The sequence below is a fragment of the Dermacentor variabilis genome, chromosome 10 (genome assembly GCF_050947875.1).
Source record: "Dermacentor variabilis isolate Ectoservices chromosome 10, ASM5094787v1, whole genome shotgun sequence".
NCBI classification, from domain to species: Eukaryota; Metazoa; Arthropoda; class Arachnida; order Ixodida; family Ixodidae; genus Dermacentor; species Dermacentor variabilis.
In genome coordinates, this window is record NC_134577.1 from 86,670,268 (window position 1) to 86,742,356 (window position 72,089).

Sequence of the window (72,089 nt, forward strand, 5' to 3'; positions counted from 1 at the left end):
CTGGTTACACCGTAGACAAGCTTTTCGTCGGAAGTGTAAAAGTTGCTATTACGCTCAAACAAACTAAAAATGACTGAATGTTTACAGCTCACATTACGTACTTCTTAATTTTGTTGGTGGAATCGCGCATATATTGTTCTGTTTCAGAATCGAGAAAAACATCACTCTCCACGACTCTACAGAGCAAAGAAGTCTGATATATCCGTGTTCAGAATATGCTGGGAAACCAAAAAACAATACAAATAACGCTGTCGCTTATAATACCGACATGTGTTCTGAGTTGCGCCGTAGGAGGAAGTTCATAACATAAATAAAGACTTGGTTGGGGCCTGCAGTGTGACCTTTCTTACTTTCGAACTGCAGAATAACACTTTGAGCAAACGATGCTCAGTTCCAGGAAAACTGTGCAAGTACATAAAAACACTCTGCACCTTCGCATGCTGTCGCGAAAAACATACTTGAGTGTTTGCCTTATTTCTTTGTCACACATTTCTGCCGCAGTAATGTATTCAACTTCACGTGCTACAGGAGTTCGATTCAGCCTTGGAAATCTCAGAGGCCACCTGTACTTATCATGCTTGCAACAATGCATACGCCAGTAGCCTATAATAGCGTCCCCACATATTCTTCCCACACGGTGGCAGACTTGCGCTATGTAAATTGTCTTACTTGACAAAACACCCTCACAAATAAATGCAGGAGAGCCGCAATTGATAATTGAAGAAGGCTGGCTCGACAAAAGTGTGACTCCGTGTTCTTAGCTTAAATGCTTGCTTTTTTGTTGTTCAGAACTAACAGCGTATGCCAGGATATTGGAAGAAATATTTGCCACACTGTTCTTGTAATTTGCGCCGATCAATACTTTAGGACAGCCAAAAGCACTTTTACATCAACTGAACTAGATTACGCTCAGTCATTTCAGTAAGCACTGGATATTACTTCCAACTTTTCTATTGCACTATCTGTCTGAATTTATTTGTTTATTTATTTATTTATTTTCAATGCCACCAACTACCACTCTCAGTTCAGAGCATAGCCGGTGGGCATTGAAAAGACAATCGTGTTAAAAAGAAAAACAGGAAAAATACTGCAACAGAAAATACCGAAGCACGTCAGCCAGGCTTTGATTAAAGCAATAATTGTGGTCTAAGCAGTTTTTCAAGCCAGAACATCAATACTGTAATAAAGTTTAACGGTGCACACTGAAGCACATTGTGAAAAAAATTTAAGAATTACAACAATATTCGACAAAAAAGAAAAGAAAGCAAGCGCCTACATAGAGTATTTAGGCAAACATCACCCGCCACTTCCAATTAGCATTTTGAAAGCATGCATGCTGAGCAGGTTTACAGCCAATTTGCCAAGCAAAGAGAGTCAATGCCGTATCGCAATCACACGTAATGTGCAAACACCAGGAAATAATATTCATAATAAAAAAAACGAAGCACTACCAGGCACAGGATTTCAATTTGTTACAAACACGGGAATGAATAATGAAGGCCAGGCTTTGCCTAAATACTCTGTGTAGACGCAAGCGTCTACACAGAGTATTTAGGCAAAGATCACCTGCAAATTCAAATTAGCATTTTGAAAGCATGCGCGCTGAGCATGTTTACAACCAATTTGCCAAGCAAAGATAGTCAACGCCGTATCGCAATCATACGCCAGCAAGCGATAGTAGAAGAACAAATTTATCTGCAATAGCATAAGCAATCTCTTTCACCAAGACAACTCGTACACAGCTTATTGGCCATCACGAGAAAATATCACGAACATAAATACATAGACAAGTGCAGGAATCTAATAAAATGGAACTAGCGCTCAAATAAGAGAGTGTATGCGGCAATGGCGGCGGTAATAGAGGTGAGATGTATGATCTAACTTTGCAGTGAAAGCGTACACTATTTCGGCGTCCGTGACATGTGAATTTAACCGATTCCATTCGCGTATCGTAAGTGGAAAAATCGATTGCCCAACAAGTGATTGTTCAAAGAATATTCAGTTAATCTGTATTTATGCTTATGACGAGTCGGGCGCGACTGTGAAATTGCAACATAGACACATCTACCTTATATATGTCATACAGCAGTTGATACAAAAACTTGAGACGTGGCTTCTTTGCCCTTGTGGATAGTGTCCTAATGCCAGAAGAAGCCAGAAGGTTAGTGGGAGAGTCCGTGCGTTTATACTTGTTACACACAAATGTTATGGCTTTGCGCTGTACTGCCTCCAATGTCGTTATACTTCTTATGGAATGAGGGAACCAAACTATGTTAGCATATTCTAACAGTGGTCTTACGAATTTAGTGTATGCTAGTAACTTTGCGGACGCAAAGTGTCATTCTAAACATCTTTTCACGCAGTACAGCTTGCGTAGTGCGGCTACCATAATATTCGCAACGTGTGTGTTCCATCTGAGGTCAGACGTCGACGTAACGCCTAAACACTTCTGTTGATCCACATTCTCTAATTGTTTACCATTAATAGTGTAAGCGAATTGGGACGGGTTCTGTTTGCATGCTACTGCAAAGGTTACAGATTTTTTTTACATTGCTGAACATTTGCCATTTTGCGCACCAGTCCACTAACTTATCAAAGGATGCATTGAGTTTAACGTGGTAGGTGATTCTGTGAATTTTCTTATACATATAGCAGTAGTCTGCGAAGAGCTCGATACTGCAGACAAGGTTTTCTTATATACAATTTATAAAGATTAAAAATTACAGTGGTCCCAGGACGGAAGCTTGAGGAACTCCTGAAGTTACAGGGACTGTTTCTAATTTAACACCTTCGAAAAGCACGAACTATAAGCGGTTTCCTAAAAAAGGTTTTGTCCGTCAAAAAACGGATCCCTCCCCGTTTACACTTCTTAGTTTTGTGATTATTTTCCTGTGACATACGCAATCAAAGGACTTTGATAAATCAAGCAAAATGATGTCCACTTGGCCGCGATTATTGATGATAAGTGCGAGGTTATCAACAGCCTCTATTAGCTGGGTAATAATGGACAAACGTCTACGAAACACATGCTGATTAGGCGACAAGAAATTTTGTTTTTCAAGACAAACGGCTGTCTTTTAGTCTAATGTGTTGGAATACCTTACACGAATTGCTAGTAACAGATAACTGACGGTAATTTGGTACTGAAGATTTATCTCCAGATTTGTGAATGGGTATTATTTTTGCAATTTTCCAGTCGTCTGGTCGCTGAGACAAAGTAAGTGATTTGCTGAAAATTAGCATAAGATACCATACCATTTGGGATATCTTCTAACGAACTCGTTTGGAATATCGTCTAGGCCACTGGATTTTTGAGGACCACAGTGAAGCAGTCGGTTGAGTATTCCTGCATTTGTGATTATTTACTATTAAGTACTATATAATTTTTTCTACCTCCCGCGTAAAACTTCTTCACTAGGCACCGATAAACGAACGTATTATAGGAAGTGGAGATTCTAAATATTTATATACATTATATGTATTTTATATAATATATAAGTATTTAATTATAAATATATATATATATATATATATATATATATATATATATATATATATATATATATATATATATATATATCACACTTTACATACACTAAGTTTGGTGCACGATGTCTACAGTCGGGCACTCAAGTCTGTTGCCTTTAGGTAGTGAAGAAGCGCTCCAATTGCTTTCTGGGCTAATGAACTTTGAGGCCAGGCTCCCAAGACCTTTCATTCTGTGAATGACCTATCGTGCAGTCTATTCATGTCCCACTGGAGAGCCTCACGTTGGTCGTCAAAGCGAGCACAGTGGCCCAGAAGGTGACTGATGGTATCTTCAATCTTGTACTTTTCGCACATCGGTGAGTCCGCCATTTCAATACAATGACTGAAGGGTTTAGTAAATGCTACTCCTACCCGCAGCCGACACAGCAGTGTTGGGTCACGTCCTGAAAGGCAAAGATAGGAAAGATGAATTGAGGCCATTCCAAAGCCAACTATATGCTTGAGAAAGAAAGAAGGGAAGGACGCAAGAGAGGATAGAAAGGGAAAGAGTGAGAAAGAGAGGAGAGAAGGTGGGCAGTAAAAGACACGCGCACAAGACAAGCGTCGTCAAGACAAGCTGTTTCTGCCTTGCAGCTTTGTCTGCAAAGTGGATTGGGGGGAATGCACACTAAACTTCAAGCTACAAACGGCAACATTTTTCATTTGGTCTCACATAGTAGACTATTAAGACGCAGTGCCTGCAAGGCTGCCTTCACGACTCGCCATGATAGCAGCGTTTCTAGAGGCCTTCAGTGAAACGCGAAACCTTGCTATCACTTTTAATGCTTTGCCGCTCGGGCAAAACAGGCAAACCTTCATAATACCCTGCCAGATGCGTTTGAACATTCTTTGCACATCGCACACGGTCAATGTAAGATCCTAAACACCTGATTACCCACTTAGTACTCCAGCATTTCTTGTCTATACGCAGCATCTCAGGCTTCTCAGGTGTGGCCTGATAACTACATGTTGTTCGCTAATTGGCAATATCACAGCTTTAGTTTTTCTCTCTGCTACGGCGTTTCACAAGAACGCGCCTATATAAAACAGACACCAGAGCCACAGAGAGTACATCCGCATATGAATGCCATATCCAGGAACATGGGCAGCAGAAGCTACATTAAGATGAACGTCAAACCAAACATTTATATTCTTTGAAAGCCTGTCTAAATGTTATGCTTGTATATTCTTTGGTTAGCTCTACTCGCTAGGCGGTACTGTGAGGAATATGAGCGCACTGACGTAACAACATCTTAAAGTTCCTCGCCCAATACGCTTCAGGCTTCATTATACCAGACCAAGACTGCGAATGCAGGTGTTCCCTTCTGTATAGCGACCTGAAGTGTGCTTCTTGAGGGTGACAGTATATGCTACATATATAGATATTGTAAAGCAAAAGACAGAAAAGAGGTCATCCCTGCGAACGCCTTCTTTACTTCTCTCTTTATTTGTCCTCTCGACACGGAATCCTCTTTATGGCACGGAATGCCTTCAAAGCGGACTTCACTGAAGTATTCGGGTGCCTCACTGTGCGCTGACGTCACGTTGAACAACCCCCTTACGCGGGCACTCGCACCTGCTCGGTGAAAATGGCAATTGTTATCTAGACGATGTCATTGACACGTTCCTGTGCCGGAGTGAAATGATAACCAAACAACACAAGAGCAAGCGCGCTTTAGAGAGGCACCTAAAGATTGTTTTTGAAGTGTTCCTAGTGAACGAGCGGATTGCTTCGATCATATTGTGCTAGAAGTTTGACGATCTACGTAAAGCCATGGGCTTTTGTTTCGTGCTCAGCGTCCAGGAACAGTCTTCTAGAGGCACTTGCCATTCACGGTTACCAGAAAGCACTTTTATTGCAAATTAATAAATTTTTCTTGGAGGAGGTCACGCGACAGCTCTCAATACTGACGAAACGGAAAGTCCTACACGCGATTTGGCTCCAGGCATCGGCCAGGTTATTCAAGAGCAAGTAATTCAAGCTATTCTGCCTCGGCTTCGGCCAATTACCATAGCCATAGGACTGATATGCTCGGCAGGCGCTTCAAGTGTGCCTGATGTATCCGTGTTTTTTGAGCTGCCATTTCCTCCACAGCCAACGACTGCCCTATTGGATGGGCTCCAACACTAGACAAATCAATGGCGCAGTTCTGACAACCGCCCCGCATGCTTAAGGTGCAGTCCCGAGGTACAAGTGTTACGTGTGTGCCACCGACGATTCGTGTCATCTTCGAGTTCAATACGAAGCCCTATTGAGCCTACCTACGCCTTCCGACTAGTTCCGTCCACCAGAAATCTACAGGTCAACCAAACCTGATACCTCAGCCCTTAGGTGGTCGCCGCTGGCCGTCCCCTTGTGGTCACCATCTTTCCTCTACGCATCGTGGGGCTATTTATTGATGTTTGAGGTTTAATGGCGGAAGGGCTAGGTATGGCCAAAGAGCGCCACGCTCGTGGTAATGAATATGTAGTGGTCTGATTGGTTCTGTGAATTTGATGTGACGTGGCTGTAAAGAGGCCTAAAAGAGTTGGTGCAAATTGCGTAAAATGTACACGTAATAAAATTATGGCAATTAATAATGACGTGTACTATGATCACTAAAATGCATAAAGAAAGAATGACGCCTTATATAAAATATGCGAGATGTTAAATTGCTCAGAGCACTACTGCCTCGCCAGAGCCCTTGAAGCACAATGGCATAGAGGCATGTGATATTCAAAATAGTTATCACACCGGCATCCTCTGAAGAAAGGAGGCGCTACGAACTAATGGGGCTAATAACATGTAGCACAACTTCTTTCAGGAAGCATAGGACAGCGTTGGTATCAAAGAGCGGTTCTGCACCGAGTAACATAACTGGATGAAGGAGGATGTGCGGCCGGTATGCTAAGGGAAAATGTGTCTTTGTTTCGGCTTCGGCTTCCCGACACTCCAGAAGGACGTGGAGGACGGTCAGGCTCTCCCCGCATCTACCACAGGTTGGAGGCTTATTTCCGGTGAGTAAAACATTATGTGTGCCAAATGTGTGTGCTATTCTTAGACGACGGAATAGGACATCTGTCCGGCGTGATTTTGTTACAGGAGGCCATAAACGTACGTATGTGGCTTTATTACATGCAGCTTATTATTTGTTTCCATGTCCCCCAACCATTGCCAGTAGTTTCATAGTTTCCTTCTTAAGAAAGACTTCAGGTTTGTGACAGGGGCCAAATCAGTAGGATTGACTGCATGCAATGAAATTGATGTGGCCATCTGGTCTGCTAGAACGTTACCATTGATACCCCTATGTCCAGGCACCCAGCATATGTTGGTTAGATATATACGCTTTACATAGGACGGAATAGAGTACATTAATTAGATGATTTTTGTGGTTACAGAATGATATCAAGGCCTTCACAATACTAAGGGAGTCAGCATAAGTAACAGATTTCTGGATTTTTGATTTCTTTATATGCTTTGCAGCCGACAACAGTGCGTAAGCTTCATCCGTAAAGATGCTAGTTTCCGGATGCAGTACATCGGTTTCCGAGAAGGATGGACCCACGGCTGCATAGGACACCCCGTCGTGTGACTTCGATACCTCTGTGTAGAACTCCGTGCAGCAGTGTTTGTACTGGAGTTCCGGATATGCATTGGATTTCAATCTCTGGAGTGTGCTTTGTAACTTGCATGAAAGTTAAATCGCATTGTAGCATCTGCCACTCCCAGGGAGGTAGCAGCTAAGCTGGAGGCATTAGGCGATGTTGAAGGATTGGGACATCCATTTCATCGCTAAGCTCCCTCATACGCAGCGAGAAAGGTTGTCTTACGGAGGGCCGATTACGAAAGACTGTAGTATAGGTCATATCGTTAACGCTATTAAAACATGGATGTTGAGGATTATAGTGGACTTTCAGAAAATATGTTTGGCTGATGTATGTTCTCTGCCGATGACGTGACCGCTCATTTGATTCTACATATAAACTTTCAATGGGCCTTGTTCTGAAAGCGCAAGTGGCCAGTCGGATTCCTAGATGGTGGACTGGGTGTAGCATCTTTAGCGCGCTCGGGTTGGCAGAGTGATAAATCACGGCACCATAGTCCAATCGTGATCGAATGAGGCTCTTGTAGAGATTCATTAAACACTTTCTGTCACTGCCCCATGTAGTCTGGGACAGAAGTTTCATTATGTTCATTGTTTTTAGACATTTTTCTTTAAGGTGTTTAATGTGGGGGATGAATGTGAGTCTATAGTCAAGTATACCACCCAGAAATTTGTATTTTTTGTTTACAGGTATCTGTTGTCCACAAAGTTATAAGCAAGGATCTGGGACCAGGCCTATCTTTCTTGTGAAAGAACACAAGAACTTTTGTTCGGATTGATCTTAAATCCATTTTCGTCTGCCCACTTTGACACTTTGTTCAGGCCATGCTGTACTTGTCTCTTGCACACTGCGAGGTTACAGGATTTGAAAGGCATTTGAATGTCGTCCACGTAGACACAATAAAAGACGGCCGGTGGCAATGAAACACGAAGCTTCTTCATCTTTACAATAAAGAGCGTGCAGCTGAGCACGCCTCCTTGGGGTACACCCGTGTCTTGCGTATGGGGACGTGAAAGTACATTGCCGACTTTTACCCGGAAGGTACGATTGGACAGATAGCTTTCTATTACCTTTAGCATATTACCATGGATGCCCATTTCTGACAAGTCTCTTGAGATTCCGTAATGCCACGTTGTGTCATATGCATTTTCCGTATCAAACAATATTGATAAGAAGTTTATGTATAAATGCGTCCTGGATATTTCCTTCAACACGTAGGAGATGATCGGTTGTGGAGCGCCCTTCTCGTAAGCCGCACTCATAGGGATCAAGCATTTTGCTCACTTCAAGAAAATGCATGAGTCACCGATTCATCTTTGTTTTTTTGAAATACCTTACAAAGGCAACTTGTGAGGGCGAATGGGCGGTAAATTCCCACTGAACAAGCATCTTTGTCTTGTTTCAAAACAGGAACCGCAACGGCTTCTTTCCATGCAGATGGAAGGTCTTCTGCAGCCCTAACGGCGTTGAAAATTGTGAGTAGTCTAACTTGGGTGTCGTTGTATAGGTTTCACATAATTTCATAGATCATTCGGTGAGATCCCGGTGCAGAGCTCTTGCATGAGCTCAATCAGCTCTCAACTCGGCTATACTAAAAGGACAGTTGTACGGTTCATTCTGTGGCCATTTTCTTATGAGTGGCTTACATTCTTCTATTTGTTTATATTTCAGAAAGGATTGTGAATAATGGTTTGAAATTGACACGCGCTTAAAGTGTTCCCGAAGTGAGCCTGCCTGATTTTGCAGAGTATCGCCCTGTGTGTTTATCACAGGGAGTGAATATCTTTGCCGCCCTCTAGTCGTATTAACCCTGTTCCAGGCTTTGGCCTAATCTGTGAACGAGTTAATACTCGATGAAAACTACTGCCAACTTTTCTCGTGCCTGCCGGCGGGTTCTCCTGCCTTGGGAGTTTACTTTTTTAAAGTTGACGGGATTCTCTGCAGTGGAAAAAGCACCTAGCAGCCCCCATGCTTTGTTCTGTTTCTTTACGAGCGATCCTACATTCATCGTTCCAACATGGGACACGCCGTCTGCATGCCGAGCCACTTTATTCAGATATGCATATAGAGGCAGCATCTGCAATGAGGGCTGTGAAATACTGCACAGCAGCATCACTTCCTAAGGAAGACATGTCATTCCATGAGATACTAGTGAGAGTCCGGAATTTCTCCCAGTTGGCTGTATCGATCTTGCACCTAGGAGGCTGTGGTAGATATTCGTTTTCTTTATATGTTCTCAGCAGTATGAGGAAGTGGTCGCTCCCCTAAGGCTTGTTCATATGTTCCCATTCGAGTTCAGGCAGTATAGACGGGGAAACTATGCTGAAATCAATTGAGGAAAAGGTTCTGTTTGCAAGGCAGTAATATGTGGGCTCCTTCTTATTCAGGAGGCACGCACCAGAAGAAAAAGGGAACTGTTCAACACGGCGACCTCGCGCATCTATACGAGGGTAGCCCCACAGGCAGCTGTGCGCATTGAAATCACCCAGGACAATATAAAGTTCTGGCGATTGGTCTATAAGGGACTGAAATTCATGTTTCGTTCATTTGTAACGTGGGGTAATGTAAAAAGAGCTAATGGTGATGAGTTTGTTTAGGAGAACAGCTCGAACCGCCACTGCTTCAAGAGGCGTTAGTAGCTGTAAAATTTGACACGAAATGGTGTTTTGGATAACAATGGGGACCCCTCCCTATGATGCGACAGCATCATCGCGATCTTTGCGACAAGTCATATACTGCCGGAGAAAGCTTGTGTGCTTTGATTTTAAGTGTATTCCCTGTAAACAAAGCACTTTTGGGTTGTGTTTGTGGTTGAGTTCTTGCACATCATCAAGGTTTCTAAAGAGACCTGTGACGTTTCATTGAATTATCTGTGTATCCACGTTGGTAGTAAATAGGTGCTGTGTGTACAGAAACAGGAGTATTAAATACAGGTATTTCAGATATTAGATTACAGAGCTCTTTCGAGGCCCTGTAATCGGGGTTTTGCCCTTTCTTAAGCGTTCGAGGGAGCCTCGCCGCTCTTTAGGCACTTGGCGCGCCGTGGGGATAGGTGTAGTGTCCATTGCCTCTTATGAGGCGCCGGATATGTGCTCTTGCGAGCAAAAGTTACCAGAGAGAGTCCCGCCTTGGAGGGCAAGACCCCTGCGCCCACCAGCCCGGAGGTCAATGGGGGTCCCTGAGGGATTTGGCTGCGCCGGCCGTTGCCAGCGCTGAAAGGGCCCTGGCAGGTTGAGGCAGCCTCGGCTGTTTCCACCTTCGAGATCGATGGTCCCTTCTCGGTTGATCGAGCAGCGCTAGCTGCAACCGCCGCGGGTGCAGATGCCGTAACTGCCGACTGACTGCTTGTGGGTCGGACATCCACCGGAGGCCATTGTGACGCTGCCCCTTGACGCACCACATCGGAAAAGGTTTTCTTGGGCAGGTAGGATACCCGCCTGCGTGGCTCCTTGAATCTTATATTTTCCTTTACTTTAACTGTAACAATTTCCTTTTCTTTTTTCCAGGATGAGCACGACCGCGAGTACGCGGCGTGCTCCCCATGACAGTTGACACACCGGAGAGCGTTCACAAATACAGCACGGCTAATACGGATAAAACGGATAATACGGATAATCATGAATACAGCAGCACCTGTACCGACGAGCGCAAGAGATCTGATGCCATCAACGGAAACTTAAATAACGTTAGCGGGGGAAAAACGGGGACTTTGATGTCCCGACGATGACGCAGTTCGTGCCTCAGGAACTGCGGATATCAGTTTTCCGCCTCAGTAGTACTGGCACTGGGTCTACGACGTATGGGTGAGAGTGTGCGCCTACGAGGGGAACGCGAGCGACGAGCGCCGTAGAACTGTGACTGCGGTGCCGGTATGTCATCAGCAGCGTAGACTTCCGGCGGTGGTCGTTGAGGCACGCGGAAAGGTCGGAAGTCGGAGCTGGGTCGTCGCGGGCAGCCCACGAAGGCCGGCAAGCGCCGGCGGCAGAAGCGCACTACATGGCCCGTGGTACCGCAGGCATAGCATATTGTGCGGTTGTTAGCAGTACGCCAAGGATTTGTACCCTGCTGCTGTGCACTGAAAAAGGGATCCGCCGGCTTGCGAGGCGAAGGCGGAGGAAAAAACAACGGCGGGTGAGGCGCTGAAGGCGGAGGAGAGAACCCCGGCAGACGAGGCGTACGTGCAACGGCTTTGGCATACATCAGAGGCGCGGAGGCGGGAGCCGGCTGACACGGAGGTGGAAGAGCTTTGGTCACTTGCTCTTGAATTATCTGTCGGATCGCTGGAGCCAAACTTTGCGAAGTATTCTCCGTGGTCGGCAAAATCGAGAGCGGTCGTGCAACCTCCCCGCGCACAAATTCTTTTATTTGCGTCAGCAAAGTTGTGTGGTTGTCGCCAATAATTAATGCTGCTAACGAACCTTCCGTAGGCGGTGGGCGCCGAGCTAAGATACGTTGTTTCCGTACCTCGTCAAAACTTTGGCACAAATTGATAATTTCAGCCACGGAACGCGGATCCTTCGCTAACAACATTTGAAAGGCGTCGTCATCAATGCCTTTCATAATGTGTTTTATCTTGTCCTGATCTCACATTAACGGATTCACTCGCTTACACAAGTCAATGACATCTAAGATGTGACTTGTGAAAGTTTCACCGTGATGTTGGGCACACCCCCGTAAGCGTTGTTCTGCGCGAAGCTTGCACACAGCGGGGCGCCCGAACACTTCTGCGAAACTTGTTTTGAATGTGCTCCATGTTGCGAAATCGTGTTCGTGGTTTCGGAAGCAGAGGTTCGCGACACCGGTTAAGTAAAACAGCACGTTGTGCAACTTGGTGACGTCGTCCCACTTGTTATGCTGGCTCGCCCATTCGTAAGATGACAACCAATCCGCCACGTCATGATCATCGGTGCCGCTAAAGATGGCTGGATCACGCTGTCGCAACACACCGGAAACAATGACCGCCGGAGGCTGTGGTGCATCTTCCTGGGTGGTTTCGTCAGGCATGGTCGCAGCAGTATAGGTAACGTCCGGCGTCGGAGTTCCACTTTCCGAGTTCTACCCCGCAGCTCCACCAAATGAAAGGGGGTTTATTGCACCTCGTACGCGGTATCGCAAGTAGCGCTTGATCTCGAGGCCTAGGCGTTCGCATCAGCAGCCCGAGCTTGGGTCTCGCCGCAGTGGTGGTAGTCCCCACAGCGCCACATGCATAGTAGCCACTACAATGTATATATATATATATATATATATATATATATATATATATATATATATACTCCTGCGGGATTAGCTTCAACCCACAAGAGTGTTATACGCACGTACGCTGGCCTGTCAGCGAGCCAACAGGCCAGCGTGCCCATTGGGCTAGCGAAGACGCCAGTGCGCATGCGCGGTACAACATGCGCAGTGGCATATTCGCTTGTCCGCTGCGCCCAGTAGCTCAAAGACGTCAACGTAAACATAAGAGCGCGTTATTGTACAGGGTGCCATCTTGGGCCTCATGTTAAACATATCCAAGCCAACAATCTATTAGCAACCATGCTGTCGTTTCTATGCAAGGAGGTTATATACTTAAACTTCTGGAGTGCCAGGCCCAGCCGCCGCCTGCGGGAGTGCGTGAAGCCTTCGGCGGCCATATTGCCAGAAGAAATAGCGCGGCTCCAGCATATATGTGGCCGCGGTGTAAGCGCGGTGCTTCTGCACCTGCGGTTCCGCGACGAAAACTAAAATTAAACCCCTTTATTAAGTATTTAAGAAGTGTGTGATAGATAAACATCAGTCCGCCAGTGTGCATCACGGTTGTAGAAAAAAATGTCTTAAGGTCGCTCCTGCGTTGTGTTTAATGAGTTGCGAGAACTCAGAACTTCATATTTTCTGTTTTGTTCATTCAGTAACCTGGCGTGTTCATTGGCAGCGCGATGCCCTTTTCTCGATACTTGGTACCGGCCCGTTTTGGTAGCGACATGACCTCGAAATATGGTATGCTTATGCCATTTCTTGAAAACTCACTATTTGTTTATATGAGTGTTCAAGTCGCTGATGAGGCAGCCGTGTCAGCTTTAAAGTTAGGAATGAGCGTTTTTGATTCCATCCTAGAAAACAAGCAAAAATATCTATGGACACTTTGCTGAGCTAAACTGCGATAGCCGAAAGCCTATCTATGACTGCCTCTGTTGCTGGTGTCGGAGCTGTTCTGCGAACAGACGCCGCCGTGGCCGCGAGAATGGGATGCAATCACAGCAATATGGCTGCAACGTTTGTCGCCGATGTGCGCGCTCCCCAACGCCCAAGTCCGCGATCTCCACGCGCCCACTCGCACAGCGCTACTTGCATGGCACCTCCTCTCCTTGCTCCCCTCGCCGGTGATCACCGCTTTCCTGCATCCACCACGGACTGCGCCCGGACACTCATGAGCTGCTAAACGCTTATGCCCTAATACAACAGTATGTCTTATTTTTGTCCAGTGTTTCAGTTTTAACCGGAAAGACTCAGTGAAAGAAAACTTACAGTAAAGCTAAGGCGATGATCTGCATGCAGCCGCAAGTCCACATGCACTCCGATGAGAGTAGCCTGCCAAAGTTAGTCACGTGTTAAAGAGCGGCTCAAGCAATCTCCTCTTTTTTTCCATTTTTGCATCCATTCTGCCTGCGTCAGTGACGAAAACAAGAACTCGGAAGACCGATAAATCGAAGGTGGCAGGTGAAGGCGGTAGCGTAGTGGTTAACGTGCCCAGCTCTGAAACATAGAACACTTTGGATGCAGGCGCTAGAACCACGTGGCTGGTGAAAACACCTTTGCGTGCTCTCTGGGGAGGACGAAGCTCAATATGCGGCGGCGGCGTGACGACGACGGTTGGCGTCAGCGCAACAAGATAAGCGGCCGTGCAAAGTCGTATCGAAAGCCGAAAGTATATTCAGAGGAAATACGGTATGCCCCTATCGACAAAAACAAAAGCGATGAATAACGAGCGCTGCAGTTGAGCGAGGTTGTACACCGATAATATCACCAAAGACAGCGTAGCGCTCCTATGCCGGTAATTAGAGGGAATGTACGACAACAGCATGTCAACTAGCGGGTAATTATTGCTTCATTAAGGTCGTTGCATTTTTGTGTATTGTGTAGCACGAGCGAGTAGTGTAAGAGGTGACATTGAAGAGAAAGCGGTGAGGCGAAGTCAGCGAAAAGTAGTTGAGGATAGCAATACTGAACGTCAGCGCCGTGTTGAAGAAAGCCTGCGACTTCAGCTGCTCAGCTCTCCAGAAAGGCTTTAGTGGTAGCATACCGTTGGGCGTATTTGGTAACCACAGCGATAGACACACACTTTGCGTAAACGAAAAGAGGAATAGGGCAGAGTTAGTTGAATATTAGAATAATGAGAGAAACCGTGTGGTGTATGAAAAGATTGAAGAAGACAATGAGGTTAGATGGATGGTCTTTTTAAGCTAAATAACATATGTCAACACAAATTTATCATCGTGGTCATATTTGCGCAACACGCCACGGTTGCCTTTCACCAGGACATGATGGAGTTACGGCGATGACAGTTTGCGCTGGGTGCTTGAGAATAAAAACGAGCACAACAGAGCCGTCCGAGGGACGTGTAGGGCTAGGGAACAAGGTCATCAGAAAATCGAGTACTTCGGCCCTTGTTTATTTTGTTCAGCCTGACGTCAGCGTTTTATTCAGCGTTTATCTCTGAGGAAACGAATTCGAGCTATGTTTATTTGCATTATAATGGCGGGCGTAATCAGGCAAACAATGAAAACATTAGATGGCGCCTGAGTACTCTGTGTAGAATACGTACGACAATTATAGCAAGAATACATTATAAGAGAATGTAATTCGAAAACAAGTTCACTTATTATTACAGGGCAGTAAAAAGGAAGTGCCTTGACAGCATACCTGTGGATGACGCAAATAATGAACATACTGAAAGAAAGCGGGTCTGTAGTTAACTGGATGGACCGTGCGCGTCTTGGCAATGGGATAAAAGTTACTCCTGAAGGCGGGAAGTCTAGAGGGCAAACCGAACAGTTGGCTCTCGCAGTGATAAAACCCCGCAAAGGTCCTTTTGACGCCACGACGACACGCGACATTACGTCAACAAATAAAACATCAAAAAAATGCAAACCTTTCTTTGCCTCTTCCTTTCACTTTTCCACTGATGCTACTGCTGTCTTGCGCGCCGTATTGGTGGGCGGGGGGTGCATATACATGGAAGGAACGGGGCAGAGAGGAATTGCGACGCGAGAAACTCGTTTCGAGCTTTTCATCGCGTCACACGTGCACAGTGCTCTCTGGAACTTCCTTGGCGTGGTTACATTAGCCTCTTTACAGCTTTAATTATCTATGACCCACCGCAAAATCATTGCTGAACCTGCAGTGCTTGCCGCTCTAATAACGTGCAAGTACTGAGGAGAGGTAAATAGACTGGTAGAGAGGGAGCAAGGAGATGGGGCAGGGAATTGTTAGAGCCCGCGCAATTGCGCAACATGTGAATAACAGCCTTGCCACTCTTCGCTCGCATTTCCTCCCCCTACAGGAGGGAAGGTCGTAAGAGGGAAAACGTTACGTTAAGGAACCGAAGACAAGAGGCGAAATACAACAACACCCCTCTACTTAGATTTAGGTGTGCGTTAAAGAACCCCAGCTGGTACAAATTATAACGGAATCCCCCAGTACTGCGTGCCTCATAATCAGATTGTGCTTCTTGCACGTAAAATCACAATTTGTTATTTACCATTCCCCAACTATGTCCTTGGGAGTCGCACAACCCTTAAATACAAGTGCCAGGAGTTGTGCGCGAGGTCGTGGGTATGTGGGTAGCCATTTTGGCGTTGGATATCTGCTAGTATACATTGCGGCTATATGGTATAGGAGGAACGGAAACATGGTAGACAAAACGGAGAACAGACAAATGCCACATATATTATTGCATAGTAATCTTAAATGTCTTCTTTCACGCACGTGGATAACCGTGACAGGACAGTACTTTCACAACTATGTGGAAGTACTGTATATGTCCTGCTTAAAGGTGTACCTGGCCAGGTGGCCAGTAAATGGGACGTAATATTCTGAGCAGCTTCGGCCGTAGCATGTTAACGGACGACCACACAGAGACAGTTTGTACAATTCTTGTGTCATTCCTTTTGCCTCAAGAAGGAAAACGAACTTATCCATGCACCCACCTAAATAATTATGCGCATCTCTATTCGCAGCTGCTGCGGTAGCCCACGAGTGTGGATAGCAAAGTCGCTAGAGAAATAATTGGAGGCACCTTAATGAAATCGATAAGTCAAAATCAAAAGCCGTCCACGACGGCGTCACTCGTAGACGCTGTGTGGTGTTTGGAAGTTAAGAATAAGTGCCGACTGAAGAAAGACTCCTAAGAAGACTGCTGCGTGGTGCTTCGGATGATTACCCCAACTTGTTTACTCCTTAGTATCAGAAAAACAAAAAGGGAAAAGAAAAAAACAACCGCATCATAAACCCAGAATCAATCATCGCTCGTCGCGACTAAACGCTCTTAGGATGATAAGTCATTTCCAGCCGACAACGGGCTACGCTTTATCGAGCACACTGATAACGCCGGCGAGACAAGCATTGTGGCAAAGTTCAATGCGCAGGTATAGCTTTTAATTATTTTATGTTTGTTTTGTTGACGTCATCGCGCGTCACCGCGGGAAGTTTGAAAAGTTTAAGGTCGGTACGCCACGTGGTGGCACTCACACAAAATACACACTCGTGTCCAGAAAAGCTGGATACGTTTTAGTGCGAGCGCAAATTGTTCGTACTGTGAGCCTATTCACTTACAACAGATAACGCATTTATTTCCTTGCCTTGCTTACATTCAGCAGCGACTCGGGAGACCAATGCAAATAAAATTTGAATCAATGCAGCTGCGCTTGTAAACCATGATTTTCGTCCAGCCACAAATTTCTTGATACGCTTTGTCACAGTCACCCGACGTCGTGATGTGCGAATTCCAGGCGTACTGTTCACATCTGATTGCACCGCTCCAATCTGGAACAAAAGACAAAAATATCATCATATTTTCGTCGTATTTTGTTGGTTTTCAGAACACGTACACTACACTCCAAACAAATGAGTTCGTTGTTCTCAAGCTTGTTCTTGAGATCCATTATATTTGTAGTTTTAGTAACCTTTGATAATTTCACTTGAAAAACTTTGACTTCTGTATAAATGAAGTATTTCGCGCTGTGCAGATTTCGAGCCACTGCTTCCTGAGAAAACGAATGAATGGCTGTCGGCAATGCACATGGACCATAATTGACGACACATAGCATAACTAGGCACGCATCAAGGACCCATGTCGTTACAAACGGTGCCATTGAGTGTAGCCTGCACAACTCTTTCCGATTACCTGCTAATGTGTCTTAGCAGGCCGAGGTACCACCTTGCTCTAATTCGCATGGTAGCGGAATCTTTAGAGACGCCGAAGCCTTCAGAAAGTGTCGGTTCATCAGTGGTTCATAGGGCTTAGACCAATCTGTATGAGGAGTGGACACTACCGATAGAACAAAAATTCGGCAGCAATCACACCATATACGGTGAGCAAAAACGGTGATGCCGTTTGTATTATTAGCATATTTTTTTTCGCCAGTTTGCGAGTATGCCAGTATATTTACACATCACAGAACTCGAACTAAATCTGCTCTGTACTAGTCAGCACAAATTTGAACGTGGCTTTCGGTGCTAGCTTTTTGCATATAAAATCCTATCAAATTCACATTCTTGTCCCTCAATAGAGTTTTTACATACCGTCTTGCTTTTTCTCTAAGAAATGGTGCGCTCCATGCTGATCCCGTTAGCATTACCTTGGTGCTTGGTCATTATTTCTTTCACATCCGGCTAAACACACCACGCCACGTACCATATGTTAGGACATTATTTCATTGTTCCTTAGGTATGTGGACACTCGATAGTGCGAAGAAATGCTTTATTGATAGTGAGTTTGCGTTGAAAGAACAGTATTTCTCATATATGCCCGAATTTCTGGCAATAGTTGTTTGCAATACAGTTTGGCACACAGTCCCTACCAACTGTGCCAAAATAAAACATACGCATCACACTATGTGCTCCCGAAACGCTGCGCATAATAATCATAATTCATGTTTACATTTACAACTGCGTCAATACTGCAGTGCCCAGAGAGCACAAGAACATACTGCAGCTTACTATAACGACTCGACCATAGGTACAACTTTTGCTCAGACTTCCCATACCGATTCTAGCGTTGTGTAGCCGTCCAAAATAATTGTACGCGAATGTGCGATGAAACACTGAAGGATATTTAGAATGTATATTCATAACAATTGCAGCGCTGGCCAGTTTAGACGATAGCTAAAGAATCAGGAGCAATTCCTCGTCTTCACCGGAGCACCCGCGTGCTCGTCCACAAGAAACACGCAATCTGCCTGTATAATTATTCCCTACGGCAGAAGCACCATGCCGGTGTGTCTAAATATCAGCGTCAATAGGGGAGTAGTAAGGCTTCAGACGTTCGACATGCACGTCTGTGGAATACCGGACAGATAAGGCACCAGCATTGACTGGGGCGATTTCATACGTAACTGAAGTTACGGCACGCAGCACTCGGCCGGGGCCTCTGTACCGGGACAGCAGTTTTTCTGACAGCACGATGTGACGAGTCGGGGACCACAGGAGTAACAGAGACACGCGCGAAAAGTGGACCTCTCTGAGCTGTCGATCGTACAAACGCCATTGCTTCTCTTGGGTGGTCATTAGGCGAGTGTGGGCAATTGCGTGTGCTTTGACTGCCCTGAGGATTGCGGTAATTGCATATTCGCTGGCCTCTACTGCACCAAAAAGAAGATACGTGTCCAGTGGCAAGTTTGTTCCCCGGCTCAACATCAGAAAAAACGGGGAGTAACCGGCAGTGTCGCTCCGCGAATAGTTATGTGCATATGCATATAACTTCGCGTATATATGCATATGTAACATTGGGTAGAGCAAGGTCCAGATTATTGTGATCGGTCGAGGCATACTTTGCAGACATACCCGTTAGGTTGTTGATGGAAAGACGCAGTCAGCTTGTGCTTGGTAGAGCAGGACTGCAGGAGGTCGGCGATGACTTTTGAAATGAATGTCCAGCCACGTTTGTTGAGCAGTCGCAAGGAGCTCCACCTTTGAAAATCACGTCGTGTAAAAGAAAATAGGTGGCATCTGTGGCGCAGCTTCTTAACAGCGCTTTAGTGATTCCATAGCGCGGGGTGCAATCTGCTGCCACAGCCACCCATTGTTTCCAGACGCTGATAGAAGGAAAGAGCCAAGTAAGTACAAGCCAATGCGGAAGAACGGCACCAATGGGACGTCGAGTCGTTGGAGTCGTGCGGGAAAGACCACCGATGACGTTTATTGGCGCTGCCATTTCGCGCGTGCCACAACGCACTTATATACGGAGCGGGCAAAGCCTGGCCAAAGGAAGCGGCGGCGAACCGAGTCGTATGTGCGGGAGACACCCAGGTGACTGATAGTTGGTAAGACATGAAGTTGATGCAAACCAGTTGACTGAAGGCGCGTAGGAATAATGACGAATAGGGCAGGACAGTCAGTGCGAAACTTGAGGCGGTATAATACATCATCCCGGAAGACAAACAAGCGATGGGGTGAATTGGAAAGTGAAGATTTCAAGCGCTTCGCAATGGCGTGCAAGGGGGCCTCACAGCGTTGCTTGTTGGCCAGGTGGAGCAGTTGAGAAATGGAGAAAACGCAATCGTTGGTATCGGCGTAAGGCACGGTGGCCGGATAAAGCGATAAACTGTCTGCATCGTGATCTAGGCTTCCCCACTTGCACTCTACCACATAGGAATATTATCGTAGCCGGAAAGGCCAGCAAGTAAGCCGGCCGGTAGAATCCTTGAGCGACGAAAGCCAACAAAGCGCACGATGGTCCGTTATTACACAGAAGTGCGTGCCATACAGATACTGGTGAAAGTTGGAAACGGCCACGGAAAAGGCTGGGTATTCTCGCACAATAATCCAATAGTTCCGCTCCGCTTCTGTGAGGACACGGCTAGCGGAGTTGATAACAATCTCTTTTCCCCGTTGGCGTTCTGCTAAGGCGGCTCCAATTGCGTGACCACTGACATTGGTACGGACATCTGTAGAAGAGGGCGGGTCAAAGTGAGCCAGTACAGCCGTTGTGGTGAGCTGGGCAAAAGCGGAAGCTTGAGTAAGGCCCCATGTAAACATAAACGGTGCAGACTTCGTGAGATCACTAAGAGATCGGGCATCGCGGCGAAACCTTTCACGAAATGTTGAAGGTAAGAGAATAGTTCTACAATCCTCCGCACGTCTTTCATAGGCTGAAGTACAAGAAAAGACGTTACACCAGTTTTTTCCGGCACTGATTGAATACTGGAACCATCGGCAAAGTAGCCCAGCACTACGATCTGCCGACGACCAAAGTGATATTTCAATTAATTCATTTGGAGGTCAGCTCTGCGCAGTACTTGAAGAATAGCTGATGAGTGATATAATTTTGTTTCCAACGTATGGTCAAATACGAGAACATGGTCTAAGTAGAAAAGTCATGTTGACCATTTGAAACATTGAAGCAAACTTCATTTTACGTTCCAACATTGCTGCGGCGTTGCATATACCAATTGGTATAACATTGAATTGACGTAGTCCATCAAAGTGAGAAATGCGCTCTTATTTTAGTCCTGTTCCTTCACAAAAATCTGCCAATAACCAGACCAAAAGTTCATTGATGAAAATTAGTTGGCACCATGGAAAAAATCGAGGGTGTCGTCAATGCGTGGCAAAGGGGTAGACGTCTTTTGTTATTTGGTTTAGATGATAATAAAAAACGCCGCGCGCCATCTTTCTTTTTAAAAAACACAAAGGGCAAAGCGCACGGGCTGGATGAGGGTTGAAAAATACCTTTAGCAAGCATCATGTTCACTTTATCTTGAATAATCTTGCGCTCTGACGCCTAAATTCGATATGGTCGGCGATGAATTGAACTAGCATCACTAGTATTTATGTGATAAGTGAAGTAACAAGTGAAGTAACAAGTGAAGCATAGAGAAAGACATTCAAAAAGCGCGGACACTCACATAGAGCTCAGTGGCCAAATTGACTGTTGCGCACCAAGCAGATGGGATTGATACCTTCCGGTTGTGGTTTTACATGCGCGCGTTTCGAACGCCAGCTGGCATGCTAACGCCCGGCTGCGCTAATCGATGCGTCATTTTTTCCGTCTGCTGCTCATCCGCGCGCGGTCTTAGTGAGGAATCGCTTTATTATTTAGTGAAAATGATTGCTTACGATTCTTACAAGCCTCCATAAATCCTGTACCGCATGTAGTTTCACAAGTTAGACGCAAGACGCCCTGCATATGCGGAAATGTTTAATTATGACAATATAAGTGCTCCTTCCAAGTATTTCTGGCATTCACGCAACGTTGTGGCGCCAGGTAAACGGTAATAGTTCCTGTAAGTACCTTCACTGGACGGCATCAGCTAACAAAGTGAATTACAAACATGTTTCGTTTTGGCACTTAGACCTTATAGTCTTACTGCTTGTAGAGGGGAAAAGTGTTGCCCGTAGTTCGCGCGTTCGGTAATTCTGTTGCATCGTGCTGACAGCTCCAAGGGCTAGACATCCAGGATGGTTAGCACAGCATGAACTCGGTATCCCAGTCTCGAGAAATTAAATTGGTGGTCATTGGGATGATGTTCCATCTGGTGAGCCGGCACATGGCCATTAGTTTTGAGAACTAGTCCTAGAGGATGACGATTCCGGTTGAGAGTCTGTGGGTGGCGAGAGACGTCACCCTTCAATTTTCTGGTCACTTCGAGGACTAAGCGTGAAGAACGAGTGTCCCCGCAGAAGTTCGTCGTCATGGATTTGCAGGCCTCTAAGTGGTCACCTTATCTAAAGTTTCGTGGATTGCATGGGCACCGTTAGCTGATGAAGATTTGCACTTAGAGAATGTGCACTGCGTATCTGCGTGGGCATGCTAAACTCGCAAATCTGGTTAACCTGCGAGCGGAAGGGCAAGGTGGTACTAAACTAAATGGGGTCCCGCCTTGCGAACTTCCAGATGACGACTGCACCCTAGACAGTCCACGCACAAGCAGCTTTAATCCCAGATCCGGTGCAATGTCACTTTCGGGTTTTGTCATCAAATATAAAAATATGAGAGCGATGCCCTGGCTGCCTCTAAGCTTCCTTCATGATTGCAATTTTTATAATAATGATGATGGTAGTATTTTTACCCAACGCGGCAATGTTTTCGTCTTCAATGTTCCAAAAGTGTTCTCTAGATAAATATTCTGACCGAGGAGAACGCTCTAATGTAACTGCCTGCTCATCGGTGAAATATCTAGCCGTATGTTGCGAAATAAAGCCCTAGTCGTAGTTAGGGCGAAAACGAACACAGTGTTTACTGTTCCAGATTTTTTGTGGTACTCCAACGCCTGGGTCATTATCGCTTCGTATTCAGCGCCACTCACACGCGCATGATGAAGGCAGCAGTCTTTGTGTTCAAGCTTGTCTACGAGGACTCGCGAGTTGAAAGCCGTCGGTTCGGTTGCATTCATGGCTTCAAGGTTTGGTGTGGTTACTCAGGAAGCGGCAACTCCAATTTTGCGATGCTGATGACGTAGCCGGCCCATTAGTAGTTGTTTTCCCGGCACCATATTGTAGAGAGGAAAAGGACTGCGTGTTTGCCAGTTACGATTGTTCCTCATCCTCATCCTCATCAGCCTGGTCACGCCCACTGCAGGGCAAAGGCCACTCCCATACTTCTCCAACAACCCCGGTCATGTACTAATTCTGGCCATGTCGTCCCTGCAAACTTCTTAATCTCATCCGCCCACCTAACTTTCTGCCACCTCCGGCTACGCTTCCCTTCCCTTGGAATCCAGTTCATAACCCCTAATGACCGTCGGTTATCTTGCCTCCTCATTACATGCCCTGCCCATGCCCATTTCTTTTTTTTATTTCAACTAAGATGTCATTAACTCGTGTTTGCTCCCCCACCTAATCTGCTCTTTTCTTATCCCTTAATGTTACACCCATCATTCTTCTTTCCATAGCTCGTTGCGTCGTCCTCAATTTGAGTAGAACCCTTTTCGTAATCCTCCAGGTTTCTGCCTCGTAGGTGAGTACTGGTAAGGCACAGCTATTATACAGTTTTCACTTGAGGGATAATGGCAACCTGCTGTTCATGATCTGAGAATGCCTGCCAAACGCACCCCAGCCCATTCTTATTCTTCTTATTATTTCCGTCTCATGATCCGGATCTGCCGTCACTACCTACCCTAAGTAGATGTATTCCCTTACCACTTCCAGCGCCTCGCTACCTATTGTAAATTGCTGTTCACTTCCAAGACTGTTAAAGAATACTTTAGTTTTCTGCAGACTGATTTTTAGAGCCACTCTTCTGCTTTGCCTTTCCAGGTCAGTGAGCATGCATTGCAATTGGTCCCCTGACTTACTAAGCAAGCCAATATCATCAGGGAATCGCAAATTACTAAGGTATTCTTCATTAACTTTTATCCCCAATTCTTCCCAATCCAGGTCTTTGAATACCTCCTGTAAACGCGCTGTGAATAGCATTGGAGAGATCGTATCTCCCTGCCTGACACCTTTCTTTATTGGGACTTTGTTGCTTTCTTTATGGAGGACTACGGTGGCTGTGGAGCCGCTATAGATATCTTTCAGTATTTTTACATACGGCTCGTTTACACCCTGATTCCGTAATGCCTCCAGTACTGCTGAGGCTTCAACAGAATCAAACGCTTTCTCGTAATCAATGAAAGCTATATATAAGGGTTGGTTATATTCTGCACTTTTCTCTATCACCTGATTGATAGTGTGAGTATGGTCTATTGTTGAGTACCCTTTACGGAATCCTGCCTGGTCATTTCTTGACAGAAGTCTAAGGTGTTCCTTATTCTATTAGCGATTACCTAAGTAAATAGTTCGTAGGCAACTGACAGTAAGGTGATCGGTCTATAATTTTTCAAGTCTTCGGCGTCCCCTTTCTTATCGATTAGGATTATGTTAGCGTTCTTCCAAGATTCCGGTACGCTCGAGATCATGAGGCATTGCGTATACAGCGTGGCCAGTTTCTCTAGAACAATCCTTCAACAAATCCGCTGTTACCTAGTCCTCCCCAGCTGCCTTCCGCCTTTGCACTGCTCCCAAGGCTTTCTTTCATTCTTCCGGGGTTACTTGTGGAATTTCGAATTCCTCTAGACTATTCTCTCGTCCATTATCGTCGTGGGTGTCATTGTTACAGTATAAATCTCTATAGAACTCCTCAGCAACTTGAACTGTCTCATCTATATTAATAATGATGTTGCCGGCTTTGTCTCTTAACGCATACATGTGATTCTTGCCAATTCCTAGTTTATTCTTTACTGCTTTTAGGCTTCCTCCGTTCCTGAGAGCTGGTTCAATTCTATCCATATTATACTTCCTTATGTCAGCTGTCTTACGCTTGTTGATTAACTTCGAAAGTTCTGCCAGTTCGATTCTAGCTGAAGGGTTAGACGCCTTCACACACTGGCGTTTCTTGATCAGATCTTTCGTCTCCTGCGATAGTTCACTGGTATCCTGCCTAACGGAGTTGCCACCGACTTCCATTGCACACTCCTTAATGATGCCCACAAGATTTTCGTTCATTGCTTCAACACTAAGGTCCTCTTCCTGAGTTAAAGCCGAATACCTGTAATTGTTCAGTGAGACTTTTTTTTAGGTCTTTTGGGCATGGGGGGGGGGGGGGCAGGGTCAATTCGCATTATTGAAAACGTGGTAGATGAGCCAAAACTTAAGCTTTTGAATCGAATCTTGCACATCTCGTGCCAATTGCTAGTCGTTTATTTTGAATGGGGCAAGAAAAGCATTGTTGGCCTGAAAAATATAATTTAATTTGATTTAAGTTATCAGCAGTAGCGGCGGCACTCTTTGTTGCACATTGAGACATTGTCAGTGCCAAATAAGGTGGGCGTGTTACTTCGAATTTTGTTCAATAATGAAGTTCTGTTGAATTGCAGCTGAAGTAGGAAAAATGTAAGCAAATTGAATTTCGCAGCTCCAATATTAGCTGATTTTATGAAGTGTAATTTGACGACACCAGGGTTTAGTGGACATAGAAGCGATATTGGCAGTTGTCACTGTATTTCCTTTAATATATTTCCCAAAGCGTCCTTTATTTATTTATTTATTTATTTATTTATTTATTTATTTATTTATTTATTTGTATACACTCAAGGACCTGTAATTAGTTGTACAGGGCAGTTACTTGGCGGAAACTGTCATGTAACCCCATATGATATTCGGATGCATGCATGCTGTCTATTTCTTACCATATTATAATATCTATTAGGTTATCATATATATGTTATCTATTAGCACTTCTTGAGATCGACGGCGTATGTGAACGCCTGTGATTGGAACGTCTTTTATGTTACTTCTTTACTTTTTCTGTTTTCTTTTTCTTCGTGTCATGTATATATATATATATATATATATATATATATATATGTATATACATATATATATATATATATATATATATATATATATATATATATATATATATATATACATATATATATATATGACACGAAGGAAAACTTATTCAGAGAACTCTATAAGAAAATGTAATCCGCTGGGTGAAAGGAGGCACAATCGGGGTTCCAGGAGCTTGGCCCGGCAATATGAAACACCAAACATGTACATCGGCCGAGAAGTGCAAATCTAAATCGGCTGATGTGATAAGCTTGTTTCGCTTTCTTACGGTTCTTTTGCTATGTTGGGACTTTTATACAGCCAGCATAGCATATAACGGAAACGTAGACCACCACTTTCCCTCATGACAGCATCAACCAGGAAAAGTTTTTTCATTAATTGCCTTACGTGCTCATTCAGAAACTTCGAGCGGTTACATTGCCATTTCGCACAAAATTGCTAAAATTTGTGAAATTTCTATTTTCCCTTTGTATCATACATCTCGATGCTTTTTGCACTAAATATACGCAGTAAGAAATTTTGCATCGAAACAATAAATTCAGGTCCGCAAGGGTTAGCATTCCGTTTCCTCATGTCACGAGAAGGCGACGAAGCCGTGCTTGTCCTTACATTCCGAACGTTATCTTGGCAAGAGAGCGACAATTAGTCGCTGGCACCCAGCCCGTAGATGGGAAGACCACGTTTATGTAGGTAAATTCGCCACCGGGGAACGCGATCTTCAGAAAAAAAGCTGCAGAAATTGAAAATAAGTCGGACATGCTTCTGACCAATCCCGTCCTTGCGGGTGTGGGCCATAGTATGTAAATCCTAAACATCGTATCACCATGAATACGCCGCGATCATCTCAGAGCTAGCTGGCATTGACACAATGTGTAGCGGCCACTTCTCCGTTTCTCTGATGCAAGGCGGAAATGAACTCGTGTCATATAAATTCAAAGTCTTGTTTAAATATATATTTAGACATGGCGCTGACCTCAGAATTTCTCGGAGGTGCCCCTAGATGGCACAGCGTACGCAGCACGACGCGCGAGAGCAGACCCTGCTGCCTACACACAAAGGCGTCTGTTAAGCGACAGGATGGTGTGTCATTGAATTGCTCATCGCAAATTGCATTAGCGTCGGCGTTGTCGTTGGCGTGGGTTCTGCCCGTATTTTTTACATTAGGAAAAATTATGGCAGAACTCACCTCACAATGACTATCGACGGTAACGTGATAAGCATATGAGCAGCGTAGTGACACACTGCATTCCTAGACTAGCGTTTACTTGCCGTCTGTAGTGGCCATTCTCAGACTTTCATTCCTTCGCTTATATGCGACATACTCCGGTTTCGTCCAACTTCGCAATGCCGCTCGCTTGCCAAGTAGCACATGAGCATGATGGCATGACGCCGGCGCAGTGATGACGGTGAAGTGACAAATAAAAAACTACGTCGATAGACTAAAGGCGGTATGACGACACTGGCATGGTGTCAATAAGATTACAATTTTAAATCATGAGAATTTAACGGCTATCGCATGAAGACGGCGACGTAGGGTCTATTGGATGAAGACGAATAGATGAAGACGATGGCTCCACGACGATATTATTACGACTAACCGATGACGAAGACGGAATGACGACAATTGCATGCCGATAATGGCATGACGAACACAACGTTACGAAAACGTACGCACGATAATGACTCTCTTAGGGCGACAAATAAAGACTAGGGCATATGAACCACGGCACAATTGCGATTGAAAGAGGACACCATCAATACCATAGAATGATGAAGAACAAATGACATTTATGGGTCAACGAAGGTGGTATGAAGACCACTGCAAGACGGCAATTGACTGGCTTTACAAAAGTAATGACAGTGGTAAATTGACCGCATGATAAAAATGGCGTAATAAAGACTGCGTGACGACGACGGAACACTAATAGTTGGACGTATACCTTAATATGACGAAAATATAACGACCTCGACGACATAACAACGGCGGTATGACAACAAATACAAGGCAACTGCTGTGTGACTATGACAAACTAACAACGATGGAATAATAATGTTATGAGTACGATGGCATGAGGGCGAGTTCACGACGACAACCAGATGACGACGCTATAATATCTGCAATAGCACGAACCTGATGGCTTGACGACAAAGGTATAGAAATGTATGCGTGACGACGGCGGCATGACAGCGGTACGATGAAAAGATGGCGACATGCGTTTGGCGACAATGCTCAAGTCATTCACGAAGCGTGAATGACAACGATGACGTGACGGTCACGGAATGACGAGAGTCGGATCGATCATGAAGCTGGAATGACTACGATTACACGACCAAGACGAGGCGACGGTGGTGGCGTGGCAACAAATACGTGATGACTATATGGCGACTATGATGATACTACAATGGCATGAGTGGAAACGGCTTACCAAATTGGAATGACGACTATTCAACAATCTTGAGGGCATCATGGCCACGAGTACCTACTAGTGGCCCAAGCTGTTTGAAAGCTTGGGCAACTGGGTCGGTATAAAAGGCATGATGGCGATGGCATGACGGGAGTCTCAGCACGAAGCCGGAACTACAACAATGAAACAACCACGACGCCGTCCCGACCGACGTAGTCTTTCACGTACTCAGTGGCTCAAGCTGGTAGACCACTTTAGGTCACTGGGTCCGCGTAGGGGGATAGATAGATAGATAGATAGATAGATAGATAGATAGATAGATAGATAGATAGATAGATAGATAGATAGATAGATAGATAGATAGATAGATAGATAGATAGATAGATAGATAGATAGATAGATAGATAGATAGATAGATAGATCGCTGGGAGGTGCGTTCGCCTTTCAATCGGCATAAGGAAATGTCCGACGACCGTCTTACACTGCCTCTATCCTCGTGACATTGCTGCGTCTATGTCGAGCAATGTGCAAATGCAAATTTCGCGTTAGAACTTTGACACAGCTTGATAGTAGTGTGGGTCTTAAATATAAACTCCGTGTGAGAGCACAGTTGTAACCTTTGTGGTAAATAAACATACACCTTGCACAAAAATGAATTTTCAGAAACTTTAGACAAATGCAATTGTGTAAATTCCGATCTGTTATTTCAATGTTATTACACACCGCTCTACTGTTATTTCCGATGAATTCCTTCATCAGCTTTAGGACTGCATAATTTTTTTGTTGATCACATAAGGCTGGAATGCATTCAGAATTGACGTAGATCGAATTTTTTCCGCAACTACTTCAACTCGAACGATGTTTTATTATTAAGGCGAAAGCCTTTCTGGGCTCATTGAGAAGTTTTTGTCAGCAAACCTGACCGCCGGATTGTCCGCCGAAGCGTCTCCACGCCATACCAAGGCAGATTAAGGAATGAAAAATGATTTATAGTTACTGTTAGGGAATAATAATGTTATAATAGAGATTGCTAGATGTTTGGCTAGTAATGACTTGCAATGACTACTAATGGCTCGGAAATGACCAATATATCTAACAACCACTTGTAACGACTATTGATGGCGATGATATGACCAACATGTTTAGCCACGGCTTCTAATGGCCGCAATTTATTACAAATGACTAAAAATGCTTAGTAGTGAGCAATAATGACTAATATTGACTGAAATGACTTGTACTGACCACTAATGACTACGAAAAGACCAATACGTCGAACGAGAACTTGTAGATGCTACAATTTATTAGAAATGACTAAAATGCTTAGTAACCACCAGTAATGCCTAATAATGATTGAAATGACTTGTCATGACTACTAATGACTTGTAAGAAGAGAAATAGAAAAGGGAAAGAGAAAGAGGCGCATGATAAGAGGAGGAGAGGTAGGCTTTCGCCGTTCACCTCTTAAGAGAGACTGTAATTTTTCTAGTATCTTTTATGTTAACGTGCTATCGTATTCGATCCAATGTCTTCTCTTGGTACAGTACCAAAACCGCAATTCGGATGAGAAAATTTATGAAATAAGTATTTGAATATAATGTTTAGATAAAGTGTTCGCACCAACACTGGTGGTTGGTACAGGCACCTCCTTTGAAATCTCTGAAAAATCATACCATAGGCACAAATCCGCAAACATACTTGGCCTTAACGTTGCACTTACCTCTGTGAGTGAAAATGCCGCACTTTTCTTTTGATGTCCAATATTGAAACTCGTAGGGTCTCGCTTTATGTTCTATAAAGATACAGCACGTAGTGCGCTTTGCATAAGTCCACAACGCAAACAAGGGAAAATAAGTGGTTTTTTTGACATACATTTCGAAGTGAATAGAGACGCTGCATTAGGTTAATGATAAAACGATGCTTTATACTAGTGTGCATTCTAATGCTACAATATACCGTAGGCGAAAATTAGGGAGAAGCGCACAATCTGGACATCGAAACTGATTGCTCGCCACTGCCTCCCTGCTTTAAACCGTGTAGTTTTCATCGTACGAGAGGCAAAGTGAAGAAAACGCAGCCTACGAAATTGTCAGCACTGTCATCGCTTTCCAAAATGACATTGGCTCATAGGAAATGTAGTTGTTCACCTCTAAAAACAACGAAGGTCCTCGACCAGCTTAGTTCGAGATTTCTTTACTTGTGAATTTGTAAATTACGAGGTAGTTTTATCCTAGCATAGTGCAGATTATTCCGTTCATTTGACATGTTTGAGAAGGGCGTATCAGTGCATTCGTCAGCGACTGGGACGTTACGAAGACGTATTCGCTTCATAACGGCAAAGATGACAACTGCAGGCGCCGTGGCGCTCCACTCATACGCCTCTGCTGCAAAACCTGGGCCGCGCCATGTCTTCTGCTGAAGACACGGGCGCTATGCTCGCGCGTCTTGGTGTTGTAGGTGAGCGGTAGTATCGAAATTTAGTAGCGGCGATTTGATGGGCGCGGAATCTCAACTATCAACTAAAACAACCACTCACCACAACTTCATGGCAATGTTCACGTGTAGTAAGATAAACGCGGGCTTAGTGCTACTGTAGTAATTTGCTACGTCCCCGACACTGTTGTATGTGCATAAGCTGTGTCTCGCATAAAGTAAGATAAATACCAAGAAATCAATATCCTACGCACTGTAGGAATCGATATTATGCGAATAATTTGGTTAGTAGCTCGGCTACTCTGCACTTCTCGGGATTACGCAAAAGCAATACTAGGCGAACCAACGTCTTTGTTAAAGACGAACACCAAGGTCACGGACTGGAGCGTGCGTGTGAGGAGAGTACAAGACGATGGCGATGATGACCTTGTAGGATTGCATAGCATGATTCATTGCAGAAATTCACGGCATGACTTCTGAAGTTCTGCTGAAACAGGTTGATGCCTGCTTACGACGTGCCCATTTTTGGGTTCTACATGTATACTCAAAGAGCCTCAGCGACAGAAAAGCCGATTTTGATGTCATCAGCGACGCTGTGTAACCGGGCGTACCTATGACTACGTATTGTGGTGCAGGTTAAAACGACGATGGAATTTGCACGGCGGCATTTAAACGTTAAAACATGTTCAAAATGGGCTTGACCCTAAGGTGGTGCAGTGGCGCACGCTTCCTACGCAGCGTTAGCTGCTATAAGACAAGTCGTGGTGAATATTGCGCGTTCTCGGAGATGGGGGGATGCAGTCTAACGCAGCGTCTAAAAGGTCGAGCTGCCTTAAGAAAAGCGCCACGTAAAGCACGAGCCAAACCTCTTAAAGAGCGAGTTTATGGAGCGTATGCTCGGAGGACGAGGTTCGATTCGGTTGTCAGCAGGATTTTCTTCAATTACGTCGGCCTGAAACGTGGCAAGACAGGAAATACTCACCTCCCTACCTGCCTCAAAGCTTCTAGAATGAGTCAGAGAATAGCTCACCTCAAACAATGGGTGACATGCCTGTGCATCCTAAAATTATTTACAAAAAGCATTTTTGACACAAGGAGGAAAGTCTGTAATCACTATTACAATTTGCATTTTTCTGTTAATTTCAAGCCGTTTAGTTTGTGCCGGCCTTAGTAGTATTTTCCCTCTCCCTTTCATACTAGATAAAAGAGCATGGCTAAAAAATAAATGAATTTTTATGTGCATGCAAGCCGGTGCTAATAAGCATCTTTATATTATACGGCACTTGTTGATGGTGGGGCATGATGTCTCAAAATGACACTGAAGCTATAGGACATTGGTGGAGAATCCATGGTAAGATTTTATGATGTGAAGCAGGGCGAAATTAAATCTAACTAGGCTAGCTTTCGGCGTTCCGAATCTAGTTTAGGTAGCTTTCTCACACGCGTGCCAAAATCAACCCGAAGTTCGCGATCAACAGGCCGCATTCTTTCTTACCTTTCTCTACCTTTAATCTAATTTTCATCACAGGCACGTTGGTTGTGTTGACCAGCTTGGCACGTTCCTCGAATTTCCTCCTGTGGGAAAACCAGTCACGCGTTACTTAGTGCCGCAAGAATGAGGTATCTAAATGGGAGATGTCCGCTGCCAACGAGACTTGTCAATTTCGTACAGAGAAATTGGAAACTAGCTTGTTGAACGCCAATGAAGGAATCTTCTTAGAGGCTGTGATCACTTCCAGAACGTGTGTAATATACTTTTCATAAAAGTGCACAAGAGGTGGCCACCTGGTGGCCTGAAAGTGTTAGCAAGCAATCAATAAGAGCTATGGATGTGTAGGGTTAACTAAAATGTTTTATACATTTTCTCGTGCAAATAACTCGCCACGGCCATAGCCACAGGCAAACTTGAGACTATTAACTGAAAATTTTGGGACCTGTGTCTATGGCAAAATGGATGCTTTGATGAACACACATATTTAACGCTGGTTAGTCGCACCGCTAATGGCAAATCTACATTAGCACGACAAATCAACCACCCAAAACACGATTAAATTATTATTGTAAATGCACATTGTGACCGCAAATGTTCAGGAATGGTGCCTTCTAAACGCGTTTTGACATAGACATATGTTTAAGAGATATGAATAATGAACCAGACGCATTCAACATGGCTTAAAAATTGTCGAGAACCATTGACGTAGAAGAGCATGTGGTAAAAATGTTGCCGCAGCAATGAATTCGGACTTGTAAAATCTATGCGTTGGAGCGAACGTGGTGTTGCTGATATTCGTATACCGCAGTTTGCCAATAACTTAAGTGAAGGTTAGAAGACAAGAAGTATTTTGCATTCTGTAGAAAACCCAGGGCGTCATCTGTCATCGGCCAGAATACACGTTCTCTATAATGCCTGTGTTCAAGCGGATAAAAAAATTGGAGGACGCTTAAGCTTCGCCTTTAAGAGTGGAACGCGATAGCGTTCCCGTCGACCCGCCAAGGGGTGTAAGACAATGGGCTACGGTGCAGCGACTACGCGCCCCGCATCGGACGCGGTGAGCGTCGAGCAACGCAGCGTTAGGCGCGACAACGAAATGTGCGCCTGAGCAAACGACGCACGCCTGAGCCTTAGAAACAGCTCGTTTCTAAGGCAACACCGCGTTCACTAGAGGCGCTGTAGTACCGCTTTGAAGCATCGAACTCCTGGCTCAGTGAAAAAAAAAGTTACTTGGACGCGGCGTCAAATGACACGTAGCCATGTTACATGACTTCGCACTTCATTTCCTTGTAAGCGCATGCGCGATCTACGTTGCCTGCCATGTATAAAATGACGCAGTGGCACAATAAACTTAGTTGAAAGTTTGCGCTTGGTGTGTCGTCTTCTTTCACGTCCGTGTCGTTTTTATGTCGCGCAATATCATTTAAGCAATGGATTACCAACTTGCCCGGAATGCTGCTCTCATTAAGTTCATTTCTAGTTCAACGGGCCCTTTTCTAAATGTTCTTCGTGATGCCTGTGCCACTGTTTCCCTCATTGCCGCTATCGTTTGCAAAGCACGGACGCTCTCCTATTGTTTACGCAAGAGGACCACCCCTCCGGACTTGGTCTCCCTGTTCGGAGGCTTTCTTCCTTCAGCGGGACACTCCGCCAGAATCTGCAAGATCCTGCGATCCGAGTGGAACCACCAAGCGTGACTCTACAGACAGTACCTATCGGTACAACTTCAGAGCGGCGCAGGGCGCTTCACAGCTAATAGTCTGCATCACGAGTACTTTCGGTTGGCGGACCAGACAACTGAATTCCTATGGCAGCAACAACTACGTAGACTCCGAGAACAGCAGCCAAAAAAGAAGCGGTCGGCGCAGCAGGACCTCGTCCATATTCCAGAGTCTGTTGCTTTGCCTGAAGAGATTCGAGAGGTCCTATCTCTCGGGCCGAAGTTTGCCGTCTAAACCAAAAGGCCCCCCAGAGAATTTCTGTCCTACGTTCGAGATGTCTCAAGGCTTGTCCCAGACCACGAGTAGGCCGTATCGTATAGGAAGGTGTGGATGCACTTCAAAGGTGCAAGCAACGGAAGGCGAGGATTTCGGTGAATCGGGTGGCCTCTTCACTCGTGGACAGTTCGCTGTGTGTAATTCCTGCCGATAAAGAAGGCGGTTTTGCTGTGTTACCTGCTGAAGACTTTAACGCCAAGGCTCTAGAAGCCATCAGTGCCACGTTTAACTGTCATAGGAAGGTGTCGCTGGCCAAGGTAAAGGCTGTGGCAAAGCGCATGTGCAACAGACTTAATCTGCAAAAATTAACCAAGGCCTTTGAAAACAGCAAGCGAGATCATCTACAAGTTTTTTTCAGTGCCAAAACGCATAAACCTGGTGTTCCGTTACGGGTTATTGTGTCAGAAATCGATACTTGGCAAAAGCCGTTGGGGGTGTTTTTACAACAAAAGTTGAGCCTTCTGCCTGTCAGCAACCCTTTCCTCGTTAAGAGCTCACATACTGTGATTGATTTTTTGAAGTCACATTCTGACCGTGGTTTTCAGGCGTTTTCTATTGATGTAAAGGATCTTTATTATTCCTTGCCGCATAGAAGCGTACTGTCCTGTGTCGAGCAATGTATTGATAAGTATGGTGCTGTTTCCTTCCAGAATGAGGCCGGCATGTCTTGCAGTCAATATTTAGAACTTTTACAAATTTATCTCAATTCCACCTTTATCACTTGGGATAACCAATGTTTTTTGCAGAAGAGCGGAGTTTGTATTGGCTCTTGCATTGCTCCCATTCTTAGTGACTTGTTTTTATCCTGTTTAGACCGTAACATTTCTTTACAAGTGCAAGGCACTGCAGTTTTTAAAACATTTAGATACGTTGATGACTTTTTAATTTTCATTGAGTGCTCTGCTGATGCCTTCATTCTGGAAAGAAAGAAAGCGTTAGAAACGTTTCCGAAGTGCTTAGTCCCCCTTCAAACTACTCATGAGATGCCGGTAGATAGGTATCTTCGTTTTCTTGATCTTCGCCTGAACTTTCAGGACAGCCACACGTATTGGTCGTATGAGCCGCGAGCCAACAAACCACTTCTGCCGTATACGTCCGCACATTCTAAGCTTGTTAAGCGGGCCATTATCAGTTTGTGCTTCAAGAATGCCCTTAGGAAGTCTTGCTGTCATGTTGTGGACGCAAGCTTAGCAGCGCAAACTTTACGGTTGTCCCTGGCTGGATATCCTAGGGTGGTGCTAGTGTCTGTCGCGGAACGCATCTTAAGAGAAACGCGATCCAGCACGCAGAAGTCAGTTGCCGATTCCCCTCCTGGCATACGCCCTAAAGTAAGTGTCATACCATACATGCACAGGATATCCCACAACTTGAAAAAGATTGCCCAAAGGGTGAACGTAAGAGTTGTTTTTTCTGCTCCCGACAAGCTCGGCATGCTTTGCAGGCTGACTGATCCAAATGCCGTCCCTTCCGATAAGTGCAGAAAGCATCACCGAAAAAAGTTTGTCGAGTGTGTACACCGGGTGGTGTACAACCTCCCGCTTTCATGTGGGAAGAAATATATCGGACAAACTGGGCGTTGCGTCAATGATCGGCTCCGCGAATACAGCAACAATGTAAAAAATGGCTCAGGTGGTTTCTTGGCGATCCGGTGTCGCGATCATGGGTGCAAGCCTCTTGAGGATCAATGCACGATGGTTTCCCATGGCAGAACGCAGCTCATCCGTGAGATATCTGAAGCGCAGATGGTCGCGAAATTGGGTGATGCGTGTGTTAGCTTCCCGTCTCTGGCTCTCACAGAAAAAGAATTACGTTACTGGCACGAGGCGTCACATGACACGTAACCATGTTACACGACTTCGCACTTCATTTCCTTGTAAGCGCATGCGCGATCTACGTTGCCTGCCATGTATAAAATGACTCAGTGGCACAATAAACTTAGTTGAAAGTTTGCGCTTGGTGTGTCGTCTTCTTTCACGTCCCTGTCGTTTTTATGTCGCGCAATATCATTTAAGCAAGTTATCGCTCACTGCCAACGCCGACGACACCGGCTTTTCTGCGACACGAGCTCCTTAACGCTGTCGCGTTATTACAGCGGCAATCTACAGCAGCTCCAGCGATGAGCATTTCAATGGAGGTAGCGAAGTTAAACCCGGGAAGACAGCCTTCGCTTTTGCGTGTGGTAGCAATGACGTTCGGAAGAACAAAAGCGGGTCGGGATGCTGTCAGCAACAGCAGATAGGATGTTTTTCTTATGCTACTGCAGGCGCAACTTCCAATACGACCCGTTTGTTGATTTCATGTGGGAGGTGGGCAAACCCAAGAGAGTGTAAATAGCTCGGGAACCACGGATGACATTAGTATGAGTAGGAAGTTCAAGTTCCAAAAGATCACTCCAGCATATATTAAATGCGGGGGCATGTGTCGGCAGGAAATCAAGGCCGAAAGTAAATTTGTGACCCAGCTAGTTTTATGGCTGGCAATGCTTACGCATGTTCACATGTATATTACTATATAGCGACTCGCACTGTGCTATGCAATCAGTCTGAAATGTTTGTAGGCTAATGCGAAAATAAGCGCTCACTGCTGAAGTCCTTGATCCGATGTCTACAAGCACCTTAACAGGAACACAATGGGCTCAAACTTCGATTAAAGCGCGTCGAACAGGTAAACTCAATAATGTTGCGTCAACTAACAGGGCGGGCTTTGTAGTTTCACGAATAGTATTGCCCATGTAAAACGTCAACAAAAGCCTGCGCGCTAGCTGGGATGTCTCGTCGTGCACGGCAAGCGGCATGTTGGGAGGACAGTGTCAAGATTCCGTGGTTCAGACTGGAGAAAAAAATACTGCTGGAGCTTACCAGACAACGACTAATATCAGTGCTCCAGCCGGATGGCGACGAACAGCGGCTGCTGCAGAGGCCCGCATTGTGTCCGATGAGAGACCGATGGAAATTTCGTTTGCATGTACTCTTGGCCTTTCGGCCGTTACACGGTGGGTTAAAAGCAGCACATACGCTAAGAGTACAATTCGTCACTAATACAATCATAAACTAACGCAACCGAAGGAAAATACATGCACACAAATATATTAAACAAAAAAGATACGCAGCAAGCATATGAAAAGAGAAGAGGAGCAGTATACCCGAATATATACAAAAATAGCGAAATAAGGAACACTAAAGGAGATATTCCTCATAGCATTCGACATGTGGAGTACGGTGCACTTACAATGCATTCATTTTAGATTCTATATATTTATATCAGGGATTTCACGTACTGGCGCAGGTAAAGTTTGTTCCTAATTATTGTTGCCGAAAGGAGCAGGCATTGATTGTAAGATGTAATTGTGGTTGTTGAAAAAGACTGTCCCAATTTCCTCTTAACGGTTTACCTCGTTCTGCGTAAAGTTTCGTTTACTGACGGTGAAAAAAAATACTTTTTATTACGCAGGAAGGAGTTTATGAGTCGCTTGTCTTGATTCGTACATCAGCAAGCAGGCCTGTGGTAGCCGAGAGTGCGGCCAGTCCTCGTGACGTTGTAGACCGGCAGGGAGCGATAGCCTTCGGCAGTGTCGAGAGAGGAGAGGAAGGCCAATTGCAGGGGATATGACGTTAAGCAAGCAGCGAGTGGCGCACGTCAAGCTTTTTGATATCGTTCGCTCGCATCGTCATGCGTAAAAGGCATGCGCCGCAAAAAGAAAGGAAAAGGGCGATGTGCGTGGATCGGCCCGAACGGCAAGAGCCCGCGAGGCGCGTGACCCAAGCTGGGATCGGGAGAGAAGCAGTGCTGAGCAGGGATTATCGACATGGCTCTGAGCCCACAAGGTTGGAGAGTCAGCATCGCACTGGCGACGGGAGCCAAGTAAGTTCGATCAAGCCCGTGACGCTGGCAATCCAGCGTGTGGCCGTCGACCTCGACAACGTTTGAGTGAGGCTCCTTGGACCTGCTGCAGCCTCTCACTGCAGAAGTAGCGGTGGAATCCGGTGTTAGGCCTAGCTAGTGAGGCCGGAGTGTCACGTAACCGACGTTTTCGGGACACTGGCATCAAGGATGGAATGGTTGACTGGCCGTCATCAAGGCTCCTACGCAGCTTCTATGGTGTCGGCGATGAAGATTCGACAGTCATCGGACTCGGAGATACGTGAGACGACAGAAGTTTGTAAGAACACTCCTTTCTGGCGGCGCCGCAACGATAGACTAGGGTTGTCTAGATGAACGTAGACGCGGATAAGGAGATATTAGGCTATGCAAGTCTTACTATTCCTTAGTGTAGTTTTGTTTAGTCAACTGGGTTTCATTTTCTTTTCATTTTGAGTTTGGGTTAAGTAAAATCTTTTTGCCGGGTTGGTCTGTGTCTCCAGGCTCCACCTCTTCTAACATCCTCATGCCCCCGAGATCAGTAACACGCGATAACCTTCGCGACAAATTCGCGAGCGTTCCAGGATCCGTTCCAGGTTATGTCTCACGATATTCCAGGATCCATCCCAGGATACGTGCCAAGATTCGTTCCAGGATTGGTGCCAGAATTCACTCCAGGATTATATTAAGGCCCAGCTGTCACTGATATTGGTGGTTTGGAGATGCAGCAGGACGTTTGTTGGCTATAGCTAAAAATATAAAACTGCCGAAGGACGTGACAGTGGCGTTCTCAGAAAAGCAACATGAGCGAATGTGCAAAAAACACAAAAGCGAAAAAGAAATTTTAGAATTGAATACAAAACTAGCAGAGATGGGCGCGAGCTCTCGTGAATGCAGGAGTACACCCAGATTGCGTCATCAGCTTCACCTTCTTCCAGGCCAAGACAGATTTGCGCTAGGAAACTGATGGCACCTTTCGATGCGCGGAGGGATGACCTGGATGCGTATTTGTATCGGTTTTAAAGGATAGCAGTCTGGCAACGCTGGGAGAGGAGCGAGTAGGCTAAAGCTTTAGGCCTGTGTTTAGTGGGCGAGGCTCTGAGTGTCTTTGGGCGTATGCCATCAGAGGAGTCATTAGACTATGAAAAGGTAAAGAAAACATCATTGCAACCATTCAGGCTTGCGCAAAAGGGTACCGGGAGAAGTTTAGGTCGTGTAAACCTGAAGATTCTGAAAAAGGCAATGAGTTCGCGTGTCGTTTAACAAATTCTTTTGTGAGCTGTCTGAGATGGACAAAACGTATGAAGGGGTTGGCGACAAAGCTGTGGGCGAACAATTACTTACCAGGTGTAGCAGCAGTTTGGCGATATTCCTTAAAGAAAGAAAACTACAGACTGTGGAGCAGATGACAGAACCAACGGACCAGTTAGTAGAGGCACAAGGATTGAGAAATTTGGCAAAGGGCGACAAAGATGCGCACTCGACAGCACTAGGAGAGATGAAGAGCCAGTGGCAAAGTACTATACAAAGGGGACCCCAGAGGTGTTTTCAGTCACCGGTTAGGCCATGTAGTGGTGAAATGCTGAATGAGGGGTAATCGTCACGAAACGCTGGTGATGAATGCAGGCCTAGATCCGTGGAAAACAGGGCATGTATCATGAGGTCAAGAGGATGGACAGATAATACAGGGCATGCCTATAGTGGAAGGCGAGGCACAAATACTCAAAGCTACAGTCTTGAGAGACACGGGAGTCAATACCTTTATAGTAAGGAGGAGTATAGTGCCACCAGAATGCATGACCGGGTACATTATACCAATAATCTTGGTAGGCAAATCCGTTAAATATCTGCTAGAGGCACGGATTCAAATATCGACACCATTTTACACAGGGATGCTCACAGCTAGATGTGTGGAGGACCCCCTTTATGATTCCATTATGGGAAATGTGCCTGGGGTGAAGAAGGCAGACAACCCAGACCCAAGTTGGAATAGGATAGTCTAGGACGTGGTAGAGAAAGAACCCTTAGAAACGCAAGAAGAGGGGATGCAAGAAACAGACGTAGCGGTGGCAGTACAAACATGTGCAAGCAGCTGTACCACTAAACCTCTCACAGCATTGTGTGTTACAACAACTAAGGGAATAAATATTACCACTGCAAAACCTAAAGAATTACAGAACAAGGATGAGTCATTACGATAGTGTGAACAAAAGATAGGGGAACTGGTGCGAAGAAAAAGGAGTAGGACAGTAGTGGAGTTTATAAAGAAGAATAAACTATTTTACCGGAAGTGTGTGTTTAGTTCAGATGGAGAAGTACTACAGTTGATGGTCCCGAAGGAGCTCAGGGACAAAGTACTGAAGATAAGGCACGATATTGTAACCGCAGGTCAGCAAGGAATAAAGAACACGTTAGAAAAGATCACAAAATAGTTCTTTTGGATCGGTTGCAGAGTGATGTGAAAAGGTATGTGAAATCATGTGATGTATGCCAAAAGGGGGTGCTAAGGGAGGTGTAGGAAAAAACAGAAAAGGGGAATAACGAGCGAAGAAATACAGTTGGCATGGTGAGTGCCGAAAAGAAGGACCATGAGGAGGTGCACACTTATATCGATAAGAAGACCATGGGGTTAGAGAGTGTTAGTGTTTAGCCTAACACTCTCTACCCTCTCGGTAGAGAGTGTTAGGCTAAACAAAGCCCTTGCCGCAATACAGGTAAAAAAGTTAAGAGCGTTGATTCACAAGTTCGACGAAGTGCTTTCAGATCTTCCAGGGCGGTCATTTGGTAGTGCGGGGTGACCTGCAGTAGTAGTAGGGCGTATTTCATGAGTAGGGCATTGGGGTGATGAAATATCAGCAGCATAACGTGGACGAATTGTAAGAATGCAAAGTCGTGGGAACAATGAACTCGCAAATGGTAATGTGCATGTGGTGCAATGTGCGTGACAGTGTGGTGATGTTTTGATAGCCACGACGACGCAAGAAAAAGCACCCAAGCCACTGCGGCAAAGTCAAATTTACCACCAAGAAGACCGACAGAAGGCAGTTTTTTGGAAAAGAACTACTGAAAAGGGGACCACTGTTATATGCAAACGGCATGCGGCTCAAACAGAAAGGAAAATGACGGTGTGCGTAGATCGGTCCAAACGGCACGAGCCCGCGAGGCGTCTGACCCGAGCTGTGATCGAGCGGTGCTGAGCTGGAATTATCGAGGTTGCTCTGGGCCAAGAAGCTTGGAGCGTCAGCATCCACTGCCGACGAGAGCAATGGCGGTTCGGCCAAGCCCGTGACGCTGCCCGTGTGGCTGTCGACCTCGACGAAATTCCAGGGAGGCTCCTTGGACCTGCACTGCTTTGAGAAGCTGCCGCTTCTGAAAGCAGTGCCAGGCATTCCCGGATGTTACCCCTTCAGAGGCTGACCAGCTCGTACGATAGCCCCCGGCCCCGGGGCGTCTCGTCGGAATCGAAGAAGTAGCTGCGGAACCCGGCGTTAGGCCTAGCCATTGATTCCGGAGTTTCACGTCAAAGACGGAGTTCGGGACACCGGCATGAAAGACGGACAGGTTGACTGGCCGACACCAACGCCACAACTTCTACAGCGTTGGTGATGAGGAAGATACGAAAGGCATCCGACTCAGAGATACGTTAGACGACAGAAGTTTGTAAGAAGACTGCTTTCTGACGGCGCCGCAACCATAGACAAGGGTTGCCTGACTTTCACTTAGGAACCTGTAAGGACGAATGTAGATGAGGATAAGGAGATATTTAGGCGATGCAAGTGTTACTATTCATTAGTGGAGCTTTATTTTTAGTCAATTTCAGTTTTCTCATTTTTGAGTTTGGGTTAATTAAAATCGATTTGCTGTGTTGCCCTGCGTCTTCCGACTCCATCTCTCCTAACATCCGCACGCCCCCTAGATCAATGACACGCGACAAAGTTCGCGACACACGTAATGATGACTGAATCGTCACACGGCGATGTTGCGGTGGTATTGAGCCAACTGTCAAACAGGTCTTTCATACATTGCCTTTTTACCCTACGCATGTTTTACCTATCTCTTTCTGTTAGGTTGTCAGTCATTCCACAGTTTTCCCTAAGTGACAACAGTTTTTGTTGCTTGGCGGCCGCCATCCCTGTCACGCTCTCCGGAAGACAATGTTCCTCCAGGTGGACAAAGCTCTCGTAGAGTCGTAGCAATCGGTGTGATTGTGGGCTGTGCTAGAGGAAGCGTCATCGAAGTGGAAGCTTTTCTGCAGCCGCATATTCTAGCACCTTTTTTACGTTTCATTTACCGCAGCTCATACTAAGGAATTATGCCTGATGTGCCATGTTTCCCAATACTAATTTTATATTTAAATAACATAACGAAATGCGAACACTTCATCGCTTTTGTACATGTTTGCATAGTAAGGATACAGTCATACCATGTGAGGGTAACCTTGGGCACGACTTCGAAGGAAATCGCTTCATTTGGCGCCGCAAAAGACGCACATGAACTATTTGAACGGCAGTTGCTGTGTAACGCGTGTGTTGGTGGTAGTTTCTTTTTCGTTCTTTATTTCCGTAGACGCTGCAATTTAAGCAACATTTTGGCGTCGGTTGTCGGCTTCTCTCATGATAAGCACATGAGCCAGCGAACATACGTGGCACTGCATGTCAGCGCCCCTTATGTTTGAAGAGCAAGCATATAAATCACGGCATATTTTGCATTTATCTCCGTATTGGTAACCTAAACTTATACACAACACTGTAGACAGCTATAGCGATGATGATTGATTCCAAAGTAATTGACAGCATGAGGTCGAGTACCAAAGAGAAACTCTGCAGTTTTGATGCAGAATTTCATAGCATCTTCCTTACTTACTTTTGTGTCTTTTTCTAGCCACTTACCTCTGCGATTGCTTCCGTTCCCATTCATAAAAAAAGTAGTCAGTCTTGTTAAGCCAGATTCGTTCCAAGTAAATGCAATCCATGATTGTACTATAATTTCGATTCTTCATCCAAATTCTCTCGCTCGTGTTCAAAGCCTAAACAAAGAGGACAAACACGTTTTCTTTTTTTCGGTGGCTCTAACTCAGGTTCCTTTAAGTACAAAAGCTGAGCCACAGATAAATACAATAAATTTACATATTTGAAGCTTGAAGGATGCCGTTAGCGTGCCTTATCGGCTTTAAATGATTCCCACGGATAAGTGGCATAAATATGCTCTAATTACCATATCGGCAAGCAAGTTGTAACGCATTTAGATGAGTAGAAAACCTCTAAAATAGGAGCCATAGAGCACTGCGCTAATTTCCGTTGGAACCCTTCATAGCAGGGTACCAAGGATAAAGCCACTTATCTGGTAATTGCAGTACCAGTTCTGATATTTCGGAAGTCTATGAATTCGTGACGGTTCCGTCAGTGCCATATTTAACACCACAAAAGCCAGACGCCATAGACTTTCACATTGTCGCGGCATTTTTTTAGCGACCACATATGCAGGCAGCCAGGTACAGAATTAAGCTAAAGGCTGTAACAGTTCATTGGGTAAAATTTCGGCCCCTTGATGCAGATGCAGCTTGTCAGCGGCAATACTAACAAAAGCCGTCGGTGGACACAGGATGTAATGATATCCCTTTGTGTCGGGCCGCTTTTACACGCGCTTTATGAAATCTTCGAGCTGCACTCGCGGCAACAAAGTAAGCTCTAGAGTGAGACAACATTATCTACAGGCTCCTCACCAAACTAATACGTGGTGTGTCTTTCTACATGGAAAGTACTACTGCTTTAAAAGAAAAAACTTGCGGGGTGTGGTAACGTGAGCTTGTTTGTGAGAACGGAAGAAAAATGATGCGTAGCCACAGCGAATGAAAGTCACCTAGGCATATAAACTAACTACACCTCTCCAAAAGTCTGTCATTCTCCGGGAAAAACACAGACAAGCTCTTTATGGGAAAGTAGACATTTTTTGCACGCATGTACGTGGCTTGGGTTATGTTACACTGTATAGAGACATACTTACAAAGGATAGTAAAAAAAATATCGAGGACAAAGCTTGTTCTGAATTCTATCTGAATAGAAGCAAACGTTTCCAAACCTACGAATCTTTTTAAGCATTGCACTCCTCGCTAAGGTTTTTCAGGTAATTGTAAGTTGGTACGCGACACATAGAACAAAACATTTCGCACAATAAGGCTTGTTTACCTACATGATGTAACGGACTACATGTATGTTTTATTGTAGCAGGCGATTCGAATAGCATGCTCCGTTATAAGCAGTAGTAAGAAGGTCTAAACTTAAACCTTTCTTACGTTGACGACCATAAGAAGAAAAAAAATTGGCTGGGGCTTAGCTGAGATTAAGCCTCGATATCTCGAAGCGACAAGGTTCGGTGTTGCTTATGGTTTAGCTTATGGTTATGCTTTATGGTTTAGCCTATGGTTATACTTACGGTTTAGCTTATGGTTATGCTTTATGATTTAGCCTTGGATGTGCTTACGCTTTACATTATGGTTATGCTTTATGATTTAGCCTATGGTTATGCTTACGGTTTAGCTTATGGTTATGTTTTGTGATTTAGCCTATGGTTATGCTTATGGTTTCATTTATGGATATGCTTTGGTTAGCTTATGGTTATGCTATACGTGCGCCTGGTGTAGTTATGGAAATTGCTTATCAATGATATATAGCATAAGTTATACAGGGTTATTAAACTTTTTTTATTCATCATTGTTGGGCACATTGTCTTGCGATTATTGTACAGCCATAAACAGAGCTCTCTGTCCCGGTCATATAACTCCCTTCTCCTTGTATGTTGAATGCGCACACCTATTCTCTGGCAAGCGGTTATATAGTGGGCCTCCGCAATAAGCACGCGCTTGCGGCGAACGTCAAACGATGACCCATAGCGCGCGGCAGTGGCCACCTGCGCCGACTCCGAACACGCTTACGAAGCCAATTCCGCCATACGCCGGCTCGCGCGAAGCGAGGTGTTGACTAGCGTAGTGAAGCTTTTCGCTTAAAAATTTCCTATTGCGATCTCCTGCACACTCGGGACTTTGCGAAGACAGCGAAGACCGCATGCAGAGGTATGCAGCAAGCACTTGACGCTGCAACTTGTACAAACGAGAAGTCACTGTAAAGAAACTTCTAATTCTTCAGGGGTGCAGTGACACATTGGCGTTATGTGTTCAAATTTTGCCTTCAGTCGCGGAAGACCTCTCTGTGCGTGTCAAAATATGTTTTTTCAACAGCCTAAGCTTCTTCCCTAGAATTGAAAAGGTTTGGTCACTAAAACGCGCCTCATAGTTTTATACGGTGATTTCCGAATTCACTTCTTCTGTGGCCTCAGAGACTTTGCAGCCGGGAACCTTTTCATGGCCCGTTGATCAGGCTAATATCCATTTTTCACCTGTGCTGCCCTAATCGCGCTGACAAGTTTTATACCACGCTTATTATTTCGTGTCTCATTTTTACCTCTAGGCAGGAATGTTTCTAGCCCCCTTAAATATATATTTCTGCAGAATGAATATTTCGCAATGTTTATTTACTGTCTGGTCCTTTATATATATTTTGTACATTACTTTTACTGCATTGGACAATCTTTTATTAATCTTCGTTGTATTATATTACCGTAGTACTTCATAAAATACATATGCATTTGCAATTATAAACCAATTCACTTATCCCATGTCGAGAAATTTATTATTAAGCTTTTTTTTCGGAACGCCTGCTATATCAAAGCCTGAAGAAATAAATATAGCGATGAATCATTATGTTTTCCGAAAACATCAAAAGAATCTGACACGTTACTGGTCAGTCAACAAAAATGCCAGAAGAGAATGTTGGAAAGTGGTAAAAAGTTTTAGTTCGCAAAACTTTGGTGCTTTTTTACTTCGTGTGGAACGTTGGGAAAGCAAGGTAGGTAGTGCAGTCATAAAAGGGCAAGGCCATGCATGTTATATCCACTAACTCTTTCTGACGCAGATTAGGCATTGTTCACAAGACCACAATTTTTGTGGCGTATGTACAAATAGAGAAGTGCTGAAATATAGAAAACCTTTAAAGCTAGAATGTGTCCTATTTCTGGACAACATATCCAAAGCAAAAGGCCTGTTATAACCTGTCGGGTAAGCGGGTTGCATTCAGAAGTATACATTACAATATCTCTCTGAAAGTGCTGCCAAAAGTTCTGAAGCTGTAAATCGTGCTATTTTGTGACCACTAAGCCTGCATCACAGAAGGCGTACAATGCTGATGAATATTCAATATTATCAGTCTGTAAGTGTTTTAGTAAATCATAAGAAATACCATTACGATGCTTGAGTTTAGTCTGAAAGAAACGACAACCACCGAGAACGTGCCATGAGATATTGGTAGACACGAAAAGGCGATAATTTGCATCAATGGAATTGGGCACACTGTTCGCAATTTAAGTAGGAAGTAAAATTTTACATATGGATGGAACGTCGCAAAGAACGGCAGGGCCCATGAACAGGCATCGATATCATGTTAAACAGATGTAATGCGATTACTGTGCAGTTGAGTGCAAAAAGTTTAAAGACCAGAGTTGTCAATTAATTTGTTTTTCCTTCGCAGCCAAGGCATAATGGCTGAAATCAAGTGTACTGGCCACGTGCGCCTGCTTGACCAGCGCCATGTTTTACACAATTTCACGCTGCACAGCTGTAGTAGAATAAATTATTTGTATATTTTTTTGCATATGCCTTGGTCTTCAGACGTTTGCACTTATCTGTACGTAAGTTGCCTTTGTTCAGATGAAGTATGCGGATAGATTGAAATCGGAGTCTCTCTATCTGTAGGCGTTTGCGCTTTATTATATGGCGTATTACAAGTTAAAAGTAACCCACGCTAAAAAGCTACGCTGCCTTCCTGTCAACAATTGCAGCAAAAAATCAGGCGTGTCAGTCAGCACATGACTGCCCTCATGAGAGCTTTCGTACGGGACCGAATTTGCGAACGAGTGCCACAAGTTTTGTTGCCTCCTTGTTGTTCAGAGCGCTCGGCTATCACTTCAACAAGAAAAAAAACGACATCGAAAAATTGCGTCGCACATAAGAGCCAGCACGCCATAAATAGAAATACTGCATATCTTACCACTTCCCATTATGCCGGCCTACAGAGGAAGTTTTTTACACCCAGTAGGATGTAAAAAGAAAAGTGTATTCAGGTTTCTAAACTCTTGACTGCACCTTTTTCGCACCCCTTGCCATTCACTCTTAAAACGGTTGCATCCTTGTGGGCATATTTTTGCCCCACAACAATAATCTTCACCTGCCTTGCTAGCGTTTCCATCATTGAATACTCCGGTATTACTACTTTTGTGTCAAGAATACTGTGTCGCGCTGATAACGCGCTTGCCACTCGTGACCTGGAAGTACCAAGCTCGCAGCTTTGAAAAAGAAAGGAAATGCAGGAAAGATAGATGGCGATAATTGCGTGGGACAAAATCAGCCCCAAAGAGCGCAAATTTTTAAGGGTATTATTTCCAGTACTGCACTCTTGCAGCACACTCAAAAAGACACTGTGTGCCCTTTGGGACTTACCTTCCCACAAAATAATCGTCATCTATCTTACATGCACTTCCTTTCTACTACGCTGCGAGCCCGATACTTCCAGGTCACGATTCACATGCGCATCATCAGGGTGACATAAGATTCACGACAGAAGAGTAGTGAGTACAGAGAAAAGGAAAGATATAGTCAACTAAGTAACAAAAATCCACCAACTATATTTTTAAGTAAATACATTACGGCACATATTGAAATTTACGATTTGTAGCCGGTGAGTTAGAAGGCGTATGCATTTGTAATGAATTTCCAGATTGACGCTAGTTTGGAGATATGCGCCATCACGCTTGCCCTAAATAAGCAATGTTCCACTTACTTTACCAAAAAAGTATTATTTTATGCATTGAACCAAAAAAGTAACGAGAATGGCCATCTATCTCGTTCCACACTTGGTAAATAATATCTAGAAAGTGGTGTCATCCTGGAAATTTAAAATGGATACGTCTTTCAAGCTCATCGGCTACAATACGTAAATTACAATATGTGTCGTACATTGAGAAGTTGTTTGTTGAATGTTTCTTAATTAGTTGAATACAGAATTTGATCTCGTGTGCTAGTAATGTGCACCTATTCGAATAATTAAGCTTCAAAAAACAAACTTGAAATTTTAGAGAGGTCAAACTTTAATTTGGGGCTAGGCCATCTTGAAAGCTACGGTTTGGACAACTGACATTTGGTGGTGGGCCGAGTTTAAATTTAGGCATTTTAACGTTTAACTTGCAGGTGGCCCAACATGAAATTTTGGGGTGGTCTGACTGAAATTTGCGAGCGGGTAAACTTTACATTTGTGGGTGCGCCTTCTTGAATTTGGGGGTAAGGTGACAAAATTTGGGAGTGGGTTAACTTAAATTTGGTGTGGGCCACTTAAATTTGAGGGTGGGGCGACTGAAATTTTGGAGTGGGACAAATTGAAATTTTGGAGTGTGCAAGCTGAAGTTTTGGGGTATGCTTACGCATAGACTCTAAAAATTTTTCGCCCTTCGGGGTTTATGTGGTCCCAAACGAAGAACCATCTCTGACTTGCCCGCATTGCCTTCTTTAGCGCTGCGAGCCCGGTACTTCCAAGTCACGAACGGCATGCAAGTTATTTGCGTGACATATCATTATTGAAAGGGCAGTAGGGAGTGCTCAGTTTCCTAGAAAGACAACACAAGCGTGGCAGATGACGAGTATTATAGAACGATCTTATAGAATCGCTTACGTTGACAACCGACAATCGTCGCAGTTGGCGGCTTGTTGTTCATGTTCACCGCCGGAAACAGTTATAACCCGATCGTCTCCACGTTGTTATATGCCAGGAACGCTTAGCTTTCGCACGGGGGTAATTGGAATAAAGAAGAAGAGAGGATGGACAAGGCGGGTCAAAGCGTCTATTCAGTGTCTGCAGTGCGACCACTCAGCCAGCCAGATGGCCACTGCTTGGCGCAAGTGTAAACCACTTGGGCATCGAGCTGTACTTGCTCTGCATAGCCTGACTTCTCTGTTACGATGGACGCTACAAGCTGAATGTTGAACGCACCTCTTTACAAGGCGTCCAATACGACCGCATTGGCACACTCACGAGGAAGGAAGTTGATCGACACTTTCGGGATAGACTCTTCAATGAAAGACGTTCTCGGTCAATAAATCTCAATAATTGCTAATTTCAAAGATGACGAAACGGGCCAGTAAAATTCTACGGCTATTTGGCCAGACGTCAGCTTTGAATTCAAGTATACACTATTTGTTCTTTTTTTCTAGGTACCTGCCACATTGCAGCACGAGATGGATGCTGTGCACACAGACCTGAAGTGACAGACCTGTCTCATTTTTTGAGTGATGTCCGGTTTTCCGTACATTTTGACAGTCACTTGACGTGGTTTGAGACAGCAAAATAGGCATTCAAGTTGTCCAAACTCAACCCGAAGGCTAGAAATTGCCGCTTCGTTAGCGAAAATTCCAAGTTACTGTGACAGAAATATGCCACGCATGCATGCACTCAAAGTAGTCAAATAGCTTCTCCATCGCACTGTAGACCGACAAAGCTCTGGAGACAATTAAATTTTCACGGCAGCGCTTGGCTCAGTGCACCAGGCTGCTCAGCAATATGCGTCTCTACAAATTACACTAGAGACGGATACTTACTTTATGTACGTACTATCCAATATAGCAGTAGCGGAAATCAGCACTCTGACGCGGTGTTGCGAGTCGGCTAGCTTACGATCAGATACCTGCGAAAGATTGCTTGTAGAACAGCTAACAAATACATGGTTTATTTATATACACAACTGATTATATTAAAAACTCCAGTGCAAAGCAGTACTTTATGCGGTGCGAGTAATTAACATCAAATATATAAAAGACAGTAAACACAACCATGAAACGGCCATATCACGCTAATCCTACGGCATACTGCTCAAAATTTTGCCATGAAGGAATATAGGCGCTTAAAAATGTTTTTACCTCTATTAAATCAGTGAAATTCGGCTTGTGGTATATAAAAGGCTCAGAGGCACCGTGTGGACTGGCAGCTGCGATGGTAAAAATACAACTTAAAAATAGTAAGAACATGGCTACTCTGTTGTATCGCGTCCATGCCTTTCACTGGGCAATGTTCCCTTGTATATATATATGCAAGAACGTGCCCTTTAATGACACTGGTCTCCGTATTTTTTTATACATGTAGCTTCCAACAGCACTACGCATTAAATGAAGTTACCAGTGACGTTAAAAAAGTCGCGGCATAGAGCAAATAACCAGCGCTTCTTCTTAAGTGTGACATTTTGCATACTTTGCAGAGGTCATTATTCATCCCCCAACCTATACACATAGGCTCTGCCTTATTTTAAACATAGGTAGAGTCCATTGTGAGATTATATGTCAAGGCATGCGTTAACCTGAGCTAGTTTGTATGGTTCCGAGGCTAATATTTTGAGTGTTTTATAAACAAATACAAAGAAAAGGGCATGTTGACATGAATGCACATCCACAGTCACCGCGCGTCGTTTTATTTTTTGAACTCTAGGCCGATCCTAATTATTACCATCTGGTCTGAGAAAAAAAGTATAATATATAAATAAGTCCTGTATCTAAGGGCGATATCCACGAAACCATGAGGCAACTCCCAAGTATAAATATGCGGTGTACTTGAAAAAATTCCGACGAACTCATTTCACTGTGGACGGTAACAAGTTTAGCATTGAGCACTGAAAGCTATAAATACAAATAGAAGAGGACAATGCTCATGTTGACGGCCTGATGAATCCAGCGTTCACATTTTGCTGTAGCACATTATTAATCCCCCTTTTCCTTTGAATAAAGGTTGTAAGGCTTTTACCAAACGACTTTTGGGCCCTAAAGCTAAAGGGCACTTCGATCGCCAACGTTACAGGTGAGTATGCTGCTATGCAAGTTAAATGAGGGGATGCGCTCGCAACGTTTTCCTTCCTTTTGATGACACTGAAAAACCTGTCCTTTCCATTAGATTCTTCGGGAGCTCTACTAGTGGTGGTTCTTTCATCCTTCCAAGAGATGTTAACTCTCAAGCGTTTAATGTGCGATCGTAACAGTGTAAATACAAACTCAACGTCCGTCGTATCTAATGTACCAATGTCGAGTTTCACCCCTCTAAATACTGCGTGAACAACTCCGGTACTGTAGAATTCGAGTCGTGCCATCAGAGCTGTGCACATTGATAGCTTTCACTCGGTGAATCTTGTTCTGCTGTATCCAATGGAAGTTTAGGAAACTAACGGATGAGACGTTATCAGGTATCACTTGCAGCACCTGCAGTCAGTTGTATAACAAGTGCACAACGCGGGCATCACTATACATCTTCATAAATTAAATTATGGGGTTTAACGTGCCAAAAGCAGTTTCTGAGTATGAGGCACGCCATCGTGGAGGACTCCGGAAATTTCGACCACCAGGGGTTCTTTAACGTGTACCTAAATCTAAGTACATGGGAGTTTTCGCATTTTGCCCCCATCTAAATGCGGCCGCCGCGGCCGCGATACCATCGCGCGACCTCGTGCTCGCAGCCCAAGACCATAGTCACTGAGCAACCACGGCGGGTTATACATCTTCATGAAGTAAAACTAGCCGCCAACAGAATATACCTCCTTGTCTTTATTGCAGAGAACGGCATGGTGCATCCCAGCGAAGATGAGCTCAAAGAAATATTTGACTTTCCGACGCCCACGGACGTCGTATGTTCCGGTGATTTCAGGGTATGTTCATCCCTTAGCTCCACTTCAGACAGAACTGACCGGCCGTAGACAGCCCCTGCGTCAGCTGCTGTGAAAAGGTGCGCAGAGATCCCAGAGAGGTCACGAAAACACGGCTTTCGTAACCCTATCGCATGCCTTCGCACACATAACGAGCTTCCAGCTTCGATACCAGAAATGACATTTGGCGTCAAATCAGACGCAAGAGAGGTTGATGTTGGCACCGTCTACAGCATTCTCATCACCATGAACTGCAGTAATTTCTTACGGCTAGCCACACACAATCGACCATGGTAACTCAACGACTGGGTCACAGGAGAAAGGTTGCCTTGCTATGCCCCATAAATTGACATTTATGTCAGCAACGCACAATTTACAATTCAAATAGACCGCTAGGCTCTATCCTTGCTCTCCACTTTGAATTACATGGCACTGACCCTTGAGAAATATGATTACTAAGCAACTTACCAGAGAGCACTCCCTAGAAGGTTGCAGATGCCCTCTCGTGCACTATTGCGAGAAGACGTTGAAATGATCCAAAATATTTTGGTGGTGGCCCAATCAGAGGAATCCTGGGTCGCTCTGTTAACCCTGAACAGTTACTGGTGGTGCAGCAACAAGACGCCCTGCGCAGCTGCATTCTTGAGGGCATCTCGGACAGTGGGCGAATGGTTTCAATTGCGCTTTCCGGGAGTTGCGACTGGTAAACACAGAGTGTAGATGCTGCCCTTATGCGCTACATGCACGTTGCGAACACAGTTAAAAGTGAACCTACATCCACGCTGTCAAAGCAAAGTCCCTTCGTCATGCCTTCTTCAAACTTCCTTAGCCCCCTGCAGGAGTGTCTGCGTCAGCAGGCGTTTGGTGTGTTGCGACACCACGTGCCGGAGCACATAGGGTTGGACCCTCGCGCGTGCAGCCATGCGGGGCTTCCGTGTCTGAGGAAAAAGGGATCCTCGGGGTTGATCCGAAGCCGGGTGTTCAGACCTTTAAGGCAGCCCAACGGAGGAAACAGACCTCTTTGGCCTCTGCTTCGCACAGACGGCGCCTCCAGACTGGCTCACTTGGAAGAAATCGGCAGTCGCCTTTTCCTGTCCTCCTCTCCAATCTTAGTCTTCCTCTCTCGCCCTTTTATCTTTCTTGTCTTCTCTTCACTTCTCCTGACTTTCGAATTTCTCGGCGACAAGGCTTAACCTTGCTGGGCTAGCAAGCCGTGTTTATGCTGCATTTGCTTATAGCAGCGATGTACAGCTGGCGTTGGCAGGGCTCCTCCTGCAGGGACTTCTGTCACGTCCTCCGGTTGGGCTCCATAGTGGGTGGTTGGCATCGCTGTCGAAAACTCTATCATTACTTATGGAGAAAGCTTTTTCTAAACTTCTTGATCGTCCTCAGAAACGACCGCGCACCTAAGATGTATTTAAATTTTTTGGCCACCAAGTCCACAACTTTCCTCGTTCCCATGTCCTTCAGTCGGAAAAAACAAACAAACAAGCCAGTGCGATCCATTTCATCATTCCTCGTTTCAAGACCTTAGACAGAAGTTTTTTGTCCAGGATATAAGGCGACGCGGATTGCAGACAGTGAACTCCTCTTGGAGCTCCTGAGTCAAAAGCAATATGACAAACTGCCGAAACTGGTATCATTTGGGAAGACCGAAGTAACGGTAACCCCGCACCGGTCTATGCACACAATCCGGGGCGTTCTCTCGGACGGTGATTTCCTCGAGCTGACTGAGTTTGAAATCTTGGAGTGCTTTAGTGAGCAGTATGTTATCAATGTCAGAAGCATTAGGTTGAAGTGGGATGGCCAAGAAATGCAGACCCAGCATCTGATTCTCATCTGCAGCTCAAGTGTCCTGCCATAGTCCATCGAGGCCGGGTGCAATAAGCTTCGCGTTACGGCATACGTGCCGTATCCTGTCCGACGTTTTAAATGCCAGCGTTGCGGCCCCAGTTTGAGAGTTGCCGTGGCCACCAAACTTCTGCGGAATGCAGTGCCCATGAACCGACCTATGAATCTTGTGAGAATGCTTTCCACTGTGTAAATTGTGATGGGGAGCACGCCGCGTGCTCACGGTCATGTCCATACTGGTAAAAGAAAAGGAACTCGTTATATAAGTAAAAGCAAACATGAGATTCAAGTAGGCACGCAGGCGGGTATCCTTCCTGCCAAATAACACATGTGCCGATGTGACGGATCAGGCGGCAGCGACACAACGGCTTTCGGTGACTGCTCAGGCCACACGCAGGAAGTCGGCAGTGACGGCGTCACCCCCTCCCCCCCCCCGGCGGTTGCAGGAAGCGCTGCTCCACCACCCCAATGGAAGGGGCGATCCTCCTCCGGGCACATGGCCTCAAAGGTCTCGACGAGGGTTCCGAGGCCTTCACGTGAAACACGGCGCTCGGAAGAGCGCGTGTCCAGCACCTCGCAAAAGGCGATGGACACAACGACCAACCAGATGGCGCCACCAGTAGCTAAGGAGCGTCGAGACTCCCACGATCGCTCCAATAAAGACACACCTCGCCTCTCGGCGCTTGCAAAGGACCTGTAAGCTAATCACTGTCTCTTAAACGCACAGCACAAAGCACATTTATCATAATGTAAACAAAAATACCACAATGGAATGTTAGAGGATCTCATAATCTTGACGATATTGAAGAACTCCTGCACAAATATAATCCAAAGTTGTTGTGTGTTAAAGAGACACATCTGAAACCTATGAACACTAATTTTCTTCGTAATTACTTCATCTTCCGAAAGGACCGCGACGAGGCTAACGCCTCTTGCAGTGTAGCATTGGTTGCCGACAAGTCTGCATCTTGCCGGAAAGTCGCCCCTCTGACGCCCCTTGATTGCAGTATCAATTCGGGCAATTCTTTTTTAAAAAATATTCACTGTATCATCCATTCATATAACCCCGAATCGTCATCTCGAAAAAACAGACATATAATCTCATTGATCATTGATGTAATATTATTACATCAAAAACGCCTCTAGCGTCTGCGTTCAGCTCGGTACTAGCCGTCGCCCATGTCAAAGGATTCTGGACAATGCCACCAATTTGTGGAACTTCGTGGCAATGCACAGGCATAACTGAAAGAGCAAGATTTTTCAAAAAATATGTTTCAAAACATCGATCAAGGGTTCTTGATCAGGGATGGCCGGTGAAGTTACCAGATAGCAGCAAATCGTTTTACACCATCCCGCCATAGGGCAAATTAACTTGACGAAGCGCCACATTTAAACCATAAAGGTATTTTACCATCTGACGTAAATACGACCATGGCAGAGGGAGTGTTATGCAGTCTGTAACGTAAATTCACATGGTCGCGAAAACGAGGCTGAATTGGGTTCCACAGCAATCAGCAGTGAGCACCAGTGTGGCAGTGCGATTGTAGCGCGACTCCATCTTGCATGGCAAAGCCCTACTTGATTAAAATGATGCATTCAATATGTCACCATTAAAAAAATTGTGGAAAAGTACAGGCAACGTCATTAGAATAGGGCAACATGAAGCCACAGGCTGCTTGCTTCCACCCTCGAATAAATATAACTACGAAACTGTGGATGTTTTTTGTAGATGGCACGCATGTTTTCTTAGTGACGAATAAATTCTAGTTTTCGTGAATGATTTCAATGTAATGTTCATTTTACCTTAACACCGAAATAATAGATGCGTGTTGGAACAAAAGGCACATCAATAACTTTCTTCATTGGGACCTGGGTGAACCCCTTGTCCTGAATTTATGCAATACTCACAAGGTTCGCGACTGTAATGCGTGTCGTTACAGAATGAGGGCATAACTACAGAGGGTGTATTCAGTCTAGGTTGTGACGCGATGTTGCGGTGAATATTTTCACTTACTTATGCTTCATTTGTATTGTTGTATGCTCTGCATATGCGATGTGATATGTGCTGGCGCGGTAGGCAAATAAGCACAAGACTCGAACAGCAAATGTAGATTTTTATTTTCCATAGCGAATTTGGCCCCACAATACGTAGATGGTACGATCATGCCTCCACAAAAAGATTTGTCACTGTCTCGAGTAACGCCTACGGAAAGAGACGTGCCGAGTGAAGGAGCCTTCTCAGCGCAGTAGGAGCGACGTGCAGAAGCCAAAAGTGATTTATTTGATATTTTTCTCGTTTGTTTTACTTCTTTTTTTCTGGGGAGGGGCATGTTAAGTTGGCCGAGGGATCTCTAAAAATTGTTTTTCTGCAATTTGAGTTTATATGGACTTTTTCTCACATATAGGTACCTAACAAACAATTGAATTTTTTTGCACACGTCGGGTCACTTACTCTGCGCCTTGTTAGTACAAGGTGACGGGTGGTACAAGGGGGACCAACGCGTGCAGTGTTCAGAGTGCGAGTGCGCTTATGCGTTGGAAGAAAGGCGGTTTCAGTCAGTACGCGAAGCGGGAGGTGCAGCTCTTATCTGTGAGATGTGTGTGCTAGGGTCGTGGCTAGGCTATCTAGAGCAGGAGAAGGGTAGGCTAGTTTAGTAGGTTGGAAAGCTAGAAAAGGAACTCAAGAGCGAGCAGAAGCAGAGGGAAGAATAGAGGGTTAGCCAGCCAAAGTAGAAGTGAAGCTGATGGCCTCGATTCAGCAAAGCAATGGTTAACACTTCTATGCGCACACGGCAAACAGGGGTTGCAACGAAGCGAGAACAGCTAAGCAAGCCGAAACCATCACGCCGGAAAGCAGTGGCACGCCATTGATGGTCATGAAGGGGTTGCCACTGACGTGCCGGCCGCTCAAGAAGACATCAAAGCAAAAGGGTAAGACAGGAGGCGAGGTCATCGTCGCTTCAGGTGCAATTTCTGAGGGCAAGAAGGCAAAGCGTCGAGTTGTCCTTCTTGGAGATTCCAACATGCGTAGAGCCTACGATAACACAGAAGGTAGGTGCAGGAGAACGACTCCAGGTTAGCACACTTCCGAGAAAACCGATTAGGGAGGGGATAGCGATAGTCAAGGAACGCATGTGAACACAACGGAGGAGAGGTACCTAGTGGTGATATAGGTGGAGTAGTTTACATACTGCAAGGACGAGGTTCAGGTATCAGGAAGCAATTAGCCAAAGTGTCACCGACCACCGCAATGTTTCAAATGAATTTCGAACCACGTGTGCGCGGTGCCAGAGGTTGAAAGGCGGGGTTATGCAACGGAAACGGCAGTGCTCGCAGTAAACAGGGAAATTTGGGTGCTTGCTAAGACAATGAATTTTACGGCCCGTGACATCAACACAGAAGTGAACCGAGCAGGCCGCGAAGAGCGTTTGTGCGTGATGGCATACATGTTAGTGAAAGTATAGCAAAATCGGTTGGACGTCGAATCGCGGCATGGGCTGTACCTTTTTTAGGCGGCCCCAAGCATTCAGGAAAGAAGACTATGTATTGACTATAGCCATACACCAGTAAAGGGCCAAATTAGAGTACAATGAGTGAGCAAAAGAGACACAACGGACAAGAATACAGAAGGTAAAATTGGTTGCAAAAACATGCAGGTTGGTAGGAAGCTGGGAGAATGGTTGAAAATTCAAACGCAGCTGAATGACGAAGTGATTAGCGTGTACGCGTTAGCCGAAACGCATATACGACATTTGGAGGAGCCACCTGTTACTCACAATTTTGTATGGATATTTTGTTCGGAAGGAAAGGCGGAGGCGTAAGCATTCTAAATAGGCATGATCTGAAGTGCAAAGAGTAAAAGAGACATGTAAGGAGCGTTCCTGTACTCGCGTCACATGCCAAGGCAGCGCGACATGGCTGGGAGTAGCTTAACTGTGGACTGGTGATGATAACGGAGATAAATATAAGGAATTTATTGGCAGCCTTAGAAGCAACATTAATTAGTTCAAAAGATTGGTCATGGTGATAATAGTGGGAGAGATGAACGCACACATGGATGATCTAGACGGATACATTGATTACAACAGTACTGGATCTGTGTGATGAACAGAGCGTTACAGTACTTAACAGGCAAAATAAGTGTAATGAACAGGTAACGTGGCAATGTGGGATCAGGCAATTTCTAAAAATGAATGACGAGCAAATTGCAGAGATCGCAAAACCGTAGAGAAGAAAATGGAAGATTTTCCTACAGCAGCCTGGAAATGTAAGGAAGTGGTGGACGTTATGAAGAGGGAAGTAAGACAAACACGTCAAAAAAAATTGTTGGATTGGAAAGAGGAAACCACGTAAGTGGTGGAACGAGGAAATAAAGCAAGTTATGGAAGAGCGGAAGCAGGCGTCTAGGGATCATGGGGAAGCCAAAAAGTTGGGTTTTTACGAGGAAGAGGTGCGCCTCAGTAGGAACAAATACCAAGAAAGAAAAAGGGTGGCGAATTAGCTCGCACAAGAGAACACTAAATGCGCAAGTGAACTTTGGCTGCATAACACTCGAAAAAGACACGAAGGCGCCCCCCAAAAATTATGGAACCATATGAGGGCACTCGGAATGCCAACTAAAGACTCGCGAACGGCTATAAGGGATGAAGACGATAACATTCAAAAATGAGACGATGCACGGCGGTACATCACAGACGTTTTCTGTGAAGGCCGATTTCTGTGAAGATATGTTTGGACACCACTACAACCTGTAGTGTGACGGTGTAGAAAAGTAGAAAATAGGGACAAGAATAGAGGAGTGACCTTGTCGCCCCAATGCCTACAGTGTGCTTCCCACCCAACATCAAGTAAGCCCACAGAGGTTGGCTATAGTGAGGCAACCTGCTCAGTTATTCTCCCAGCAACAATAAAGGTTTATCTACCCTCCCCAATCCAACTGAAAGGTGTAGATTTTTTTATACTGGCGGTTCTCTTCTAGAAATAACAGGTGACTGCAATAGAACGTTAAATTTACTGGGGTCCGCTGCCCTCTCCAGGGCTAATGACTAGGCTGACAAAAAGTGACGGCTGTCAGGGGTGGTGGTATAAAGTACATGACGCCCTCTCTTGATGTGGAGTGTCACATGTGCATTCATTTCACTTTTTACAGTAGTACCATCACAAAGAAATCAGTACATATTGAACCCAGCAGCAGGTTCGGCTATATGAAACTGCAGCATGTGCTAAGCATAGCTGCCTTCCCACTTAACTCGATTAGTGAACATACGCCAATAGCAGCTTAATTTTAACACGCAGGAGTGATAAGGATTAAGTATTAGATTTATCAAAAGGAAGGCGCACTAAGCTATCATGCTCAGGGCATCCCAAACAGAAATGTCCGGCAGCCTCAGCGATACACGCGGAAAACGCGCTCAAGGCGAGTTCGGCCTCACTATGACGGTGGCTGTACGCGGTGGAAGTAAGGGAAGCAACGTAACTTTAGCAGAATACTACAAATAATAGAAACCTCACATTGACTATAGTTACTAACACAATATCAAAGTGTTCATGTGCGAACGAATTAATATACGTAACTTCCGCACAACAAATGGATCCTCTGGTAATTTTTTTAAATATACAAATAAGCAGTACTTGCTCAGCAAGTAAACTACTAATTTATTTTCCACATTCGAAGTAACACATGTTCTTGTATATCGTAAGTTGGAACAGAAATATCAATTGCAATTGGCGCAGAAACATAAATGTCAAGTAACGTAGGAAATGTTCAAATCAACGTACTAATGAACTTCTAAAGAACATTATTCGAGATTTATAATGTGTGTAAGTTGTATATATCGTGAATAATGTTCCAGGAAAATGTGACTGGAACTCGCCACGTCACTTTCTTGGGCCTTTGTAGAGTGAGAGTTGTCGTCAGTGGTATCAAATGTCCTTTGTTAAACTAAGCACAAGCAGTTTCAAAATAACTACTGCTGGGAATAATCAGTTTATCATTGATATCAAGGGCGCTGATAAAAATGCGTGTTTTCCTTATTGTTTTTTCATAATATTTCGATTCTCCACAATGGCTGGTGATGTCTACCTTCACGAAAAGGTCAACTTGACGTCTTCCGCGTACCTTGACCTATTTTTGTTTCGAGAAGGTTGGCGCAGATGAAATGATCGACAGGCTTCATTAAGCGAGCGCTGAAGTCCTATGAAGTCTCTTACACTTAAGAAAAAGACAAAGTTATAATGTTAAGAAATGTTGGGAGGCAATTTTCCATTGACTCACACAACCTTTTTATTTTGTATAATTCTAACGTGCTCGACATTTCAAAAATATTGGCTTCAATGCTCTTAACGACATTAAGGTGGGAAGTACACGTCGTAAACTGAAATCACAATGCATTCGTTTTTAAATAACAGAGGGACGAAATGTCAATCCCACATGGAAACATGGAGGACAGTGCGTCGCTGTATTCCTCACTCAGCAAGCATTTTAGAGCAAGCTTCAAATGCGCAGCAGTATGTCTCTAAGACGCGAAATGTCCATTCTCCATACTCAGAGCGCCTGGAGAACATTGTCTTTGCCTTGACCTTTATTTCCCAGTATATCAGATTCAATTCATTGCCTTTTCCTCACCGCAGCCTGCATAAACATATTTATTCTCTAAGTCAAATTGTTCAAGTGGGGCATTGTTATTGCAGGGCGATCCGGTTGACGACTTGGTTTATGTGTTGTTAGACTCTCTTCCTTGTGCCCACGACAACGCAACCTGCAGTTACATAATAATCTAAAAGTAAACGCGAAAAACTGACACGGCAGACTCATTTCTTAGTCCTTTTTTCTTGCCTGCTACATGTGCTACTTGTAATGGATAATCAAGAAGCCCAAACAGCTATATTAGTGGAGTGCACATGCTTGTTACCCTGCATGGGAGTTTGCTTCGAGCACCACTCGCCTCCATGCCTCTTTTATTTTATGCGACACCAGTTGCATGCTCGGAAGAGGATTGGCTGTGCCTGTCCTTATCGTGTGTCCGTCTTAACTGTTGCGGTGACGAGGACGGTGACGAGGATGAGAACGATGCATAACGATACCTTTCAATGCGGTGTTATTCCTTCTACTGTATTGCGTCAGTTCTACCAATTGTGTTTTTAGCTCCTTCACTTCGTTCGTCAGCTTCTTGTTCTCTTGCTGAATTTCCATATTGTTCGTCTTTACTCCTGCGTGTTCAAGCCTCATCGTTTTAATTTCGGGTCTGACGCCCTCAAAGGCAGTGTTCATGAACCCCATTGATTCCTTCACTGTTGCTATCTCGGTCTGTCCAGAATTGCTAAATGAGTACAAGTTGTTTACGGTGACCTTAATTTCAGTCATGGCTTCCGTAAATTTAGAAGTCATTTCCACCAGAACCTTAATAACTTCTTTAATGCTTTTGGGAGCCTCGTCTGCGAGTGTCTTGGCAAAATTGTCTAGTTGCGTAGCCTCGTCGTTCTCCATTTCAACAAGTTCTCAACAAACGCGTCACAGACAACAAGAGGCCCAAGAGCAGTTCAGCAAACGTGAAATGCAAGGATATAAACTTTCACACGGATGCGTGTGTGCTCACCTGCATAGGTACAACAATACGCTTAGCAGTCGCGCAGACGACTGCCAGCACCGTTCTGATGTGTCCGTGGTTGTCGATAGCAGCTTCTCTTATCGCGCTGCGAGAGGTGCGTCGTGAGCCTTCCGCGCAGGCGCGAATTTTCAGGTTGATTGCTTGCACAGATCACTCTGCGGCCACGTTCCGGAATGTATCGTTGGTGCTGCGTTGGGTAAGATGGTCGTGCGCCGCTCAATGGAACCGCCTCAAAATGCCTGCATAGGTACAACAATACGGTAAGCAGCAAGCGCTCTTCATACGACTCTGTAAACCATGGTTTACTCCCAGAGGCTTCACTTGAGCACTGCCTCAAATACGCGATAGGCCAATTTCTTAACGCGACAGCGTTAAGCAGCTCGTGCCGCAGAAAAGCTTGTGTCTTCGGCGTCGGCGGCGTTGGCCGTGAGCGAAGAATCCCGGAAGGCAATTCATAAATAAAAAAACTTGCATGAGGGGCTGGGTTGGGAAGCGAACCAGGGTCTCCACTTTGTGAGACGGAGGCCCTACCACTCAGCCACGTGTTCGACGGTCGAAAGCGGAACAAAAGCGCCTCTAGTGAATGCGATGTTGCCTTAGAAACGTGCCGTAGAAAGTTACACAGCGGTGTATATCAATAATTATGAGCATGTAATTTACAGAAGTCGCAGTTAAACGCGGAGCGAAATACGTTTTAGCTACATTTCTCCGGCGCTTGCCGCACACGCAGAGCCATCTTGCGTCAAACACAGAAGACCCCCTCCTCGCAATGTACGGCGCTGCCCCGACAGGTGGCGCGTCACTCGCCCGCTTCTTGGGGCCATGCGGGGACCGGTGCTAGGCACGTAGCGGCCCGGCTATCCGTGCCGATCAGGACGTTTGGCTCGCGTAGATAGTTTCTCCCTCAGAGTTCACCAACTGCTCTGATTTGGCGAGTCACCGAGTTCTTTGGTTCGTTCCGGTTGCTCAGGCGCACGTTTCGTTGCCGCGCCGAACGCTGCGTTGCTCGGCGCTCACCGCGTGATTGGTTGGTACAAAGTCCGATGCGGGGCGCCTCGTAAGTGATCGCTGCGTCGTAGCGCATTGTCTTGCACCCCTTGGCGGGTCGACGGGAAAGCTATCGCGTTCCACTCTTGAAGGCGAAGCTTACGCGTCCTCCAATTTTTTATGATATTCTTCCACTTCTGTCTTCTTTTACTTCTCGCGATCTTCATTTGTAGAATGCAGGTTCCGCTGACATTTTTGAAGAAGTTGAAATGGCAATCTGATGTCAAGTCTGCCGTAACCTCAGCAGTTGCTGCTTTCTTAAAGTCAAATTGTTCTTGGCCCTGTCCCTTCAATTTTCCACTCAAGAAGTTGATCCGGGCTTCTGACTCCGTGAGCTGAGTTGTTCTTGGGAGTTCTTTCTCCTCTTGAGCTGCAAGCGCTTCATCTTTGCGTACACGGTCAATGTTTCTCTTGGTGCGAACATGCCAGCTTTTTTAGGCAAACTATTCAATGCGTTGCACTCCGTTAAAGAAACGCAAAGCTACAAGTTCACTGTTCTTATAGTGCGCTAGAAGTTGTTCAAGCCCAGCATACTGTTGCAATCGTTAGTGTCGTCGATTGTCGTGATACGGTTTGTCATGACCACGAGCCTACTGCGCACTATCAGCCCAGGACGGAAGCCCGTGACCTCGATGTCGATAACGGCGCTGGCGAGTAGTTTGGAAGTCTTCACCAGACGCCGAATCAAGTGCTGCGCGGCCGACTCGTACGCCTTGAACATCTGAGATTTCTTGTCTGCGACCTCCTGCACGCACAAGAGCTCAGGAAGTTCGACGGAGATGACCAGCGGCAGCTTCTGTTTGAAAACCAGTGTTTCGGGGTTCTTCTAGAAGGCTCCGCCACACCCGCACACGCTCTTCATGTGCCGCATAACGCAGCGCTCATTGAGATCCCTGTAGCGGTACCTGGCAGTGATGCAGTAACGCTCCCTGCTCATATTGTATCCGCTCGGTTTTGGGATTGGCCCAAAAACATTTTTCGTGTGCAGCAAATGTGCCTTTCTTCCTTGCCACCAAAAGATTAGTTTTTAAAATTGATCGTTCTTTCTGTATTTACATTGCGTAACTTTACGATACATTGAGGCATAAATAATTTGTAAATTTGTAAATTGCAACGATTCTGTTGCTCTTTCACTGGCACAATTAAAAAAATATCCTGGAAACAGGATAATGAGAAATGGAATGTTTCCATCCACAGGGCGCATTGCAGCGATGAATCTTTGACTTACGCAGTACCCTTTTTGCTTAACATACTCGTCAAGGACAGCGAGGCCAGCGGAGCCCAGGACTGACGGCAGCCGACCATAGCGATAGAGGACGGACGAAGCAGTGGTTGAAGACCTCCGGGGAGGACACAAGGAAGAAGACTACCTGAAGAAACCACCCCAGCCACAGAAGAACATAATTACTAAAGCTGAATAAGTTTTTACTCACTCACTCGTCAAGGATGACTTTGGTACTGCATATCGTAAGAGGCCCACAAACAGACAACAATAACAACATTGGGAAAATTACGTGTACTTGCTCGTTGAATTAAAGAAATGATAAATTAATGGAAACTAAAACAGATGAAAGAACAACTCGCCGCAAATGGGAAACTATCCCATGTTTTCACATTAGGCGCGCGATGCTCAAGCCCATCGGTTCCGTTTCTTCTCGTTCATTACATAACGAGTACCTCGAATCAAGCGACACTGATGCCTTTACGTAGCATGTGCGCGCTTATCAACCCTTAGGCCTTCACCCGAAAAGATCATGTACTCGCGACGCCTGCGGCAAGAAGGACGTTCCACATCCACTGCCGAGGTTGTTGAGTGGCGTCACTGGTTAAAACTTGCAGGGTTAGTTCTAGTAGTAAAACATATTACCCCAGGAAATGAACGGCAAAACGGCGCCGCGGTAGCTTAGTTGGTAAGAGCATCGCACGCGTAATAAGGAGACCTTGGTGTCTTTGGTGGCTTCTTATGCTATGACTAATAAAATTTGAGCAACTTGGTTTCCTTTGTCTTCGTTCGATACTTGATGCAGCACGAACAAATAAAAAAATGGTGTACCATGACAGTCAGTACAACTGAATAAATGTGCTGGAACTATATGTATCGTAATGTGTTTTTAATATGTTAACCTAATGTGTATGCCGCTTATTGGTTACACTTGTTAGTATTTCTACTGGTGCAGTGTTTTTATTTGTTATATTAATACATGGGTGTTAAGTGTTCCTGTTTTTTCTACTTATTCTTTGAATTCTCGTATTACTAGTATGCTACCGATATTTTTTGCGTGACCTTATATATTTTTTTGGCTGTGAATATTTTAGAAGGTCTAAGGTTATTTTTCGGAAAGATTGTTTCCTACACATGCGCTTGAATATTAAAAGGGGCAGGAGCCTCGTCAACCTGTTTCTGCTTTTGTTTCTTCTCCCGTCTTTTCACAGTGAAAAGAATGAAAAGTGATTGGTAAGAGTCGTGCAATGCTGCATCTTGGAATTGCTGTTGATCAAGGTACCAAATTCTAGAACAAATCGAGACTCCGTCTGGCGGCATAGTAGAGACAGGTTGCCTTCTAACTGCTACTTGTTTTCACAAACTTGCTACTCATGCGAAAATGCCATACGTCTGGAGCACGTCACGAAATGTTGAATATTTTGTCGTGCATTGGCGCATGCCACTACTCAATGCAGCATTGCAAAAATGGCGCTTTCTTCGATTAACGGTGACATCATTCACACGCGCGGCAACTACCGTCAAAAGCACGCACAGTAAAAATTTTGGACAAGGGGAGCTAGCACCCGCGTATCGTGGGTTTCTCTCACTGGAGAGTAGTAAAACTACAGTGGGCGCCATTTTTTAGTGTTCTGCAGCTGCAATGGGACCGAAAGCTTGAAAACCACAATGGGCTGTAACTTGACTCTACCAGAATCGAACATCCCGTCTCCCAAGACACCATGCCTAGACAGCATTTGCGTCTTCGAAAACAAAAATGAGGGGGGGGTCTAGTAATGTACGTTTGTCAGTCTGATTGCTCTTTACGGTTTGTCACATGCTCATGTTAAACGGAGATGACGCAATTACTGCAAGATGAAATCGAAAAGCATGGAAAGTTTGTTTGAGACAAAGACGCACTCTACCCATTACCGACGCTAGTCATTGTACAAGCATTGTGCCAAGCGTTCACGGTCGCCGAGATGACTTTATTCACGTGTGTATTGACCACTACCTGTCACAAACTGGCACGCGGCCATCTTCAGAGAAGACAACCTATGTGGTGATCCGAGGTTCAACGCAGGACGAAGCAGCCCTCACGCTCACTCTCGCAGGCAAAACGCTGCTGCGAGCGGAAAAATCAGTGCGAGTTCTCGGGATACCTATTGACCGCACAGGCACAGCGGATGCGTGGCTCGCAGACCTTCGTCGGACACGGCACAACACTCTGCACCTTATAAAACGAATCTGTTTCCGCGTGGGTGGTGCTGGTACCGACGTATGCCTAAACCTTGTTAGTGCTTTGCTGACATCCCGAGCGATATACGGAGCGCGCTGTTATGACCTGCTTGCTCGGCACTGGACACAGATAGAGGTACTCCACAGATCAGCTCTCCGTGTTATCGCAGGGCTCCCGAAACACACGCGTGTCGAGGAGCTACATTGCTATGCGAAGTTGCCTACCCTCCGTGCAACCATCGGAGCATCGAAGGCAGGACACGAGGAACGCCTGAAGCACACCAGACAAGGCAGGACTCTACTGGCCTACATGGGAAAGGATATATCAACTTTGCCACAACTGCCATCCGACATCTCACCGTGGGATGAAATTGTGTCATCGACACTACACCAACACCCCGAAACATGGGCGCCCAACAAGCGCACCGCCGGGCAGCATTCGCTGCGCGTCATGTGCAGATATTGGAAGACGCACCGCCAAGCCATGAAGAAGTGTACACTGACGCAGCTTTCGACCCACTCACCAGCGAAGGAGCAGTCGCCTACCATTTAGTGGGTTCTTGTGAGACACATTCTACTTTTACAACTGCTGATCGTGACGACCCAACGGAACTTGAACTACGTGCAATAGCCAGGGCATTAGATAGGGTTTCAAGCACCACGCAAGCAAAAAACATCGATATATACACCGAATCTCAGTATGCGCTGCATGCCTGCAAGTCGCGCCACACAGCATCATCGGAAGTACTCCTCGTCAAGCAGGCCTTCAGGCATGCGGAGGCCCACGGGGTCACTGCAACACTTCATTGGATCCCTGGTCACCAGTGCATCGAGGGAAATGAGAGAGCCCATGAGGCGGCGCGCGCCCTTCTTTCCAACCGCGTCGTCTCCCGGCATCCTTCAGAAACCCTCACAACCAGGACAAGCAACACGACAAATGGAGCCCCGTATGACCCCGACAGAGCTCTGAGAGCAGCAGCCAACCGACGCAAGATGGAACTCCGTGCGAGTGTGCCCTCAGACCCAGACCCGCTGGAAGCAGGTCTTCCCAGATCGGGGCAGGTGCTGCTGCATAGGCTCCGTTCCGGCTTCGTCCTCACACCGGATGTGCTGGAGCGGTGGCGGCAGTACCGGCCACGCCGGGAAAGACGCCCTCCATCTCCGTCTTCCAACTCCCTTCCATCGCAGGAACCCGGCCATCCCACAGCCTCCGCGGACCAAGAAGCGCTCCAGACGCCACACAGGTGCCCTGACTGCGACATGACCACGCGGCCATCTGCAGCCCATCTGTTTTGGGAGTGCCAGCGACATGCTCAGCAGCGGGACCACCACCTGAGGGCAGTGCGAGTGTCGTCCTACGAGGAGTGGATTAGACCGGCAACTGACTCGATGGATTCCGACAGGGTCATTCTGGACTCGCTCTTGGCTTTCGCCGGGGACGCGCAGCTTCTAGGACGTCTCTGAATACGCCTCCCCCCTCCTCTTCCTATTCCCCATTATAGGCCTTCGCGCCATCCCTTAATAAATACTTTTGTCATCATCAGTCACGTGTGTCTTAGGGATCGTGGCACTACGCTTGTTTAGTTGACAAGCGGGTGTCCTTTAAGATCACGCATTCGTATGAAAGTGAATGCTTTACCTTTTGTGTGAAATTGCTATTTTTATATCCCTTCAAATACTTCAAACGAAAGGCTTTGGTGTTCCAACATCCGCTTGAAATTTTGACTCTAAATTTTGGCGTGTTCACCTAATCACTAGTGCAAAAAAACAACAAAACAACGAAACCGAGGAACCGTTTACTGTATGCTGCGCTCTGCAGCTGAAAGACAATGAAGCACGGAGAGAATACAAAGACAAGCATTCCTTGTAATAAATAGGTCTGCATGTGGCCTTTCTATCTCGGTTTCATAGAAAACATGTTCTATGAGAGATAATTCATGCAAGTGGTCTTAAACAGGCGAAAACAGGTACTACGCAAATAAATTTGATCAGAATAAGAAAAACCCAAAAAGCAATGGCAGTTATTGAATTCCTTTCTTAACAAGTCATCTGCTGATACCTCCACTACCAAAATAAATTAAAATGGTCTCACTCTTTCTGAGCCCAACGGAATTGCTAATGCTTTTCCGGACTACTTTTCTTCCGTTTACACTAATAATAACCTACATGTGCAGTTGCATAATACTTTGAGTCGTACGACTCAATAATTCTTCTTGTTACCAGCTACACCAAATGAAGTGTGCTCCACGATTGCTATCCTTAAAAATACAGGGCCTGGCTAAGACAATATTTATGTCAGGCATTTAAAACTAGTTTTGCATTTAGTTTGCGACACGCTCTGTAATATTATCAACCTTATGTTTAAAGAAGGTGCGTTACCTTCATTTGTAAAGAATGCCAAAATTATTCCGGTTTTTAGAAAAGGCAACAAACACACAGTTAATAATTCCCGACCAATTGCAATTCTTTCCTGCCTTAGTAAACTCATTGAGAAATTATTTCTTAAACGTCCTACTAACTACTTAAAAAGTTTAATTTGCTCAAGAACAACCAATTTGGTTTCCGCCATGGAAGTTCCACGAATCTAGCTGTTATATCTCTAACTGACTACATAAAATGTATTGATTCGGAAAACTTAGTCGGATATGTATTTTTAGACTTCAATAAAGCTAATGACATGGTTAACCATCAAGTCCTGTCTAATAAACTTGACTCATGGTATAACCGGTCCTGCGCTAACATTCTGAAAAAATTACTTACTTTCTCAGTAACAAAGTGTATTAATCAAGGTGTACCACAGGGATCAGTTCTGGGCCTTTTGCTTTTCCTTCTATTTATTGTTACAAGCACGGGGAAAAGGGGTTTATTTAGGCGTGCGAGAGCAGGAACGGCAGGCTACGAACAACAGGAATGGCCGCTGCACAGTCTTCGTTTTCCTCTTCTCTTCTTGATCCCCGCGTCCCCTTTACGCGCTTGGACGTAACATATTCCTCTCCTCGGGGACAAAGCGCACTAGGCGAGTCAACTAGCTTGTCGTGGTGTGCATGATTTCAACCGTGAGACATGCGCGACTTGTGTCCTAGCAGAACGTCTACCAGTGTTCGTGAGGCGCGCGAGAGTATAGTTCACTTCGCTGACTTTGTCGATGAGAATATACGGTCCATCGTAGTTTGCCAGCAGCTTTTGGCACAAACCGCGCTTCCTTGTAGGAGTCCAAAGCCAAACGAGATCAGCAGGGTGATATGTAACAGGTCGATGTCGTGCGTCGTAGTGGGCCTTGGAGTTTTCTTGTGATGCCAAAGTCCGCCGTCGCGCAAGTCTCCGAGCCTCTTCAGCGCGGCATAGCGTATGGGCGACCGTAGGATTGTCGTGGTGGTAAAAAGGGAGGACAGTGTCGAGCGTACACCGCGGCGGCCGAGCATATAGGAGGAAGAAGGGGCTGTAGCCGGTTGTCTCGTGCTTGGTGGTGTTGTCTTACGGAAGGCTGTCTCACGGAAGGACGATTATGAAAAAGTGTAGCATATGTCATATCGTTAATGGTATTAAAACAGGGATGTTGAGGATTAGAGTGGACTTTCAGAAAATATGTTTGGCTGATGTATGTTCTCTGCAGATGAAGTGACCACTTTTGTGATTGAAGTAATTTTGTGATTGAAGTGACCACATTTGATTCTGCATATAAACTTTCAATAGGATTTGTTCTGAAAGCTCCAGTGGCCAGTCGGATTCCTAGATGGTGGACCGGATCTAGCATCTTTAGCGCACTCGGGGCTGCAGAATGATAGATCACGGCACCATTATCAAATCGAGACCGAATTAGGCTCTTGTATAGGTTCATTAAACACTTCCTGTCACTACCCCATGTAGTCTGGGATAGAAGTTTCATTATGTTCATTGTTTTTAGACATTTTTCTTTCAGATATTTAATGCGCGGAATGAAAGTGAGTCTGTAGTCAAGTATAATACCCAGTTATCTGTGTTATTGATAGGTATTTGGTGTCCACACAGTTCTAAGGAAGGATCCGGAACCAGGCCTGTCTTTCTTGTAAAAAGAACGCAAGAGCTTTTGTGGGGGTTGATTTTAAATCCGTTTTTGTCTGCCCACTTGGAAGCCTTGTTCAAGCCCTGCTGCACCTGTCTCTCGCCTACTGAGAGGTTACAGGATTTGAAAATGATTTGAATGTCGTCAACGTAGATAGAATAAAGAATGGCAGGTGGTAGCGAAGCACGAAGCGTGTTCATCTTCCCGATGAAGAGCGTACAGCTCAGCACGCCTCCCTGTAGTACACCTGTTTCTTGTGTGAAAGGTCGCGACAATACGTTGCCGATTTTCACTCGGAAGATGCGATTCAACAAATAGCTTTCAATTATTTTCAGCATATTGCCACAGATACCCATTTCCGACAAGTCTCGCAAGATGCCGCAGCGCCATGTTTTGTCATATGCCTTCTCCATGTCAAGGATTATTGACATGAAAAACTGCTTATGTAGAAATGTGTCCCGAATATATCCTTCAATGTGTACGAGGCGATCTGTTGTCGACCGGCCTTCTCTGAAACCACACTGATAGGGATGAAGTATATTGTTGAGTTCAAGGAAATGTATGAGTCTGCGATTAATCATTTTTTCAAAAACCTTACACAGGCAGCTTGTAAGAGCTATATAGCTTGCCGCCATGGATGGGTCTTTCCCCTGCTTCAAAACAGGGACCACAATTGCTTCTTTCCATGCAGTTGGAAAGTATCCTGCAGCCCAAATAATGTTGAAAATTGTGAGTAGTGTAACTTGGGTGTCATTGTGTAGGTATTTGATCATTTCATACATGATTCTATCAGAACCCGGTGCAGAGCTCTTGCATGATCTCAAGGCAGCTCTGAACTCGGCAATACTAAACGGACAGTTATATGGTTCATTCTGTCAGCATTTTCTTATGAGTGGCTTACATTATTCTATTTGTTTGTATTTGAGAAAAGTATGTGAATAATTTGTTGCACTTGACACGCTTTCAACGTGCTCCCCAAGTGAGTCTGCCTGATCTTGCAATGTATCGCCCTGTGTATTTACCAGAGGGAGTGAGTACGTTGATCGACCTCTAATTCTATTTACCCTTTTCCAGACTTTGACCTCATCTGTAAACAAGCTAATACTCGATAAAAAGTTCTGCCAACTTTCTCTTCTGGCCTGCCTGCGGGTTCTCCTGCCTTGATATTTTACTTTCTTAAAGTTGATAACATTCTCTGCAGGGGGGAAGCGCGTAGCAGCCCCCACGCTTTGTTCTGTTTCTTACGAGCGATCCTACATTCGTCGTTCCACCACGGGACACGCCGTCTGCATGCCAAACCACTTCCGTCATTTATGCATTTAGATGTGGCATCTATTATGAACGCTGTAAAATAGTCCACAGCCGCATCAATTTCTAAAGAAGACATATCAGCCCATGAGATGCTAGATAGAGTTCGAAATTTCTCCCAATCAGCTGTATCTATCTTCCACCTAGGAGCTTGTGGGGGAAAATTATTTTCTTTAGATGTTCTTAGCAGTACGGGGAAGTGATCGCTCCCGTAAGGATTGCTCGTAACTTCCCATTTTAGTTCGGGCAGTATAGACGCGGAAACTATACTAACATCTATTGACGAAAAGGTTCTGTTTGCAAGAGAGTAATATGTGGGTTCTTTCTTATTGAGAAGGCACGCTCCAGAAGAAAAAAGGAACTGTTCAACGAGACGACCTCGCGCATCGATACGAGAGTCTCCCCACAAGCTGCTGTGTGCATTTAAATCGCCAAGAACAACATACGGTTCTGGCAATTCATCTATGAGGGACTCAAATTGAGCTTTGTTTATTTTTTATGGGAGGGTATGTAAAGCAAACAAATAGTGATGAGTTTGTTTTGCAGGACAACTCGAACCGCCACTGGTTCGAGGGCCATTCGTAGCTGTAAACGTTGACACGCTATGCTTTTTTGAATTACAATGGCAACACCGCCTGATGATGCAGCAGAATCATCTCGACCTTTGCGAAAAGTAGCGTGCTGTCAAAGAAAGTTTGTGTGTTTTGATTTCAAGTTTGTTTCCTGTAAACACAGCACTTTTGTATTGTGTTTGTGGATGTTTTCTTGCAAATCATCAAGGTTTCTAAGGAGACCTCTGATGTTCCATTGAATAATTTGTGTATCCATATTTAAAGTAAATTAGTGCTGTGTGTACGGAAACGAAAGTGATGCCTTAGATTACAGAGCTCTTTCCAGGCCCTGTCATCGGCGTTTTGTTCTTTCTGAAGCGTTCGAAGGAGCCTCGCTGCTGCTTAGACGCTTGGTGTGCCTTGACGGTAGGTGTAGTGCCCATTGCCTCGTGTGAGGCGCCGGACACGTGCCCCACCAGCCCGGAGGTCGATGGGGCTCCCTGAGGGATTTGGCTGCGCTGGCTGTTGCCAGCGCAGGAAGGGGCCGGGGAGGCCGGGGCTGCCTCGGCTGCGCCAACCTTCGGGGTCGATGATCCCTCATTCTGGGTTGACGGAGCAGCGCTAGCTGCAACCGCTGCGGGG

At 45.2% G+C, this 72,089-nt stretch overlaps 1 protein-coding gene across 3 annotated transcripts; it reads right to left on the reverse strand.

Moving 5' to 3' along the window:
• Positions 1-16,914: 16,914 nt before the first annotated feature.
• Positions 16,915-49,988, reverse strand: LOC142560759 (uncharacterized). 3 transcript variants are annotated; one of them, XM_075673084.1, is made up of 6 exons: positions 49,840-49,988; positions 42,716-42,852; positions 31,975-32,054; positions 29,767-29,838; positions 17,495-17,638; positions 16,915-17,133 (listed from the first exon to the last, which is right to left on the reverse strand). In XM_075673084.1, exons 1-5 carry the CDS (start codon positions 49,945-49,947, stop codon positions 17,508-17,510), a joined length of 528 nt encoding a protein of 175 aa, XP_075529199.1. In that variant the 5' UTR covers positions 49,948-49,988; the 3' UTR covers positions 16,915-17,133; positions 17,495-17,507. The 3 variants fall into 3 exon arrangements, with proteins under 3 accessions (XP_075529199.1, XP_075529198.1, XP_075529200.1); XM_075673083.1 differs by lacking the exon at positions 17,495-17,638 and having other exon boundaries at positions 49,840-49,987; XM_075673085.1 differs by lacking the exons at positions 17,495-17,638; positions 49,840-49,988.
• Between the last annotated feature and the right edge of the window lie 22,101 nt (positions 49,989-72,089).

What these genes read in the sequence shown, in the direction of transcription:
- LOC142560759 (XM_075673083.1), bottom strand. Translation starts at nt 49,947, where the DNA reads ATGTTCTTACTATTTTTAAGTTGTATTTTTACCATCGCAGCTGCCAGT. An exon ending in GAACGGAAGCAATCGCAGAG is followed by an intron (nt 32,055 to 42,715) that starts GTAAGTGGCTAG and finishes GTTTTCCCACAG; the next exon opens with GAGGAAATTCGAGGAACGTG. An exon ending in CGGCATTTTCACTCACAGAG is followed by an intron (nt 17,134 to 29,766) that starts GTAAGTGCAACG and finishes CTTTTGTTCCAG; the next exon opens with ATTGGAGCGGTGCAATCAGA.